The 62,532-nt window shown below is 41.3% G+C and overlaps 2 protein-coding genes and 1 pseudogene across 2 annotated transcripts; 1 reads left to right on the forward strand and 2 right to left on the reverse strand.

Annotated features, from left to right (window-relative positions):
- Positions 1-12,365: 12,365 nt before the first annotated feature.
- On the forward strand, positions 12,366-21,910 carry LOC120052420 (zinc finger protein 569-like). The gene is made up of 2 exons (XM_038999303.1): positions 12,366-12,621; positions 19,662-21,910. The coding sequence occupies exons 1-2, from the start codon at positions 12,444-12,446 to the stop codon at positions 20,921-20,923; spliced, it is 1,440 nt and encodes a 479-aa protein (XP_038855231.1). The 5' UTR covers positions 12,366-12,443; the 3' UTR covers positions 20,924-21,910.
- Positions 21,911-30,638: 8,728 nt separating this feature from the next.
- LOC120052021 lies at positions 30,639-47,683 on the reverse strand (annotated as a pseudogene).
- A 3,637-nt stretch (positions 47,684-51,320) lies between these two features.
- On the reverse strand, positions 51,321-60,499 carry LOC120052421 (zinc finger and SCAN domain-containing protein 2-like). The gene is made up of 2 exons (XM_038999304.1): positions 60,252-60,499; positions 51,321-53,199 (listed from the first exon to the last, which is right to left on the reverse strand). Exons 1-2 carry the CDS (start codon positions 60,421-60,423, stop codon positions 51,935-51,937), a joined length of 1,437 nt encoding a protein of 478 aa, XP_038855232.1. The 5' UTR covers positions 60,424-60,499; the 3' UTR covers positions 51,321-51,934.
- Between the last annotated feature and the right edge of the window lie 2,033 nt (positions 60,500-62,532).

The following is a 62,532-nucleotide window of genomic DNA, read 5'->3' on the forward strand; positions in this document are numbered from 1 at the left end:
AAGTGTGTTTGACGTTGGGCTGAAGTTACAGACCCTGAGGCTCTCACTCCTCCCAGGCTTTTGGGGGGGGGAGGGTGAACAATGAGCCTGTCATGGCGGATGTAAGCAATGATCCCATGCTTTCTGGCAGCTTTCATAGTTGAGTTAAGTTCTTTCCACCTCTGGCGCACAGCTTCAGAGAAGTCCTTTTTGAGGAAGATGTTGGTTCCTCTCAAATTCTAGGCTCTCTCCAGGACAGCCATCTTGTCCTTAAACCTCAGGAACCTAGCCACTATTGGCCTGGGTCTGTCACGTGGGTTGATTACATGTTTTCTAGAACTGTGGGCGTGCTGCACTTCAATCTTCGTATGATCCATCTGCAGCTTTTCAGTGATCATTTTGCTTACTTTGTTCTGAAACTCGGCCCAGTTCTCATGTGAAAACTGGTATGTCATCCACAACAATGTTATTCCTTCTGGATTGTCCCTCTAGATCAGGCCTGGGCAATTATTTTACATGGAGGGCCACATTAGAATATATTTTTGCCATCGTGGGCCAGAATCATATTACAGGATTATACATCATGTGTATGACTGTGTTGACAGATATATCTACTGTAAATCACGCCCAGATAGGCTACTTATTTTACTTTTTTAACATGCACAGAAATAAACCACATCCATGTTCTCCTTCTGGTAGGTATTTTCATTATTAAACATGCAATGAATTACACGGAGGGAAAAGTACACTGTGCATTCAGCACCAAGGACAGAACTCTTGTTAACAGGTAAGCACAAAAACACAAGAAAGAGAGCGAGAGCTCAACATTACATTTAAACTACTCAATCAGTGTGAGGAGTGAAGTCTCTGATGGGCATTGACTAGAGCAGTGAAGTCAGGTATAGTTTCTGACCTCGCTATGCGCAGGATTGCTGAGAGGTGAGAGTCAGTAAGAGATGATCTGTGCCTTGACTTGTTATATTTCATCACTGAGAAAAAAGAAGGAACCCGCACACTGCTCTTTAATAAGCTCTATGTATCAACCTAATGGCCTACGTCAGAGCTTTTGTAAGTTTTTTAAATTAGCACCCTTATGTAGCCCCATCCACATCTGTTCCACGCATCGAATGGGGTTGGAGTTGAGGGGAAACAAATAAGTGCTACCAAATATAACAATATGCATTTAATAAATATTAGAATAAAGTGTGTACATAAAACGTATTAAACACATCTGTAAAACCACAATGAGGACATCGACCTACCAAGCAAGTTTTCATAAATCATTGGGTACAGCGCAAGAAAGACGTCAGAGTAATCTGAATTAGGGGCATAATTCATGTTCAAATTTACATAACATACATAGGCATTTCATCATTAAGACCTTTAGGAAATAATGTCTGGAGGGTGAAAATCCAAAAACATTCACTTTTGCTCAGAGTATTATTTATATAACCCCCCCTGTCTGATATCTTAACTTACTCTATGCCACAAAATCTAAAAAAAGGTAGAAATGTCATGTTTTAGGTCATTAAAATGTACTGCGACTGGATAATCCCTGTCCTTTCTCCTAATTGAACTTTTATGATGTTCACAGATTCTCTGTTTGAGAGAACGAGAGGTTTGACATACATAGCACAGCCCACATGGACATTTAATAATGTAGATAACATGGGTGGTGGAGCATGTAATAATGTCATTTATTTGGAACCGTTTTCCTGTATGTGGGTGACAGAACTATTCACACTTAATCATATTGCTGCACTTTGAGCAACCTCTGCGTTTATAGCTACCATTTGGAAGAGGGCGTAAAAGAGCCTGGCTGATGTTCTTTTGTGGCTGGCAGTTGGCATGGACCAATTTATCGCGTAGATTGCGACCTCTCCTATGTACAATAAGTGGTGGATTCTTAAATTCAGCTGGCAAAGCTGATGATTAAACATCCCTTCCATTCGATGTGTGGAACGGATGTGGGTGGGGCTAGGTTTACATAAGGGTGCTAATTTAATAAACTCACAAAAGCTCTGACGAAGGCCATGAGGCCAACATGTAAAGCTTATTAAAGAGCAGTGATCCTATCAAGAGCGGTGTGCGGGTTCCTTCTTTTTTTCTCATTTTATCCAACTGATACCATGCACCTGCAAAAAAGATAGCTCAGATGTGCGAGTGCTTTTTGAATTTTATATTTCATCACTGAAAATGTCTGTTCACATACATAGGTTGACCCAAACAGTACAAACATCTTCTGAGCATAACCCTAATCTTTGGAATGTTTTGTTCATCGAGAGATGCATAGAACCTCGTCAGTAACATTCTTTTGAATAATTCTCCAATCACTGCATCAGACTGAAGATTGATAAGCTCAAGTTGCAGGTCAGTGGGAGCGTTATCCACGTTGAAGGTGAAAGGAGAGGAAACATGTTAGCATGTCATTTTCCAACACTTTGAAATCCTCAAAACAACGAGAAAACTCACAGTTCAAAGCACACAGCAGTGATGTATACTTCTCCCGCTGGTCATCTGATAGGGAACAGACTAGTAGTGTTGGAAGGTGGGTGAAATTGTTGGCTTCTACTTGGTGGGTCAGGAGGAGTAATTTCCCCTTGAAGGCTTTGACAAGGCTGTACATCTGATGTGCAAAAGGCCCTTCCCTTGTAGTTTGGAATTCAGTTCATTCATGAGGGCCATGATGTCCATGGTGAAGGCAAAATCAGCCAACCATTCTTTATCTTGCAGGGAGGGAAATCCACATATTTTCCTTTCATTTGCAAAAACTCAGCAATATCTGACTTCAGGTCCCAGACCCTTTTAAGCACCTTCCCCAAACTCAGCCATCTCATGTTTGTGCAGTAGGGGAGATCTGCATGACCCGACTGTCTCTTCCAACAGGGAGACAAACTGTCTGTGGTTTAAAGATGTTGCGCTTATGAAGTTTTCCACTTTAGTGACTGTATCCACAACATGGCTCATATTCAGAACACATTTACAGAGCACCTCCTGATGAATAATGCAATGCAGGAAAATCATTTTCTGATCTGGGTTCAGCTCAGCTACTTGATCTTGTATCCTTTTCAAAAGGCCAATGTTTTTTCCTGTCAAGTTTGGGCACCCATCAGTGGTTACACTGGATAACTTTTCAAAACTCAGTCCCAGCTTTGTCACACACTTAACCTCCTCCAATAAATATTTCCCTGTGGTTGTGCTCTTCATTGACTGCACTGAAGAAAGCTCCTCTGTAATTTCAAAGTCTGGGGTTATGCCTCGATAGAATATCAACAACTGTGCCGTGTCAAGTGCATCACTGCTCTCATCCAGGGCCAAGGAGAAATAGGTGAAATCCTTCACCTTGTCTTTCAACTGTTGTTCCATATTCTCTGCGATGTCCTCAACGTCTTGACAGGGAAACATTTTCAAACAGCTCTTTGGTCGGGGCAAAGTATTGCTGCAGAGTCAATTAAACATTATTTAATGAATTCACCCTCAGCAAATGGCTTCCAATGTTTAGCAATTTTGTGGGGCAGTACATAGCTAGCTCTCGCAATTCCGTCGTTTGCTGAATGCAGTTTTGTGAAAAGTCCTTGCTGCTTTTGCAACTGAGAAAGCAACTCTTTCAATGCACTTGTCCTATGCTCAGAATATATATTCCTATATTTCTCTACATGCTTTGTCTGGAAGTGTCGGGACAAGTTGTAGTCTTTCAAGACAGTGATGCTCTCTTTGCACGCTAAGCACACAGCTTTCCCTGATACCTCAATAAAAAATTAAAAAATTGATGTCCACTCTTGCTGGTACACCCTAACATTGTCTACTTTCCTTTTCTTTGAAAAACTAATTTTTGCGCAATTTCTAGCTAGCAACTGTAATATTTGTAACTGTGATGTGTGTGTCAGCCTGTCTGTCCTTGTGCAGTTGTTATTTATACGTGCCTTCAAAATAAATGTCCCACAAGTGGTGGGAGAAAAATCATTACACAAAGGCAAGTATTCATTGGGCTTTTGATTTGAATAACAAATACGTTTTTCAAAACTTTACTATCGCAAATTCTTTATGTGATCTGAGCATGATTCTGCGGGCCGTTTTGAATCAGGTCGCGGGCCGCATACGGCCCCCGGGACGGCCTTTGCCCAGGCCTGCTCTAGATAGTCTGTTTTCCCAGTCATTGTTAATAATGATTCACAGACTGTGCTGATGTCATCTCACGTGAACTTAAAGTTTGTCATCTTGCTGAAAGTCTCTTTCAGGACATCCACCTCTCCCTGGGAGAACTGCAAACTGTTCTTAAGATCCTGGACCTCTCCGGCAGATAGTCCATTCTTATGTTAGTTGAGTTCATCACTATTTGGACAAAGCTCTTGAAGCTATTTTCCTTTTGTTGTAACTGTTTGTAGAACCCTTTTTGTTTGTTTAAAATATCCTTCACCTGTGATAGAGAAACATTGTCCTCTCCATTACTCCCGCCTATGGAACTGAGTGGGGTACCAGCATTAGCCTGTATTGCTACCATGGCATCCAAAGACAGACAGGACAGGTCACAGGGCAGATTTAAACAGCAAAAAACAGCAGGGATTTAGACAGCCAAAAGCCCGGGACAATCTGCGGTCCCAGCCACAAGGGCTAACCGCATAGCGGGCTTTGTTTGTATTTGTATTTGTCAAAGCAGCAGCTACTCTTCCTGGGGTCCAGCAAAATTAAGGCAGTTTATACAATTTTAAAAACATTACAATACATTCACAGATTTCACAACACACTGTGTGCCCTCAGGGCCCCTACTCCACCACTACCACATATCTACAGTACTAAATCCATGTGTGTGTGTATGTTATTGTGTGTGTGTGTGTGTGTGTGCGTGTGCGTGTGCGTGTGTGTGTGCGTGTGCGTGTGCGTGTGTGTGTGTGTGTGTGTGTGTGTGTGTGTGTGTGTGTGTGTGTGTGTGTGTGTCAATGTTTGTGTTGCTTCACAGTCCCCGCTGTTCCATAATCTGTTTTATAAATCTAATTTTACTGCTTGCGTCAAGCTGTCAAGGAAACCTTGCGAGCTTGATAGCTAGTTAGCAGCTAGGCTAGCTGCTACACCAATCAGCTCTTCAAAATTTTGTTTGGCAAGATCCCTGTCTAAGTAACTGAGGCGAACCACGTTGCGGGATCCACATTGAAAAGGTATAGTAACGAAACTTTCAAAACAACAAACCAAGCTGTTCCTCGTTTCCTATCCTCTTGTTGCACAACGATTTAAGTCAATAAGTCATCATTTTTGTCGAAGTATGATATATTTGGGCTTGAAGTGACAAATCCGAACTGACCACTTCGTGCAAATCCTTGTGAATGCGGTGTCTTTTCCTATGATATGACATACACATTATTTTCTGGCGACGTTTCGTTTCAGAGTTGGGTTTTATTGGAATGTTACTACCCACCAGCATGGCATTGTTTATTAATCAGAATAGACTGCAAAATGATTCCTCTTCGTGACTGAGATAAGCCAAACAGCCTTGTGTCAGAGAGGAAGAGGAAGAGAGAGGCCCAACTCCGCGAAAATCTGTCTCCCTCCAGCAGGTGGCATTTTTAAAATTGTTTCGCCCACCAAGCAAGGAGTTATGGAGGTCAATGAGTGTGGAATTTGGTCAACAAAAAAGTATATGGCTTATTTGCTACGTGAGGTTTATCTGATAGAATACATTTGTAATGCTTCATTTGTTACCAGTGTACTGATATAAGTAGGACACGTGACATCCCGGCAAAATAAAAAAAACTGAAATATCACATTTAGATAAGTATTCACACCCTTTACTCAGTACTTTGTTGAAGCACCTTTGGCAGCGATAACAGCATTGAGTCTTCTTGGGTATGACACTGCAAGCTTGGCACACCTGTATTTGGGGAATTTCTCCCATTCTTCTCTGCAGATCCTCTCAAGCTCTGTCAGGTTGGATGGGGAACATCACTGCACAGCTATTTTCAAGTCTCTCCAGAGCAGTTCTATCCGGTTAAATTCTCTGGGATATGTGGGACGCTAACGTCCCACTTGGCCAAAAGCCAGTAAAAATTCAGAGCGCCAAATTCAAATAAATTACTATAAAAATCAAACTTTCATGAAATCACACATGAAAGACACAGAATTAAAGCTACACTTGTTGTGAATCCAGACAACATGTCTGATTTCAAAAATGTTTTACGGCGAAAGCACACCAAACTATTATGTTAGGTCAGTACATAGCCACAGAAAAACACAGCCATTTTTTCAGCCAAAGAGAGGAGTAACAAAAAGCAGAAATAGAGATAAAATTAATCACTAACCTTTGATGATCTTCATCAGATGACACTCATAGGACTTTATGTTACACAATACATGTATGTTTTGTTCGGTAAAGTTCATATTTATATCCAAAAATCTGAGTTTAGGCGGGACGCTATTGTCTCACTTGGCCAAAAGCCAGAGAAAATGCAGAGCACCGTATTCAAATAAATTACTATAAAAATCTAACTTTCATTAAATCACACATGAAAGATACCAAATTAAAGCTACACTGGTTGTGAATCCAGCCAACATGTCAGAATTCAAATAGGCTTTTCGGCGAAAGCAAACGATGCTATTATCTGAGTTAGCACCATTGTAAACAAAGAGAGATAAGCATATTTCAACCCTGCAGGCGCGACACAAAACACAGAAATAAAAATATAATTAATGCCTTACCTTTGATGAGCTTCTGTTGTTGGCACTCCAATATGTCCCATAAACATCACAAATGGTCCTTTTGTTCGATTAAGTCTGTCGATATATATCCAAAATGTCCATTTATTTGGCGCGTTTGATCCAGAAAAACACCGGTTCCAACTCGTGAAACATGACTACAAAATATCTCAAAAGTTACCTGTAAACTTTGCCAAAACATTTCAAACTACTTTTCTAATACAACTTTAGGTATTTTTTAACGTAAATAATCAATAAAATTGAAGACGGGATGATCTGTGTTCAATACAGGATTAAAACAATCTGTTGCATGCTTTCTGGTCATGCGCCTCCAACAAACAGGACACTTCCAGTGACCCTAATTCAAAATGGCCGTACTTCTTCTTTACACAAAGGAAAAACCCTCAACTAATTTCTAAAGACTGTTGACATCCAGTGGAAGCGGTAGGAACTGCAAGAAGGTCAATTAGAAATCTGTATTCCCAATGAAAATCCATTGAAAAGAGAGTGACCTCAAAAAAGAAAAATCTGAATGGTTTGTCCTCAGGGTTTCGCCTGCTAAATAAATCCTGTTATTCTCACAACCATGATTCAAACAGTTTTAGAAACTTCAGAGTGTTTTCTATCCAAATCTACTAACAAATGCATATCTTATCTTCTGGGGGTGAGAAGCTGGCAGTTGAATTTGGATATGCTTTTCATCCAAACGTGAAAATGTTGCCCCTTATCCTAGAGAAGTTAAAGTCCGGGCTCTGGCTTGGCCACTCAATGACATTCAGCATTGTCTTGGCTGTTTGCTCAGGCTCGTTTTCCTGTTGGAAGGTGAACCTTTGCCCCTGTCAGAGGTTGTGTGCCCTCTGGAGCAGGTTTTCACCAAGGATCTCCCTGTACTTCATTCATCTTTCCCTCAATCCTGACTATTCTCCCAGTCTCTGCCGCTGGAAAATATCCCCGCAGCATGATGCTGCCACCGCCATGCTTCACCGTAGGGATGGTGCCAGGTTTCCTCCAGACGTGACACTTGGCATTCAGGCCAAAGAGTTCAATCTTTGTTTCATCAGACCAGAGAATCTTGTTTCTCATGGTCTGAGTGTCTTTTGGCAAACTCCAAGCGGGCGGTCATGTGCCTTTTACTGAGGAGTGGCTTCCGTCTGGCCACTACAATAAAGGCCTTATTCGTGGAGTGCTACAGATATGATTGTCCTTCTGGAAAGTTCTCCCATCTCCACAGAGAAACTCTGGAGCTCTTTCAGAGTGACCATCGGGTTCTTTGTCACCTCCCTGACCAAGCCCCTTCTCCCACCGATTTCTCAGTTTGGCCGGGTGGCCAGCTCTATGAAGAGGCTTGGTTTTTCCAAACTTTTCCATTTAAGAATGATGGAGGCCACTGTGTTCTTGGGCACCTTCAATGCTGCAGACATTATTTGGTACCCTTCCCCAGATATGTGCCTCGACACAGTCCTGTCTCTGAGCTCTACGGACAATTCCTTTGACCTCATGGCTTGGTTTTTGCTCTGATAGTCTCATAGCAAAGGGTCTGAATACTTATGTAAATAAGATAGTTCTGTTTTATTTTTTATAAACTAGCAAATAAATCTAAAAACCTTTTTTGATTTTTCTTTATCGGGTATTTTGTGTAGATTGCTGCATATTTTTTAAATGTTGTATCCATTTTAGAATAAGGTTGTAACGTAACAAAATATGGAAAAAGTAAATGGGTCTGAATACTTTCTGAAGCTACTGTATATATCGTACTTTAACAAAGGCCTTTTCAAAGTCAGCTATGAATACCAGGCCTGGTTTCCCAGATGTTTCATAGTGTTCTATTGTTTCCAGTTCTTCTCTTATATTTGATTAGGATGAATAACATACAACAACACCTTTTTAATTCTATGTGCTATGCATTTTACTAGGATTTTGGCATCACAACACTGAAGTGTAAGGGGTCTCCAGTTTTTTAGGTGGACTGGATCTTTATATTTACCATCTGGGTCCTGTTTCAGTAATAGTGAAATCAGACCTTCTTGCTGAGTATCTGACAGTCTTCCATTTTTATAGAAGTGGTTAATGACTTTTTCATTGGCAAGATAAGCAAACTTAAGGATGACATGTCAGCAACAAACATTGGCACTACACATCCAAGTATATCGGACCAAGTTATGAAAAACAATAATTGTACTTTTGAATTCTGTAAAGTCAGTGTGGAAGAGGTGAAAAAAGTATTGTTGTCTATCAACATTGTCAGACCCTGGTGGCTTGTCAATCTGGATGGAAAATTACTGAGGATAATAGCAGACGATATTGCCGCTCCTATTTGCCACATCTTCAATTTAAGCCTACTTGTGCCCTCAGGCCTGGAGGGAAGCTAAAGTAATTCCACTACCCAAGAATAGCAAAGCCCCCTTTACTGGCTCAAATAGCTGACCAATCAGCCTGTTACCAACCCTTAGTAAACTTCTGGAAAAAAATTGTGATACCAGATACAATGCTATTTCACAGTAAACAAATTGACAAAAGACTTTCAGCACGCTTATAGGGAAGGACACTCAACAAGCACAGCACTTACACAAATGACTGATGATTGGCTGAGAGAAATTGATGATAAAATGATTGTGGGGGCTGTCTTGTTAGACTTCAGTGTAGCATTTGACATTATCGATCATAGCCTGCTGCTGGAAAAAATTTATGTGTTATGGCTTTACACCCACTGCTATAAAGTGGATAAAGAGTTACTTGTCTAACAGAACACAGAGGGTGTTCTTTAATGGAAACCTATCAAACATAATCCAGGTAGAATCAGGAATTCCCCAGGGTAGCGCTTTAGGCCCCTTCCTTTTTTCTTTACAACGACATGCCACTGACTTTGAGTAAAGCCAGAGTGTATATCTATGCAGATGACTCAACACTATACACGTCAGCTACTACAGCGACTGAAATTACTGCAACATTTAACAAAGAGTTGCAGTTAGTTTTAGAGTGGATGGCAAAGAATAAGTTAGCCATAAATATTTTTAAAACTGAAAGCGTTGCATTTGGGACAAAACATTCACTAAACCCCCTAACCCTAAACCTCAGCTAAATCTTGTAATAAATCATGTGGAAATTGAGCAAGTTGAGATGATTAAACTGCTTGGAGTAACCCTGGATTGTAAACTGTCATGGTCAAAACATATTGATACAACAGTAGTTAAGATGGGGAGAAGTATGTCCAAAATAAAGTGCTGCTCTGCCTTCTTAACAACACTATCAACAAGGCAGGTCCTACAGGCCCTAGTTTTATTTTATTTTTTTATTTTTTTCACCTTTATTTAACCAGGTAGGCCAGTTGAGAACAAGTTCTCATTTACAACTGCGACCTGGCCAAGATAAAGCAAAGCAGTGCGACACAAAGGGGGCAGAGTTGGATGTGTAGGATGTGAGTACAGTGGGGGTAAACCTATGCGTTGAGTGATAATGAGAGAGCTTGCATCTCTGGAGACACCAGCTAAGCCAGGTGAGGTCTCCCATGTGAGGTGTGTGACAAAAGAGCTATCTAAGGCATGTTGAACTGGACTACCGGCTCTAACGTGAAATAAAACAATAACTAACTGAAACAGCAGAAGACAAGGCATATTGACATTTGAGAGAGGCATGTGTAGCCGAGTGATCATAGGGTCCAGTGAGCAGCAATAGGTTAGTCTGGGAGCCATTCGGTAGTCGCTACTATGCTAGGCGATCGGGAGGCACGGCGTTCAGAAAACTAGCAGGCCGGGGCTAGCAGATGGGTCTTCGGTGACATCGCAACGGAAAAGCCTGTTGAAACCACATCGGACGATTACGTCGGCAGACCAGTCGTGATGGATCGGCGGGGCTCCGTGTCGGCAATAAAGGGTCCAGGCCAATTGCCAATTGGCAAAAGAGGTATTGTAGCCCACAAATTAGCGGGTATACCTCTTCGGCTAGTCGGGAGATGGGCCTAGCTCGAGGCTAGCTCAAGGCTAACTGATGCTTGCTTCGGGACAGAGGCGTTAGCCAGCGGTAGCCACTCGGTTGCAGCTAGCTAGCTGCGATGATCCAGTGTAATGGCCCAGAGCTTGCGGCAGGAATCCGGTGATGTGGTGGAGAAAAGCAGTCCGATATGCTCTGGGTTGATATCGCGCTGTGCAGACTGGCAGGAATTGCCCGAGCTAAAGCTGGCTGGTGTCTGAGCTAAAGGTGAAGACCGCTAGCCGTGGCTAACAGTGACTACTAGCTAGTAGCTAGTTAGCTGGCTAGCTTCTGATGGAGGTTCCAGTTATAACGTATAAAAATAGCAGATCCATACCACATTGGGTGAGGCGGGTTGCAGGAAAGTATATTTAAATCATAGATGGAAAGTGAGATTAAAATATATACCGACTATTTTCATGGGACAAAACAAAAACACGTCCGACTGCTACGAAAACCAAATGTTTTCTGTAGTTGCGGATCAGACCTGCACCATGGTCAGGAGGAATTTTGGACCATTCCTCTTTATAAAACTGTTTCAGTTCAGCAATATTCTTGATCCGCAACAACATAAAACGTTTGGTTGAGGTTATTGCTGCCAAAGGAGGGTCAACCAGTTATTAAATCCAAGGGTTCACATACTTTTTCCACCCTACACTGTGAATTTTTACACGGTGTGTTCAATAAAGACATTAACATGTAATTGTTTGTGTGTTATTAGTTTAAGCAGACTGTGTTTGTCTATTGTTGTGACTTAGATGAAGATCATATCAAATTTGATGACCAATTTATGCAGAAATCCAGGTAATTCCAAAGGGTTCACATACTTTTTATTGCCACTGTATGTGGTAGTGGTGGAATAGGGGCCTAAGGGCACACAGTGTGTTATGAAATCTGTGAATGTATTGTAATGTTTTTAAAATTGTATAAACTGCCTTAATTTTGTTGGACCCCAGTAAGAGTAGCTGGTGTCAATGCAGCAGCTAATGAGGATCCATCAGAAATACAAATACAAAAATTGCATCTAGAAGTTCCTCCTTTGTAATTAGGCCTTCACATGAGTCTTTCTGTATAGCTGTTCAATTTACACTATAAAACAATCCTTACAATCAACTTCAGTTAGAGGAAATGGAGACTGAAATGAAAACATATAGTATCTACTACTCACACCACTCCTCTCAGGATCCATCTTTCTCTACTTTTTCAGGAACCTCCCTCCTACACAATGCTGTCACATGCCCATAAGCTTGACCGCTGTAATAGCGTAATGTATTCGGCACAAAAGCTCACTCAGGATAACTTATATAGCCTAACATCCCTTGGCAAATGCTATCGAGCAGCGCGCTTTGGCATTGATCAACCAATGGTGTGTTAGATACCACCCACATACATTTACTTGACACCCCCTCATTTTCATATTGGAGAAAGAAATATAGAAATCAATAAATTAAGAAATAATATAAATGGATAAAATGAAGAAGTAGATGAATTATTAAATGAATTATTTATCTATGTATGCATTCATTCATCCATTTATGGATGTATATATTTATGTGTGCATTTATTTATTTATTTTTAATTACAGTAGATTTGGTCCGCCATACATTTCCTCTCTTTGAAGGGGTCGAGGGGAGGTACTTTAAGAAGAGAAATTGTAGAAATAGGCGGGGTTTAGCCATAATGACGACTTTGTGGCTGTAGTAACTAGTGACGACCTTTTGCAACCGGATGCTTTTGTCGCTGATGCCGGACGTGATGAAAACAACGCGCTATCTGTCTGGCAAACTAGCTACTAAACTTGCATTTTCTACAAAATGTCTAAAATAAAGTTATTGAGGGTTTTCCTCAACGAGAGATTAACAGCTGCTGCTGAGGAGATATTCGGGGTCGTTGAAAAAACTATTGCAGGGTATGAGGAGGAAGTGATCCGTCTACAGAGTCTGCTCGACATTGACATTGTTCTTCAACCTGAGATGAACCTACACAGAGCAGGTAGGCCAACCCATTACGTTTGTCTAACTAACTCAATCTTCATTTTATAGGACATTGGAGCAAAGGTAGATATTTTGTAGACTAAGTTTAGGATTAGTCAATCAAAAAGGGGACTTTTTTGACCGCACCTTTTTTAATTTGAACGAAACTGTAAGTTAGCTACATGTTTGTCCATGGTAAAATGGTCAGAATGTGAATATTGGATCAGAATGATCAACCTTCCGAATGAAGGTAAAGGCAAAGATTGTATTGACAGGCGCGGTCCTGGCCGTTCTGCCTCCTTAGGCGAGAAAAATAATTGTTGCCCTCTTACAACCCCGCAAATTACAATAGGTAAGTGTTGTCTAGAGACTTTGAAGGGAAGTTAATTTAAATTTCTTGATGAAATGTGAAAATACATTTTCTGGACGTTGAAAATCAATTTTCCGGAAGTTGAAATCGGGTTCATTTTCGGTTTTGAATGAACGTTGAAAATAAATAATTGCCGCACCAAATCTGAACCAAACAGCGATGGAATTTGATGAATGCCCATCCATGTAGTAGGCCTACCTTTAGTAAAACAGGCAGTTGCATTGGCTTTATTAGTCCGGATTCCTGTGACTAATCAATTTGGCATTTTTTTTATTTAACCAGGTAGGCCAGTTGAGAACAAGTTCTCATTTACAACTGCGACCTGGCCAAGATAAAGCAGTGCGACAAACAACACAGAGTTACACATGGGATAAACGAACATACAGTCAATAACACAATAGAAAAATATATGTACAGTGTGTGCATATGTAGTACGGTTAGGGAGGTAAGGCAATAAATAGGCCATAGTGGCAAAATAAATACAATGTAGCAATTCAACACTGGAGTGATAAATGTGCAGAAGATGAATGTGAAAGTAGAAATACTGGGGTACTGGGGTGCAAAGGAGCTGTGTACAGGTGCAATGAACAGTAGGCTGCTCTGACAGCTGATGCTTAAAGTTAGTGAAGGAGATATGACTCCAGCTTCAGTGATTTTTATTATTGATTTTTTTTTGCAATTCTTTCCAGTCATTGGCAGCAGAGAACTGGAAGGAAACGTGGCCAAAGGAGGAGTTGGCTTTGGGGATGACTAGTGAAATATACCTGCTGGAGCGCGTGCTACGGGTGGGTGCTGCTATGGTGACCAGTGAGCTGAGATAAGACAGGGCTTTACCTAGCAAAGACCTATAGGTGACCTGGAGCCAGTGGGTTTGGCGACGAATATGAAGCGAGGGCCAGCCAACGAGCGCATACAGGTCGCAGTGGTGGGTAGTATATGGCACTTTGGTGACAAAACAGATGGCACTGTGATAGCAAATTGGATGTAGTCAGAGTAAAGTGTTGGAGACTGTTTTGTAAATGACATCGCCGAAGTCAAGGATCGGTAGGATATTTACGAGGGTATGTTTGGCAGCATGAGTGAAGGATGCTTTGTTGCGAAATAGGAAGCCGTTTCTAGATTTAATTTTGGATTGGAGCTGCCTAAGGTGAGTCTGGAAGGAGAGTTTACAGTCTAACCATACACTTAGAATATGTGGACAACTACAAATACCTAAGTCAAAACCGTCCAGAGTAGTGATGCTAGGCGGGCAGGCGCAGGCAGCGATCGGTTTAAGAGCATGCATTTAGTTTTACTTGCATTTAAGAGCAGTTGGAGGCCACGGAAGGATTGCTGTATGGCATTGAAGCTCGTCTGGAGGTTTCTTAACACAGTGTCCAAAGAAGGGCCAGAAGTATACAGAATGGTGTCGTCTGCGTAGAGGTGGACCAGAGAATCACCAGCCGCAAAAGAAACATCATTGATATATACAGAGAAAGGAGTCGGCCTGAGAAATGAACCCTGTGGCACCCCCATAGAGACTGCCAAAGGTCCGGACAACAGACCTTCCGATTTGACACACTGAACTCTATCTGAGAAGTAGTTGGTGAACCAGGCGAGGCAGTCATTTGAGAAACCAAGGCTGTTGAGTCTGCCAATAACAATGAAGTGATTGACAGAGTCGAAAGCCTTGGCCAGGTCGATGAAGACTGCTGCACAGTATTGTCTTTTATCGATGGCGGTTATATCGTTTAGGACCTTGAGCATGACTGAGGTGCACCCATGACCCGCTCGGAAACCAGATTGCATAGCGGAGAAGGTACGGTGGGATTCGAAATGGTCGGTGATCTGTTTTGTTAACTTGGCTTTCGAAGACTTTAGAAAGGCAGGGTAGGATAGATATAGGTCTGTAACAGTTTGGGTCTAGAATGTCTCCCCCTTTGAAGAGGGGGATGACCGTGGCAGCTTTCCAATCTTTGGGGATCTCAGACGATACGAGAGGTTGAACAGGCTAGTAATGGTGGTTGCAACAATTGAGGCAGATCATTTTAGAATGAGAGGTTCCAGATTGTCTCGCCCAGCTGATTTGTAGGGGTCCAGATTTTGTAGCTCTTTCAGAACATCAGCTATCTGGATTTGGGTGAAGGAGAAATGGGGGAGGCTTGGGCAAGTTGCTGTGGGGGGTGCAGAGCTGTTGACCGGGGTAGCCAGGTGGAAAGCATGGCCAGCCGTAGACAAATGCTTATTGAAATTCCCGATTATTGTAGATTTAGCGGTGGTGACAGTGTTTCCTCGCCTCAGTGCAGTGGGCAGCTGGGAGGAGGTTAGATTGCATAAACATAACCACATGTAACATGGATTTGCATTAGAATACGCATCAAAACTACCAATGGAAAGTTACACCTCACATAAAACTGATCAGAATTCAGAAGAATGCCAGGGTCATGCCGGAAAAATCATTTGCGGCGTGTGACGTAATACTCCCTATAATGTAAACTCAAATGTATAACTTACAATTAAACAAAATCGTTTGCGCTTATGAATACTGGTTTCAGTAAAACTTTCTGCCAACTTAAAAGCAAATACTTTATGAATTTGTCACATCAGCTTGTAGTGTTGCTAGCCAACTAGCCTGCTGAAGTTAGCCCTACCAGCCTTACAGCTACATTAAAGTAAACCAAAGTTTTGGAAAAACATAATGCCATCGAACCAATGTTACCTGTATATGGAGGTATGTCAGCCAGCTAAATTTAGCCTAGCCAGCTAAATAACCTAGCTAACCAACCATCACAGTCAACATGGTTGAGTAGTAAGCCAGAGAACAACTAGTCTAGCACACGCAGGAACCCACAGAACACAACATAAAAGCCAGCAGAAATAAATTAGCGAGAGCGGAGACTTAGATTTGACGGCAGAGTTAGCTACCAAAGTCAAAAGAAGAGCCAAGGAGAGGCCGTTTCATACAGTGAGGTTAATCCACCTTGAATTACCCGGTTTATCTCCATTACTGCTGACAGCGATGTACCGGTAGGTTGGTAGGATACAGAGTTTGCATGCTTCACATTCATGCATGGCACAGCACCTGGTTTCAGTCAGTCTCATTCCAAATCCTGCCTTCCACTGGTTATACTAAGCCATCGAAGTCTTCCGTGGTCCCTGTGCCCAAGGAAGCGAAGGTAACCTGCCTAAATGATTACCACCCCATAGCACTCACGTTGGTAGCCATGAAGTGCTTTGAAAAGCTGGTCATGGCTCACAACAGCATCCTCCCAGATACCCTAGACCCACTCTAATTCACAAACCACCCCAACAGCCACAGATCACACTCCACACTGCCCTTTCCCACCCGGACAAAAGGAACACCTATGTGAGAATGCTGTTCATTGACTACAGCTCAGCGTTCAACACCATAGTGCCCACGAAGCTCATCACTAAGCTAAGGACTCTGGGACTAAACACCTCCCTCTGCAACTGTATCCTGGACTTCCTGACGGGCCTCCCCCAGGTTGTAAGTGTAGGCAACAACACGTCTGCCACGCTGATCCTCAACACTGGGGCCCCTCGGGTGTGTACATAGTCCCCTCCTTTACTCCCTGTTCACCCACGACTGCATTGCCAAACACGACTCCAACACTATCATTAAGTTTGCTGACGACACAACAGTGGTAGGCCTGATCACCGACAACGATGAGACGGCCTTTTGGGAGGACGTCAGAGGACAACAACCTCTCCCTCAATGTGAGCAAGACAAAGGAGCTGATCGTGGACTACAGGAAAATGCAGGCCATTAACATCAACAGGCCTGTAGTGGAGCGGTTCGAGAGTTTCAAGTTCCTTGGTGTCCACATCACCAACGAACTATCATGGTCCAAACACACCAAGACAGTTGTGAAGAGGGCACAACAAAACCTTTTCCCCCTCAGAAGACTGGAAATATTTGGCATGGGTCCCCAGATCCTCAAAGTTCTACAGCTGCACCATTGACAGCATCCTGACCGGTTGCATCACCGCCTGGTATGGCAACTGCTCAGCATCATACACCCCCGCCCTTATTTTTCCCAGAGAGATGTTTATTTGTCGGCGCGATGCACAAAGATTCCCGGTGGCTGTACCGACTCCGACAGCATATCCCGAGAGAGCCATGTTTCCGTGAAACAGAGTATGTTACAATCCCTGATGTCTCTGTGGAAAGCAACCCTTACCCTAACTTCGTCTACCTTGTTATCTAGAGACTGGATATTAGCGAGTAATATACTCTGAAGCGGTGAGTGGTGTGTGCGCCTCCGAAGTCTGACCAGAAGGCCGCTCCGTCTACCTCTGCTGTGGCGACGTTGTTTTGGGTCAGCCTCTGGAATCAGTTCAGATGTCCTGGGTGGTTTGGACAAAGTTGTATTCCTCGTCGTAGTGCTGGTAAGTTGACGTCGCTCTGATATCCAATAACACGTAAAGTTTTCTGGGCTAACAATGTAAGAAATAATACATTAAAAAAACTAAATACTGCAAAGTTTCCTAAGGACTAGAAGCGAGGCGGCCCTCTGTCGGCGCCATCTTGTACATACATCAAAGTTAGCTTGTCATTTTTGCGCCACAAATGAGTCGTAGCCCCATCCTTGTGGGTATTACTGCACTGTGTTGCTATTAATGGACTAGCTACGAACAAAGGAAAACTACTACAATGCTCGATTACCACTACAAAACACACAGGCGAAGAGGAGATGCAGGTTTTTTTGCATTAATTTACATGGTTTCTACTTTCTGGATGTACAGTGCATTCGGACAGTATTCAGACCACTTTTTCCACATTTTGTTACATTAGCCTTATTCTAAAATTGAATAAATACATGTTTTCCCCCACCAATCTACACACAATACCCCATAATGATAAAGTAACGTTTTTTTGAAAATGTATTAAAAATCAACTGAAATACCTTATTTACATAAGTATTCAGACCCTTTGCTATGAGACTGGAAATAGAGCTCAGGTGCATCCTGTTTCCATTGATCATCCTTGATGTTTCTACAACTTTATTGGCATCCACATGTGGTAAATTACATTGATTGGACATGGTTTGGGAAGACACACACCTGTCTATATAAGGTCCCACAGTTGACAGTGCATGTCAGAGCTAAAACTAAGCCATGAGGTCAAAGGAATTGTCCGAAGAGCTTGGAGACAGGATTGTGTCGAGGCACAGATCGTGGGAAGGGTCCCAAAAAATTTCTGCAGCATTGAAGGTCCCCAAGAACACAGTGGCCTCCATCATTCTTAAATGGAAGAAGTTTGGAACCACCAAGACTCTTCCTCGAGCTGGCCGCCCGGCCAAACTGAGCAATCGGCGGAGAACGGCCTTGGCCAGGGAGGTAACCAAGAACCCGATGGGTACTCTGACAGAGCTCCAGAGTTCCTCCATGGAGGTGGGAGAACCTTCCAGAAGGACAACCATATCTGCAGCACTCCACCAATCAGGCCTTTATGGTAGTGGCCAGATGGAAGCCACTCCCCAATAAAAGATACATGACTGCCCTCTTGGAGTTTGCCAAAAGGCAGCTAAATACACTCAGACCATGAGAAACAAGATTCTCTGGTCTGATGAAACCAACATTGAACTCTTTGGCCTGAATGTCAAGCATCACGCCTGGAGGAAACCTGGCACCATCCCTACGGTGAAGCATGGTGGTGGCAGAATCAAGCTGTGGGGATGTTTTTCAGCGGCAGGGACTGGGAGATTAGTCAACATTGAGGGAAAGATGAACGGAGAAAAGTACAGAGTTCCTTGATGATAAACCTGCTCAGGACCTCAGACTGGGGCGAAGATTCACCTTCCAACAGGACAACAACCTTAAGCACACAGCGAAGACAACGCAGGAGTGGCTTTGGGACAAGTCTCTGAATGTCCTTGAACATCTCTGGAGAGACCTGAAAATAGCTGTGCAGCGACACTCCCCATCCAACCGGACAGACCTTGAGGATCTGCAGAGAAGAATGGGAGAAACTCCCCAAATACAGGTGTGCCAAGCTTGTAGCATCATACCCAAGAAGACCTGAGGCTGTAATCGCTGCCAAAGGTGTTTTTAACCAAGTACTGAGTAAAGGGTCTGAATAGTTATGTAAGTGTGATATTTCTGTTTTTATATTTAATAAATGTGCAGCTATTTCGACACTTTTTTGCTTTGTCATTATGGGGTGTTGTGTGTAGATGTATTAAAAAAAAATATATATTTTAGAATAAAGCTGTAACATAAAAAAAAAAAGTCAAGGTCTGAATACTTTCCGAATGTACTGTATGTAGTGTACCTCCAGATGATGTAAGATTGTTCTTCATCGTAGCTATTACCCAATCTCCCATGTTTTTAGATCATTGACTTGTATTCCCTAATTGTTATTTGAACGTTTTCTAAAGAAATTAAGAATCGTTTTGCAACCCTGTTTGTAAACTTTCAGCTTATATTTTTCAGTGATGAAGAAAGATATGGTTGTCCCATGATAGGGTGGGGTATGCAAAATGGGTTAACTTTGTTTTGGCATTCATGGGCAAAAATGTATGGAATGTTTTGTTAAAATCAAAAGGGGTGCAGTCAAAAAGGTGATTTAAATTCATATAGAAATACCATTTATTTATTTTACTAGCAGAAGTTAATTATTGCAGGCGTACCAGACAGGAGGTAGTTCAGCAATGTCATTGACTTTTCTATTTCATCCTTTCTTCCAGATGTCCAGGAGCTCAATCTCTCTGTCTCTGAAGAGGAGGTTCCCCCTGAGCAGCAGCAGTGTGAGCAGGAGTGGAGCCCCAGTGTGGGACAGGAGGACCCAGAGCCCACACAGATTAAAGAAGAGCAGGAGGAACTCTGGACCAGTCAGGAGGAAGAGCAGCTTCAAGGGCTTGAGGCAGAGACCATAAAATTCATATTCCATCCTGTCTGTGTGAAAAGTGACCGTGATGAAGACCCAACTCAGTCCTCACATCTCTATCAAGCCCAAAAGGAGGGAAATGGAGAGAGAGACACACTACCCAGTACTACAACTGAAAATATCAAAACAGAACCTGATGGAGAGGACTATAGGGAATCAGAACCAACCAGTGTCTCTCAGCCTTTCTTTGGTATAAATCCAGACTGTTCTGCAGTTCAGAGTGAAAACAGTCAAAGTGTCAGTGGTATGGAGACTGGAGGACCTCCGTCAGGTTTTAAGTCAGTCAAATCAAAGAGAACAAAGATGATAAAAGGACAAATGTCCCATATCAATAGTAAGGGTTGGAAATTTACACAGTTGTCCCTCCTGAAATCACCCAGTCAAAGTAATTCTACTCCCTGTTGTTGTAAGTTGTGTGGCAAGTCTTTTCATCAAATGGGTTCATTAATTAAACACGTGCAAATTCATAAAGATAAAGGTATTTGTGGTGTTTGTGGAAAATGTTTTCAGTCCACAGAAAGTATGGAAGATCACTTCCAAACTCACATTACAGCAAGTTTTTGTTGTGATGTTTGTAGTAAAGGGTTCAGCAAGAACAGTAAGCTGATAGTGCACATGAGAAGCCACACAGGGGAGACTCCATTTCGTTGTTGTCATTGTGGCAAAGGATTCAAACAGAATGGAAGTCTAAAAATACACATGAGAATTCACACAGGGGAGAAACCTTTTTCATGCCCTATTTGTGGCACATGTTTCAGTCAGAATGGAGATCTAAAAATACACATGAGGATTCACACAGGGGAGAAACCTTATAGCTGTTGTCATTGTGGCCAAGGATTCAACCAGAAGGGAAATCTAAAAACACACATGAGGACCCACACAAGAGAGAAACCTTATCGCTGTCATGATTGTGACCAAGGATTCAGCACTGGCAGCGCTCTGAAAAGACACATTATGATTCACACAGGGGAGAAGCCTTTTTGCTGTCCTGATTGTGGAAAAACATTTAATCGGAGTGGACATGTAAAATTACACATGAGGACCCACACAGGGAATAAATAATATCATTGCCATTTGTGGCAAAGGATTCAGCACTAGTGACCTTCTGAGATGAAACATGAGGATTCATACTGGAGAGAAACAGTATCCATAGTGACTGGTAAAGGATTCTGCACTGGCACCAATCTGAAAGTGCCCTTAAGGACTCATAGCGAGAATAGATACCCTCAATTTAGAAAATGATTTCCCCAATCCAGTATGTTAAATCAGACACAGTGAGAAAACACTGTCTTTCATTTAAAATTGATAGAACAGTCATGAGAGGGAGAACTTAATGGTGTGCTGTTTGGGGAAAGAAGATTGAGAATCACATTGTAACTTCCACTTGTGAGAGGAGATGCCCCTCAGAACACTACTCGTGGGTGAATAAGATATGATGGAATTACTGCTTGAACGTAAGAACTCCATCACTAACAGAGAGCAGTTGTTAGTTATAGGATGACAAGACATTTGGGAAACTGTCCTCCCTTTGTACTTAAAACATTTTTGTTTTTTAAATCTTCTACATTATGTACACTGAGTGTACAAAACATTAGGAACACCTGCTCTTTCCATTAAATAGACTGACCAAGTAAAACCAAGGTGAACGCTATGATGCCTTATTGATGTAACTTGTTAAATCCACTTCAGTGTAGATGAAGGGGAGGAGACGGGTTAAAGAAGGGGTCTGCAACTAACTTTCAGGTGTTCCTAATGTTTTGTATACTCTATGCTTTGATGTTAAAGTACTTTTCACCATCAGTTACTTTGGTTTTGTGTCCTTCAGTGTCCACGGGAGCTGAAAGAATCCTGTACACATGCCATTTTATTGTTACTAGTTTTATGAGCCTGTTGCCAATATCCACTGAGGGGGAAATTTCACCAGCATTAAGAAAACTGGTGAAAAACTCAAGTGGACCCATTCATATAAATTGGCCTTGTGAAACATGTTTTTCTTCATCCAGAGATTATATGTTTTTTTCCACAACAGAATAAATGTTGATAACCATGTCCATTAAGGTGTCTTTACCTGCTCTCTTCTCCCTCTTCTGACAGTGTTCAATTATCAGTTGATCTTGTGTTGCTAGAAAGCTCCATTTAAACAAAACGTTTGAGATTAAAGTGCATTTTGGGAATGGGAAACATGGGAAACATCTAAATAAAGGTTTGATTTTATTATCTAATCAGCAACCTATAAAATTGGTACGCATTTTAAAGCACTTTAAAGGTCCAAGAAGTATTTCATTGTTTGTCTTCTCATGTGCACTGCATAATACTTTGCTGCAGTTTTTTTTTTAAATGCAGCTCTCTTCTTCCCTGATCTGAGAGGGTTGGATTGACGATAGCAGATACAACCTTTCTCGTATCTAATTACATACCCATCAATTATAATCTCAAGGAAGGAGGATGTGCTTTGTTGTCAGGCTTTTTCAAGTCTCCCACTTATCATAAAGCCGTATATTTACTACAGTGCATTCGAAAAGTACTGACTTTTTTTTACGTTACAGCCTTATTCTAAAATGGATTAAATATTTTTTCCCCTCATCAATCTACACACAAAAGACAAAACTATATATGTATATATATATTTTTTGCACATTTATAAAAATCAAAAATGTAATAGCACATTTACATTAGTATTCAGACCCTTTACTCAGTACTTTGAAGCACCTTTGGCAGCGATTACAGCCTCAAGTCTTCTTGTGTATGACGCTACAAGCTTGGCACACCTGTATTTGGGGAGTTTGAGAGGCTGGTAACTCTAATGAACTTATCCTCTGCAGCAGAGGTAACTCTGGGTCTTCCTTTCCTGTGGCAGTCCTCATGAGAGCCAGTTTCATCATAGAGCTTGATGGTATTTGTGACTGCACTTAAAGAAACTTTCAAAGTTCTTGAAATGTTCCGGATTGATGTTTGTCTTTGCTTATTTGAGCTGTTCTTGCTATAATATGGACTTGGTCTTTTACCAAATAAGGCTATCTTCTATATACCACCCCTACCTTGTCACAACACTCCTGATTGGCTCAAATGCATTACGAAGGAAAGAAATTCCACAAATTAACTTTTAACAAGGTACACCTGTTAATTAAAATGCATTCCAGGTGACTACCTCATGAATCTGGTTGAGAGAATGCCAAGAGTGTGCAAAGCTGTCATCAAGGCAAAGGGTGGCTACTTTGAAGAATCTCAAATACAATTTTGGGGGGGTTACTACATGATTCCATATGTGTTATTTCATAGTTTTGATGTCTTCACTATTAGTCTACAATGTAGAAAATAGGAGAAATAAAGAAAAACCCTTGAATGAGTAGGTGTTCTAAAACTTTTGACTGGTACTGTATGTCATTAAATTACATGTGCATAACTATGTAGTTTTAATGTACATTAGCAGTGGTTCTTCTTATTTTGGGAGTAATATAACATTGACTTTATTTTCAATACATGCAACCTAAGAGTTCATGCCTGCAAGACAAAGTCTTAGGTCAATCGGTCTGAGGATTTGAACGTTTTATAGCACTACTTTGTATTTAATCCCAAATTGAAATGAAAGCTAGAGAGCCAGCTAAAATTGGTCAGTGTATTGCAATTCCATTTAGTACTAGTTAGAAATGTCCTAACAAGGCAGTCATGCTGCCTGACAAGTTGAACGATGCTAGCCTTGAGGCCCTTACTCTCTTGGGGTTGTTGTGTGTAACGTGATTTCCTTAGGGTCGACCTGGCTTCAAGCCTACCTCAGGTCAATACCCCCTCCTACTTGACCCCAGGGTCAAGCTCTATTTAAAGCGGTACTCACCACTGCCATTAGCTGCTGTTCCGGTACAGTTCTATGTCCTCCACTGTGACTTTTGATGACATTAATAAACATTTTACATGAGGCAGCCAGGACTGGCATATGTTATCTAGAAAAAATGGTTACACTTTACATGCATAACACAAACACAAGTAAATAGGTACATAACACTTACCATGTCTTGAAGTCTTCTTAGACCTTTTAGTCCAGGTCTTTGGTGAATTATGTTGCTTCTGCTGTCCCTTTCTATTCATTGGACAGGGGCAAGGCTAGTGGCAGGAGCAGGTGACTGTCACTTTGCAGCTCGCTCCTTCTGATCCTAAAGTATTTATTCAAATCAAACATGTAATTTTAAATCAGACAGATTACCATTCTAACACAACAACATTGTGGTATGTGCCCACAATTCAACTGCCCTGAAAATATACTGGGGACATTGTAATGCTGTGCGACAGCTGGAAGAGCCTCCTCTAATGCCACCTGTTCTGCATCCTGCTCTTTGCTCAAGATCATTTCTCTATTTTGTTGAACATAAACATTATTGTATGTTAATGTAGAAAAAAAAGTAGCAAAATGTGTGATCATATACCGTGAGATACAATCAAATATATATATAGTAGAGTCACATATATTACAAGTAAATTGGTATACATTGTGGATGGTTGCTTTTCATTATCGTGGGAACTGCGTTATGTTGTGCAAAAGGCAAAGCCTCCACATTTAACACTCAAATGTTTTTGTTATTAATCTGCTTTAATTCATTAACATCTCAGGTCCGAACAAAGCTGGTATTATTATTTATGAAGATGTCTATTCATATTTACACAATTGGTATACAGACAGCAAAACGAGAATGACAATTTACAGTTTAAAATGTGCAGACACCTGTGTAGCTATGTAATCATATTTCTATGGACACACAAATAAACTAGCTACGCCATCAAAGATCTAATTAAAAGGCAAACTAGTTTATTCTGTTATATGTTATGTATTCTATGCAGAGTAATTGTTTCTTTTAAGTTGGGTGCGGTATTCAACACAACCACAGGTATAATAAGAACGAACACAACGGTCAGTTCCAGTACAAATGATAAAACGTCAGTTCCGGTACTACGGAATCATGGGAGATTGAGTTTCACAGTCCTTCCCTCACTGCCAGACACTTTTAAATAATGATATAAATACCTCAATAGTTTGCTAAAAAGTATTTTCATGTGCTTACATGATTGATATTATTGATTGTATTTTTACATAATTAATCATGGCTGGCATCTAGCTAAAAAGGCCCAATGTTCACTGGGGTTGCAACCGGCGGTAACCAAAAAGCTAACGTTAGCATACAAGATACTGTTGGCCAGAGCGAATAAACTTGATCTACAAGATGAACCAATACACGTCACTGATTGAAATAAAAGAGTTTAGAATTATGCGGGCCTTATTACAGAAAATACTAGATTTGTAATTTCTTGTTCAATAATTTACCTCGTTCTCACTGTAAAATAGCTAGCTAGCTTCAACCAAAAAAGCAGTTATGTTTATATGTACTAATAGCAGAAACTCAGGACGCATTGAGTTTAAAGGGATTCAGAAGGAGCGTGGCATCAGAGGTTGCTGGTGTTATTGAGTTCGATGCGCCATAAGTTTGTGCTATTAGTACATATTTATGAGAGACTGGGTTGTCCAGAAAACAAGCCGGTGACTGAGGTGGTATGCTCCTGAATGCCATTGGATGAATCCCAGAACATTTTCCAGTTTATGCTATTAAAACAGTGCTGTAGCTTAGCATCCGTGTCATCTGACCACTTCTGTATTGAGCGAGTCACTGGTACTTCCTGCTTTAGTTTTAGCTTGTAAGCAGGAATCAGGAGGATAGAATTATGGTCAGATTTGCCAAATGGAGGGCGAGGGAGAGCTTTGTAAGCGTCTCCGTGTGTGGAGTAAAGGTGGTCTAGAGTTTTTTTTCCTCCTCTGGTTGCACATATGACATGCTGGTAGAAATTAGGTAAAACAGATTTAAGTTTGCCTGCATTAAAGTCCCCGGCCACTAGGAGTGCCCCTTCTGGATGAGCATTTTCTTGTTTGCTTATGGCCTTACACCACTCGTTGAGTGCGATTTTAGTGCCAGCATTGGTTTGTGGTGGTAAATAGACAGCTACGAATAATATAGATAAGAACTCTTGGGAGATAGAGTACCTCATGATAAGCTGTAGATCACACTACCTCAGGCAAGCAATACCTTGAGACTTCTTCAATATTAGACATCGCGCACCAGCTGTTATTGACAAATAGACACACACACCCGCCCCTTGTCTTACCAGATGTAGTTTCTCTGTCCTGGCGATGCACAGAAAACCCAGCCAGCTCTATATTATACGCGTCGTTGTTCAGCCACAACTCGGTGAAACATAATATATTACAGTTTTTAATGTCCCGTTGGTAGTGTCGTGTCTTTGGCTATGCCGGATTAAGACATGCTATTCTATTTCTCTGTAATTAATATTACCTGATTGAGCTAATCATGTAAATGTAATTAACTAGAAAGTTGGGGCACCCCGAAAGAGTGTTTATAGAGCTGTTATCTTCCGAATAAACTCTGAAAGACCTAGTAATATTTTACATCAATAGCAATCAATATTAATCGTCACCTTATTTCAGTCTCAACCTGAACATTGTAGAATTCTTGGTTATCTTCACGAACCCTGGCTAACAAGTTGAATCAGCAATACAAAATTGTGTTTGATTATTTATTTACTAAATACCTAACTAATCACACAGAATTACATATACACAGAATGAATCATACATTGATTACAAATTATGTCATAAAGGAAAATGTCCCTAGCGGACGGAACAGATATGACAGCTGGTTACACAAAGGAAAGGGGGTTGGGTTTGAGTGAAAGAGCGGGAAGACTGAGGAACAAAGGGAGAAGCTGTGCTATCGTAAATCCAGTATCTTATGCATTCTAAATTACCGCCCATTTGGAAAAGTAAAATGCAATAAATATGTACTCTGAGCTGCGCTTCGGTAGGTTGGTCATAGATGCTGGCCGTGTTGGCCAACAGAGATCTTCCTTTCCTTGGAAGAATGTCACTGGTGGTAAATTGGATACGTTGTAGTATCGTCATTGTGTGGTAGACGGGATAGGTCGTCCGTTCTTCCCAGCCCACGTTTACAGCTGCTGTTGCTAACTCAACGGCTAGGATGTCTCACTTCTTTAGTGAATAAGAGTTCAAAGTTTATACCATTCACAACCAAATCTCACGCTGAGGTTGGCTTAGTTCTGTAGTTGACATGTTAGTCCTTTTCAACGTATGGACCGTCGTCCTATCGTCCTCGGAACAGATAGTTACATTTTCGTCAAGGGCTTATATAGTGGAGGGAGAAAAGGGTGTGTTTCATAGTTTATAACCCATGTCTCTTCACAGGGGCGGGCCACTGATTGAGCAGAGCTCTAACTTTATGAAAACCCAAATCTCTCATTTGGAAGTTAAAATTACATTTCATCTTTTCACAAATAGTGTCATATTTAAACATTTAAATTGCACAACAATTCCATGTGAATCTGATAACTAGAATGTGTAGACTTTCCCAGATACAGTTTATGTCGTCCTGTCATCAGTCATAATGTCTCCGAACTGACATCATATTCATTAAGTACTAACGCATATTTTCAACTGGTTCTATTACCGAAATATGGTTCCTTTCCCCCACTTGTTTGATGTTCCCAGACTCTCTATGTTTAACAAAGGCTATTCAAGAGTCCTTCAGTAGAGTCAAGAGAGAGAGGGGAGAAAGGTATTTATGGGGGGTCATAAACCTTACCCACAGGCCAACGTCATGACAGTAGGATAGTCTTAATCGTAGATTACCATTATATTTTCCAATGATTGCACGTTGGCCAATAGAACGGATGGTAGTGGAGGTTTACTCACTCGCCTACGAATTCTCATAAGGCAGCCTGACATCCGCCCCCTTTTTCTCCGTATTTTCTTCACGCAAATGACGGGGATTTGGGCCCGTTCTCGAGAAACCTGAATTTTCTGTAAAGGGCTTCCTTCTTTTCAATCTGTTATTTAGGATAGTATTGTAGTGTAACTACAATGTTGTTGATCCATCCTCAGTGTTCTCCTATCAGTCATTAAACTCTATAACTGTTTTGAAGTCATCATTGGCCTCCTGGTGAAATCCCTGAGTGGTTTCCTTCGTCTTCAGCAACTGAGTTAGGTAGGATGCCTGTATCTTTGTAGTGGCTGGGTGTATTCATACACCATTCAAAGTGTAATTAATAACCATAATGCTCAAAGGGATATTCATTTTTACCTATCTACCAATAGGTGCCCTTCTTTGCGAGGCATTGTAAATCCTCTGTTCTTTGTGGTTGAATCTGTGTTTGAAATTCACTGCTCGACTGAGGGACCTTACAGATAATTGTATGTGTGGGGAACAGAGATGAGGTAGTCATTCAAAAAATCATGTTAAACTATTATTGCACACAGAGTCCATGCAACTTATGTGGCTTGTTCAGCACAGTTTCTCCTAAACTTATTTAGACTTGCCATAACAAGGTGGTTGAATAATTGACCCAAGACATTTCAGCTTTCATTTTTTATTAATTAGCAAAAACATCATTCCATTTTGACATTTTGGGGTATTGTGTGTAGACCAGTGACAATCTCAATTAAATCAATTTTAAATTCAGGCTGTAACACAACATGTGCAAGTAAAGGAGTGTCAACACTTTCTAAAGGCACTGTATCAGGTGTCAAGGCATATGAACTAACAGGTTAGAGCAAACAACACAATTATCCCAACACATAGGTTGTGATAGGTGGCCGAGTTACAGCGGTATTTGTCAGACCGAGAGACATCGGCCTTCTCATGAAAACGTCTGTAGTGTCCGAACGGGTCACGGGACAAGTGGAACTCGTCTGAAGGTAAATCGCAACAACAAAAATGTAAGTATGGACGTAGTTTTGTGCCTACCCAAAAAATGTGTAAAATGTGTGTAAAAAAGCAACAGCACATATTTCCTGAGCTTTCTTATATCTCCTAGATATAAAACAGACACTTATGTCCCCTTACAGGGGTTAAGATTCATTAACTAAATATGTTGCTTTGGATAAGATGGTCTGCTAAATGACTAAAATGTAAATTTAAGTTTATGGAAAACGTGGTCGCATAAAAAACGAAGGGATATTTTACCGCAATTCTGTTACCAAACTTTGCATCTGCGGAGTTCTTCCAGTACATGTGTTTTTGTGAAATTTACTGTGTAAATTGTTCAAAGTAGTCATCTTTAACGTTTAACCTATTCTCTTGAGATTAAAGTCTTAAATCAAATAAAATTGGTCACATGCTTCGTAAACAACAGGTGTAGACTAACAGTGAATTGCTTACTTACCAGCCCTTCCCAACGATGCAGAGAGGAAAAAATAGAAATAGTTGAAAAATAATAGCACAAGGAATAAGTAGTGATGGTAGAGTAAGAATGTCCACGACTAGATAACTGTCAAACATTTCAATGGTTCCAATGTTTCATAAAAGTGTAATGAACACAGTCAGAGGAAAGAGAAATGTGCAGGTAAAGACACTTAACAATAAACATGTTGTTAACATTTATTCTGTTAAACAAAGGTGGATAAAATATGCATAAATATATTTTGAGATGAAAAAAAAGCATGTGTGAGAAGGTTCATTTATATGAATGGGAATACTTGAGCATATCACGATAATTTTCTTAATGCTTGTCAAAACATGGAAAAATAAATAACATATTTCCCCCTCAAAGAGTGGATATTGACATCAAGCCCATGACAAAATATTTGGTTTGTATAGGATTCTCTCAGGTCCTGTAGACACTGAAGGAAACATAAGCACAAATAAAAGACACTGAAGGAAACATAAGCACAAATATCAAATATTCTTGGCAGTAGAAAGGCCTTACTGAAGAGCTCAGTGACTTTCAACGCCAACACCATCATAGGATGCCACCTTTCCAACAAGTCAGTTTGTCAAATGTCTGCCCTGCTAGAGCTGCCCCGCTCAACTGTAAGTGCTGTTATTGTGAAGTGGAAAAGTATAGAAGCAACAACAACTCAGCCACGAAGTGATAGATCACACAAGCTCACAGAACGGGACCGCCGAGTGCTGAAGCACGTAGCGTGTAAAAAATAAAACAATTGCCTGTCCTCAGTTGCAACACTCACTACCGAGTTCCAAACTGTCTGGAAGCAACGTCAGCACAAGCAATATTTGTCAGGAGCTTCATGAAAATGGGTTTCCATGGCCGAGCAGCCACACACAAGCCTAAGATCACCATGCACAATGCCAAGCGTCAGCTGAAGTGGTGTAAAGCTCGCCGCCATTGGACTCTGGAGCGGTGGAAACGCCTTCTCTGGAGTGAGGAATCACGCTTCACTATCTCCCAGTCCGATTGACGAATCTGGGTTTGGCACATGCCAGGAGAAAGCTACCAGCCCGAATGCATAGTGACAACTGTAAAGTTTGGTGGAGGAGGAATAATGGTCTGATGTTGGGCGATTAGCAGCAAAGTGTTCGGGCTAGGCCCCTCAGTTCCAGTGAAGGGAAATCTTAACGCTACAGCATACAATGACATTCTAGACCATTCTGTGCTTATGTACTTTTTGGCGACAGTTTGGGGAAGGTCCTTTGTTTCCACATGACAATGCCCCTGTGCACAAAGCGAGATCCATACAGAAGCGGTTTGTCGAGATCGGTGTGGAAGATCTTGACTGGCCTGCACAGAGCCCTGACCTCAACCCCACCGAACACCTTTGGGATGAATTGGAACACTGAGTGCTAGCCATGTCTAAGCGCCCAACATCGGTGCCCGACTTCACTAATGCGCGTGTGGCTGAATGGAAGCAAGTCCCTGCAGCAATGTTCCAACATCTAGTGGAAAGCCTTCCCAGAAAAGTGGAGGCTGTTATAGCAACAAAGGTGGACCAACTCCATATTAATGCCCATGATTTTGGAATGAGATGTTCGACAAGCAGGTGTCCACATACTTTTGGTCATGTAGTGTGTGGCAAAATTCAACATATTAACAGGAAATGTTAACTCTCAAAACAAAAACATGTTTCATGTACAAAGGGAGTACATAGGTTCAAATTTCAGTTGTGCCATCCTATAACTAATGAGTAGGAACTACTGTTGCTCAGAAATCCATGAACTGCTCTCTGTTAGACAGAGATGGGGAGTTCTTATGTGCAAGCAGTAATTCAGTCATACTTTATTCACCCAAAAGTTGCATCCTGAGGGGCATCTCTTTTCACAGGTGTAAATTACAATGTGCCTCTCAATCTTCTGTCTCCAGACCTTTTCCAAAACAGCACACCGTCATGTTGTTTTCCTTGAGACAGTTGTTCATGTAACTTTGTAGGAGTTCTATCATTTTGAAAAATACTGCAATCATTGCACCTATACAGTGCTTCCTTGGTGTGTGATTGTTATTCAATGTACCTGATTGGGAAATGTATTTCTCATATGGAGGACATCAGTATGGTCTCTCCCCTGAGTTCTCATGTGCACATTCAGATTGGTGCCAGTGCTGAATCCTTTTGTATTTTATCGCCTGTGTGAATCCTCATGTGCACTGACAGATTACTGGCAATGCTGAATCCTTTGCCACAATCAGGGCAGCTATGGGATTTCTCCCCTGTGTGGGTCCTCATGTGTCTTTTCAAATCTCCATTCTGCATGAAGCATGTACCACAAACAGGGCAGGAAAAAGATTTATCCCCTGTGTGGCTCCTCATGTGTACTGTCAGTTGACTGTTCTTGCTAAACCATTTACCACAAACATCACAACAAAACCTAGAAGCAATGTGAGTTGAGGTGATCTTTCATAGTTTTTGTGGACTGAAAACGTTTTCCACACAGCATCACACCACAAATGCCTTCTTTATCCTTAGTATGAGTTTGAACATGTTTAATTAACGAGCCCATGTAATGAAAAGACTTGCCACAAATCTTACAACAAGGAGTAGCATGACCTTGACTGGGTGATTTCAGGAGGGACAACAGTGTGGATTTCTTACCCTTAGTTTTGAAATGGGACCTTGGTCCTTTTATCATATTTTTTCTCTTTGATTTGACTGGGTTAAAGTCTGACAGAGGTCCTCCAGTCTCCATACCACTGACACTTTCACTCTTTTCACTTTGAGCTGCAGAACACACTGGATTTACTGTAGAGAGGGGCTGAGAGACACTGGTTGGTTCTGATTCTCTATAGTCCACTCCATCAGGTTCTGTTTTGATCTGTTCAGTTGTAGTATTGGGTTGAGTGTCTCTCTCTCTGTTTCCTTCCTTTGGGGATTGATTGAGATGTGAGAGCTGAGTTGGATCCTCATCACAGTCACTTTTCACACAGGCAGAAGTGAATATGTAATCTTTAGCATCAGTCTCAATCCCTTGAAGCTGCTCTTCCTCCTGACTGGTTCTGAGTTCCTCCTGTTCCTCTTTAAATTGTATGGGTTCTGGGTCCTCCTGCCCCAGATTGGGGCTCCACTCCTGCTCACAGTGCTGCTGCTCAGGGGGGACCTCCGCTTCCGAGACAGAGAGAATGAGCTGCTGGAAGTCTGGAAGAAGGACAAAACAGAAAATTCAATGACATGTTGTAACAAGGTGGAACCAAAATTTTGGTCAGCGTCTCATGTGGGACCTAATTAGTGATGAACATGGGAAGTGTATAAAAGCACCCCATAGTAGGGTTGGCGGTATTCAGATTTTCATACAATTTCTGTACCATACCGGGGTATTACAGTATTACCGGAAGTGCACACAAGGGGAGCAATTTTTATTATTGTATTTTTTGACGCACAAAACAATTTAGGCAACAGGACCCTTGATCCAGGAGGGGTTTGAATGTCTCTGCTGTAATCAAGAAGCTTGATCTTGACATCTAGCCCCTTAGCTAGCAAGTTAGATAACCAAATGCTTAGCTGCTGGAGCCCTGATCTAGATATGAATTATTAGACATATGCTCGATTTGTTATACACAGAACAAAAATATAAAACGCTATGTAAACTGTTGTTCCCATGTTTCATGAGCTGAAATAAAAGACCCCAGAAATGTCCCATACACACAAAAAGCTTATTCATCTAAAATGATGTGCACATTTGTTTACATCCCTGGTAGTGAGCATTTCTCCTTTGCCAAGATAATCGATCCACCTGACATGCGTGGTATATCAAAAGCTGATTAAACAGCATGATCATTATTAGGGTTGCAAAGGGTCAGAATCTTTCCGGTAAATTTCTGGAATTTTTCCATGGGAAGTTAAGCCCGGGAATTTGGGGAATTTTGCTTAAATTCATCAAAAAAAGTTAGCTTATAACAGGGAACCTTTTTTGTGGGATACACAAGGCAATTCTAGATCTTGTGGCATATTTTGGTTAAACTATCCCCAATTCAATGGAATTGCAACCCTCTGCATGCACAGTGCACTCTTCCATCACATGTACAGCTGATTCTCAAGATCTTGCACACTAATGAGATGCTATTGAGCCCACACTACTACACTGTCTAAGTCAAGGACTACATGCTTTCTGGTAAGTTTTGATTACAATACTGGGTGGGTGAATATATTTTATATGACGTACATAATTTTGTTAACTAGTAAATAGTAGCCTACAGTAAAGTGGGTTTAAATAATTTCTAACTTGTTAACAATTTCTGCTAGTTAGTTTTTGCTACCATGTGGGTTTTAGCTTGCTTGAGCCTGCTAACTGAGTAGTGTTAATTCACATGTTTCCTTTTATAACATTTATCTTACAATGGAGTTCTTTAATCTAACTGCTTAACTATTTATCTGTACATGGAATTGTATTTGTTGTTTTTTTACTCCTTTTTTCCCTAATCTTTACAGGAAAATTCCACGTGCACTATCTGATGTGTGGAGACATTTCACTGCAGCTAATGTAGAAGGAAAAGCTGTGTACATTTGCAAATATTGTGCCAAATCATATGTGAAGAATGCAACAAAGATGCAGAATCATCTGGCCAAGTGCATAAAGTTCCCTCAGCGCTCACAACAAGCAAACTGACAAAAGTCCCTCTTCATAATTTTCACCTCGAATAGAAGTATCAGACACCTTATTGATAGCAACGGCTCATGGTCCTCCTGGAATCAGATTTTTTTTGACTCAATGGATGAACGTAGTCAGAGAAATGCTGACGAATGTCTTGCTCGAGCATGCAACTGGTTCACTTCTGATGCTCACAGGCAATGTGTATTGGAAGAGATTTCTGAATGTTCTTCACCCAGCATACACCCCTCCAACCAGACATGCTTTATCTACTAATTTGCTGGATACAGAGTTCAAGTGAAGGTCAAGCAAATCATAGAGAAAGCAGACTGTATTGCAATCATCTATGATGGGTGGTTGAATGTTCGCAGGCAAGGAATAATTAACTACATCATCTCCACCTCTCAACCAGTATTCTACAAGAGCACAGACACAAGGGACAACAGACACACCGGTCTCTACATTGCAAATGACCTGAAGGCAGTCATCAATGACCTTGGACCACAGAAGGTATTTGCACTGGTGACAGACAATGCTGTGAACATGAAGGCTGCTTGGTCTAAAGTGGAGGAGTCCTACCCTCACATCACACCCATTGGCTGTGCTGCTCCTCAAGGACAATATAATATAATTATAATACAATATACAATATAATGGCACTGAAAACAATGGATACACTCTACAAGAGAGCCAAAGAAATGGTTAGGAATGTGAAGGGTCATCAAGTTATAGCAGCAATATACCTCACCAAGCAAAGTGAGAAGAATAAGAGCACCACATTGAAGCTGCCAAGCAACACCCATTGGGGTGGTGTTGTCATCATGTTTGACAGTATCCTGGAGTGGAAGGAGTCTCTCCAAGAAATGGCCATATCACAGTCTGCCGATATAGACAGCCCCATCAAATCAAATGTATTTATATAGTCCTTCTTACATCAGCTGATATATCAAAGTGCTGTACAGAAACCCAGCTTAAAACCCCAAACAGCAAGCAATGCAGGTGTAGAAGCACGGTGGCTAGGAAAAACTCCCTAGAAAGGCCAGAACCTAGGAAGAAACCTAGAGAGGAACCAGGCTATGAGGGGTGGCCAGTCCTCTTCTTGCTGTGCCGGGTGGAGATTATAACAGAACATGGCCAAGATGTTCAAATGTTCATAAATGACTGCATGGTCAAATAATAATAATCACAGTAGTTGTCGAGGTTGCAACAAGTCAGCACCTTAGGAGTAAATGTCAGTTGGCTTTTCATAGACGATCATTGAGAGTATCTCTACTGCTCCTGCTATCTCTAGAGAGTTGAAAACAGCAGGTCTGGGACAGGTAGCACGTCCGGTGAACAGGTCAGGGTTCCATAGCCGCAGGCAGAACAGTTGAAACTGGAGCAGCAGCACGGCCAGGTGGACTGGGGACAGCAAGGAGTCATCATGCCAGGTAGTCCTGAGGCATGGTCCTAGGACTCAGGTTCTCAGAGGGAGAGAAAGAAAGATAGAATTAGAGAGAGCATACTTAAGTTCACACAGGACAAGACAGGAGAAATACTCCAGATATAACAGACTGACCCTAGCCCCCGACACAAACTACTGCAGCATAAATACTGGAGGCTGAGACAGGAGGGGTCAGGAGACCTCCTCAATGTCCACCTCTTGAACATCAGACTCTGAGGCCTCTGAGATCAAGAAGATCCTCCTGGATTATGTATTTTGGGAGAGTGGTAAGCAGCCGTAAACTCCTGAAACCTATAGCAGTAGCCATTGCACGGATTGAGGGAGACAATGCCATCCTGTCTGATGTTCAGCCTCTGCTTGCAGATGTAAGAGAAGAAACCATACTACCCTGCCCACTTCACTGTTGCTCCAAGCAGAGGAAACTACAGTTCTGAAATACATCAAAAAGCGTGAAGACTTCTGCCTGAAGCCCATACACGCCGCAGCGTACATGTTGGACCCCAAGTATGCTGACAAGAGCATCCTGTCTGGTGCAGAGATCAACAAGGTCTATGGTGTCATCACTACCGTGTCTCGCCTGGATGAGGGCAAGGTTCTTGGCAGTCTGGCAAAGTGCACTTCCAAGCAAGGGCTTTGGGATGGAGATGCAATATGGCAGTCGTGCCAACATACCTCATCAGTCACCTGGTGGAAGGGACTTTGTGGATCTGAGGCTCTTTCCCCTGTTGCCTCCATCATCCTCCAAATCCCACCAACGTCTGCCGCCTCAGCGCACAACTGGTCCTTGTTTGGGAACACACACACCAAAGCACGCAACAGGCTGACCAATACAAGGGTTGAAAAATTGGTGGCCATCCGGGGCAAATTTGAGGCTTTTTGAGCCTGACAACAAGCCATCCTCAACAAGGTTGGAAAGTGACAGTGAAGATGAGGCCTCAGTCTGATGTTCAAGAGGTGGACATTGAGGAGGTCCAGGGAGAAGACATGGAAGTCTTAGAGGAAGACCACCAAAGCTTTAGTTTCTAGACTATCATTTCACTATCATGTATGTTGAAAAGGTTTTTGGGTGATGCGATGGATCATTGGTGATCATTCAATATTCTCTTTTGTTGTTCAGTGAAATTATCTCATGTGAAGAGTCAACTCATTTAATTAAAGTTCAATTTATAACAATTATTTAAAATTTCTATTGGAAGGATTTAATAATTTGCAATTATGTCTACTTATGATAAGGTAAAATGTTTATGTTTCTGTCTGCATATGATATGGTAAATATATCCAATGTAAAAAACATCTACATTTAAATGGTATTAATATTAATTTGCATATATTCCCATTAATTCCCACAGAAAGTTTCCACCTCTGAATATTCCCCAAAATATGCAACCCTAATCATTACACAAGTGCACCTTGTGCTGGAGACAATAAAAGGCCACTCTAAAATGTGCAGTATTTTCACACAACACAATGCTACAGATGTCTCAAGTTGAGGGAGCGTGCAATTGGCATGCTGACTGCAGGAATGTCCAACAGCGCTGTTGCCAGAGAATTGAGAATTAGGCAGTAGACCACCAGCCCAGGACCTACACATCTAGCTTCTTCACCTGCTGTAATAAAGCCCTTTTGTGGGAGAAAACTCAATCTGATTGGCTGGGCCTGGCTCCCTAATGGATGGATCTGGCACCCAAGTGGTGGGCCTATGCCCTCCTGGGCCCACCCATGGCTGCGCCACTGCCCAGTCATGTGAAATCCATAGATTAGGGCCTAATGAATGCATTTATATTGACCAATTTCCTTCTATAAACTGTAACTCAGTAAAATCTTAGACATTTTTGCGTTTATATTTTTGTTTAGTATAAAGGAGTGCCTCCGATTTACATACGGAATATGCTCTGAGACCAGGTTGAATGTAATGGAACTGAGGACAAGGACTATGGTAACTCATTCACTATAAGCAAACAACCTTATCACGAGAGTGGCGATGCATTCGTGCATTGTGGAAGGCGTCGCCATGTTCGTGATTTGGTTTACATTTGTTTGTAGTGAATGGGTGACCGTGCACTACATGGACAAGATCACACAAAAGGTTTCTTATATCAAACGTAATAGTATATGAGTAACAAACCTGCTCTGTGCTTTATCTCAGGTTGAAGAACAATGTCGAGCAGCCTCTGTAGACGGACAACTTCCTCCTGATACTCTGCTACCGTTTTTTCAACAACCCCAAATATGTCTTCAACAGCAGCTGTTAATCTCTCATTGAGAAAATCCCTCCAGAACTGTATTTGAGACATTTTTTGATTATTCAAATTGAGTCAATAACCTGAGTTCTTGGCTGCTTTACAGCGGTCTAAATATTTACGCGCCACTGATTATTTTTTGTTGTTGGAATCCTTCAGAATAAAAGTCCCGTTCTGTATGCTTTTATACTAGTTATCATACAGATAATAATTAAAGTATTTCTATAAGATTGTCATTTATTATTTAAAAAAAATTCAGGCCTAAATGGTCAACAATATTTTTGGGTGTGTACTCCCATCATTTATTGCACGACAATTATCTGTATATTGTGTCGCATTCTACTCAGGAGCATTTCATTTTTCCAGCAGTGTAGCAGCTAATATTGCAGCCATATTTAACATCGGACATACATATAGCACCATAAATAATTATCTGTACATTGTGTTGCAGTAAAAGTGGGATCCATTTTACTCGGGAGCACCTGTAGTTTCCAAATCCACAGAGGTCGTCGTTGCTATTCTTGTGGCCCTTTAAGAGTGGGAAATCAGTTTACATCGAGATATTTTTGTATATTAGATAGCTAGGTTTTATTTACACCAATACATGTGCCACAATGGAGCACTTTGGCAGTTTACAATTTAAACAATATATTTACTAGAAGATCAACACACCTTACACTTGGTTCTCTTTGTGGATGGAGAATTGTTAGACCTGAAGCATTAAAACGTAGTGTCAAACACCTTAGGTCCATTTGTGACAGGAATAATGGGAACATAAAAACTATTGTGCGTCAGCTAGCCAAAAACATACTGACACTGTGAACGCATTAGGGAAAGGGGATACCTAGTCATGCATTCAACCAAAATGTGTCTTCCGCATTTAACCCAACCCCTCTGAAGCATTGCCTACTAACATTGATGTCTAGAAACCAATGTGTCCAAAGTAGACGTAGTGAAGAATGCAATGGAACCAACACCCATAGAACACAGAGTAGGGAAACGAGGGAGAGCATTGAAAAGTAAATATGGAAAGGAATGGGTTACACAGACCAAAAAAGTGAAGAAACAGTTTTGTATATGTAATTCACCAAAATGACAGTAAGCTAGCCATGGTGGCATGTGATGTGTGCCAAAATTGGTATCACTTTGAGTGCGTTGGCATAACTTTGGATAAGTGTAAGGAAATATAATCAGCACCTTATGTCTGCAACTTAAACTCATGTCAAGTTCAAGTGCCGTCATTGGACAGAGGGCTTACTCTTAGAGGTTCAAATAAAGTGATTGGACAGGTGATTGTGATAGGTATATAGATCCTGTAATGAGTGACAATAAGGTAACAGTAAACAAAATGGTACAAACCGTAAATGTTTCAGGACCATTTGTATAAGGTCAAGACAAGCAAGTGATTATTCCCTATTTTCACCTTCAGAAAAGTATTCTAATGAGGATATCCGTATGGCACATGGCACATGTTGAAATGCCTAATGAGCAAGTTACTGAGGACAAATCAGAGATTTGGGATTTCCAGATGATTGTGGTGAGTTCAAATAAAGAAACTTCAGTAGCACAAAGCAATCAGACCTCAGACACCCAGGTTAACACTATTGAATGTCATTTATTAGATGAAGAACTTGTGCACAGTGACATTGCGGCAGAGCGTGAGTCAGATAACGTTAGTCAAAGTGGAATTGGAATGGCAGATGCAGAATGTAAAACTATTATTTCTGTAAGTGAGGACACAATGAAGTGTATTTTGTCAAATGAGGCTAATTATGGGGTATTCAAGCATGAAACTCCATCAAATTCCATGTTTACCCTGACTCCAAACGAATGGGATAAGAACTCGCAAATATCAGGCAAGTATTTTTTTTAATTCACATGGGAGGGTACATTCAAGAAGAAGATAAAAAATTCTAATCCATTTTGCACATTAGAGAGATGTAGACTCGGTCTCAACCTTTAAGTCTTTATTGAAGACTCATCTCTTCAGTAGGTCCTATGATTGAGTGTAGTCTGGCCCAGGAGTGTGAAGGTGAACGGAAAGGCACTGGAGCAACAAACCGCCCTTGCTGTCTCTGCCTGGCCAGTTCCCCTCTCTCCACTGGGATTCTCTGCCTCTAACCCTATTACAGGGGCTGAGTCACTGGCTTACTGCTGCTCTTCCATGCCATCCCTAGGAGAGGTATGTCACTTGAGTGGGTTGAGTCACTGATGTGATCTTCCTGTCCGGTTTGGCGCCCCCACTTGGGTTGTGCCATGGGGGAGATATTTGTGGGCAATACTCGGCCTTGTCTCAGGATTGTAAGTTGGTGGTTGGAATATATCCCTCTAGTGGTGTGGGGGCTGTGCTTTGGCAAAGTGGGTGGGGTTATATCCTGCCTGTTTGGCCCTGTCCGGGGGTATCGTTGGACGGGGCCATAGTGTCTCCCGTTCCTCCTGTCTCAGCCTCCAGTATTTATGCTGCAATAGTTTATGTGTCAGGGGGCTAGGGTCAGTCTGTTATATCTGGAGTATTTCTCCTGTCTGATCCGGTGTCCTCTGTGAATTTAAGTATGCTCTTTCTAATTCTCTCTCTTTTTCTTTCTTTCTTTCTTTCTTTCTTTCTTTCTTTCTTTCTTTCTTTCTTTCTTTCTTTCTTTCTTTCTTTCTTTCTATATATTATCACTTGTGAATGATGCCCAGCATAAGAAACAATGCCTTTTTTTTGCGACTTTATCGAATTATGGTCGCACACCTCATGTAGCCTAGCCCATAGGCTTATATGTTTTGAGAAGGTTTGTATCACAACTAAAGTGGCCAAATAACTTCTTAAAATTAAGCACATTAATCCGCTTTACAAGGGGTGTAGAGCCTAACTGGCACACATAAGCAGTGTGTTAGTTTCAAGTTTGAGGAAGATAATTTTCACCATTAAAAATGCACCTTTATAATAAAAGCATTACATGCATAATTGCATTTGCGGTCACTGTTGATGATGCTGTTTTCTGCTCATGAAACATTCGTGCTTATATCCTTCTACCATGTGCGCACTGCTGCGCTTATAATGTGAAGAAATAACCCAATAGTTTATCAACATTTTAAGCTAAAAGTTCTGATCATCAGAAGTGTCCACTTAATTTGAGGGCTGAGGGGATAGGTCATGGGGTCCAAACACTTAAAAGACACACCCTATCCTCTCAGTCCTCAAATTAAGTGGACACTTCTGATGGCGTACGATGACGTCTGATGAGTATACACTTGCAGGGCAAGGGAGGAAGGAATGATTTTTAAATGGCCCACCCTGGCCGGAAATTCGTCACTCGTTCATCCCGTGATGATTGTGTTTTCAGCCACCGGTAGCTTGTGGGTGCTTTATATGCGCTACAGTCAATTATGAGTTCATGTCTACTTACATTAAATATATCATTATTTTTTTAAACGAGGGCTGAGGGGCTTACCTTGTAAACTTCCCTTGGTTGGCTAATCATTTGGACCACCCTCCAAGATAGCGACGGGGATTCCCCCAAGATCACAAGGCGAGGGTAAATCGTAAGTATTTAGACTGCAGCCACAGCCTGTGCGAAAGTCCCGATCACGTGATGGAGAGCCATGTGAGTGAGCGATGTTTCGGAGCGCTCAGCACTCAGGGAGAAGGCCGCAAAAGGCCTGGATTTTTTTTAGGGTGCATTATGGCCACACGAAGGGGATGCCACCGTGAAATTCTAGGCATTATCAAGTGTTTGTCAAATTGTGAATGAGTGACTGATGTAGTTTGTGCAGCCTGCACAAAAACACAAAGCAGAGCTCATGCCTTTCAAGCTACTTTTTTCAAATCATCATTAGAGTCGCATCATGCAGCCTTACAGTTTGTTAAAAATCAAAACATATAGCCCAACGTTTGTAGAACAACTAAAGTTACATTAATAACTCTAAATTAAGCATATAGGAATACCAACTTCTTTGTTAACCGCTCAACACAGAATAGCCGCATGTGCACACTCCCTCAAATCGTTTGGAGAAAATATCCTTTCTATTTTATTCAGCTTTGTTCAGTTGTATTCTTCATACTATAAAATAATGCCACGGAATTCTAAGCAAATCTTTTCTGCTAAACGAACTATTGTAGCGCATAGCCAGATCAGGACCTAACATAAGGAAAACTCAGAGTATGCTATTCTGTTCTTCTGAAATATACTACATTTTCTTATCATGCGTCTTTATACCCGTCTAAAATAAATAATGGATTTATTGTGAAGGTGTAGGCTATATTACATGGATTTATTAGACTTTTTAAAATGTAGATGTTCCAAAGTTCTGCATCAGTGGCTTATAGCCGGAGATGCTAAATGTGTTCATGTTAATTAATGGTCAATTATGTGAGACCGAAAGTTATTTGCTTGACAATCACTGGCGGAAAAAATGTTGTGACCGCCACAGCCCTACATCAAACTCATAGATAATGACAAAAAAGGTTCCCATAGGATTCTCCCAGCGCCTGCAGACATATGAGACATAAGCACAAAGTAACTGATATTGTGAAAACTACATTGGAAACATGAGAACAGATGCAATGTGGCAGATTTTCAACATTCTGACGAGACATTTAACTCTCAAAACAAAAATAGCAAGGCAAAGGGTGGCTACTTTGAAGAATCTCATATATATTTTGATTTGTTTAACACTTTTTTGGTTACTACATGATTCCATATGTATTATTTCATAGTTTTGATGTCTTCACTTTTATTCTACAATGTAGAAAATAGTAAAAATAAAGAAAAACCCTGGCATGAGTAGGTAGGTGTGTCAGAACCTGACACCCCCCCCCCCTCACCCCATTGGGAAAGTATTCAGCGCTCTGGAGCAGGTTTTCATCAAGGACCTCTCTGTACTTTGCTCCATTCATCTTTCCCTCGATCCTGACTAGTCTCCCAGTCCCTGCCACTGAAAAACATCCCCACAGAATGATGCTGCCACCACCATGCTTCACCGTAGGGATGGTGCCAGGTTTCCTCCATATATGTTGCTTGGCATTCAGGCCAAAGAGTTCAATCTTGGTTTCATCAGAGCAGAGGATCTTGTTTCTCATGGTCTGAGCGTCCTTTAGGTGCATTTTGGCAAACTCCAAGCGGGCTGTCATGTGCCTTTTACTGAGGAGTGGCTTCCGTCTGGCCACTCTACCATAAAGGCCTGATTGCTGGAGTGCTGCAGAGATGGTTGTCCTTCTGGAAGTTTCTCCCATCTCCACAGAGGAACTCTGGAGCTCTGTCAGAGTTGCCATCAGGTTCTTGGTCACCTCCCCCGATTGCTCAGTTTGGCCGGGCGGCCAGCTCTAGGAAGAGTCTTGGTGGTTCCAAACTTCTTCCATTTAAGAATGATGGAAGCCACTGTGTTCTTGGGGACCTTCAATGCTGCAGAAATGTTTTGGTACCCTTCCCCAGATCTATGCTTCGACAGTCTTGTGTCGGAGCTCTATGTACAATTCCTCCCTGCAACCACCATCAGTTTCAAACAGAACATCCATTTCCACCATCTTCCTCGCTCTCTGGCCAAGCATCCGGTTGCATCAAGAAGTAAACTATTTGCCCTCTCGGTCGTGCACGAGTGAACACATTTTGCCTCATCGTCACCTGCTGGAACGGAGTGCAACGATCAGTTTGGCGTATCAATATTAGATGAGAGGGCACCTGCTGAAATAGCCTACTGGCAAAACGCATTCTTTTTGATTATTTGAAAAACTTTGACAACAATATTGTAGTAAACAATAATAGTAAATTAATAACATATTATTAGTATATTCAGGGCACATGAGAAAATATCCTCTGTGGCTCATTTGGTAGAGCATGGTGTTTGCAACTGCCAGGGTTGTGGGTTTTGATTCCCACATAAAAATGATCCAGTCACATTCCTATCAATGTAAGAGTCTCAGTTAAATGCAGCTTGGTGATTAGAGTGCTTTAGAGATGCATAAAAATGGTATGGATTGGTAATGAGATAACTGTTAAACATGTCATTGTCTCCAATGTTTCAGAATCGTGCAACACTGTCAGAGGAACGAAAAACTTGCAGGAAAAGACCTCACAATGCACATGTGTTATCAACATTTATTCTGTGTGGATAAAACACATTACAGCAGGCTCATTTATATGAATGGGTCCACTTGATCTCATAACAATTTTCTTAATGCTTGTCAAAACATGGAAAAATAAATAAAAATGTATTTTCCTTCAGAGTGGATATTGGCATCAAGCTCAGAGGTAATAACAAAAATGGCAGGAATCTTTCAACTCCTGTGGACACTTGAGGAAACATAAGTGCAAAGTAATTGATATTGTGAAAACTATGTTAACATCAAAACAGATAATGTAGCAGAATTCAATACTTTAACAAAACACTTTCACTCTAAAAACAAAAACATGTTTTATGTAGAAAGGGAGGACATAGTTTAAAATGTATTTTTGTCATCCTATAACTAATGCTCAGAAATCCACAAACTGCTCTCTGTTAAACAGTGATGGGGAGTTATTATGTTTAAGCAGTAATTCAGTCATATTCTTTTCACCCAAGCCTAGCCCTCATACCACCAAGGCCACCTAATCATCCTCAGCTTCCAATTGGCTCATTCATCCCCCTTCCTCTCCCCTGTAACTATTCCCCACACTGTTGCTGTAAATGAGAATGTGTTCTCAGTCAACTTCCAGGGTAAAATAAAAAATTTATAAAATAGTTTCCTAATGGGCATCTCCTCTCACAGGTGTAGGTTAGAATGTGACTCTCAATATTCTGTCTCTAGACCTTTTCCCAAACAGCACATTGTCATATTTTCTCCCTTGTGACGGTTATTCATGTAACTTTGTTGGAGCTCTATCATTTTGAGAACTCCTGCAATCACTGCACCTATACAGTGATGCCTGGTTGTGTCTTTGATTGTTATTTAATGTACCTGATTGGGAAATACATTTCTACTATGAGGACATCAGTATGGTCTCTCCCCTGAGTTCTCATGTGCACATTCAGATTGGTGCCAGTGCTGAATCCTTTTGTCTTTTCTCTCCTGTGTGAATCTTCATGTGCACTGACAGATTAGTGGCAACGCTGAACCCTTTAGCACAATCAGGACAGCAAGTGGTTTCTCCCCTGTGTGGGTCCTAATGTGTGTTTTTAGATTTCCATTCGGTTTGAATCCTTTGCCACATTGACAACAACGAAATGGAGTCTCACCTGTGTGGCTCCTCATGTGCACTATCAGCTTACTGTTCTTACTGAACCCTTTACTACAAACATCACAACAAAAACTAGCTGCAATGTGAGTTTGGAGGTGATATTTCCTACTTTCTGTGGATTGAAAACATTTCACACACACCACATACTTTCTTTATCCTTTCTATGAGTTTGCACGTGTTAAATGAATGAACCCATGTGATGAAAAGACTTACAACACACCTTACAAAAACAGGTAATAGCATTACTTTGACGGAGTGATTTCAGGAGGGTCAACTGTGTAGATTTCTTACCCTTACTATTGATATGGGAACTTTGTCCTTTTATCATCTTTGTTCTCTTTGATTTGACTGACGTAAAACCTGACGGAGGTCCTCCAGTCTCCATCCCACTGACACTTTGACTGTTTTCACTTTGAGCTGACGAACAGTCTGGATTTACTGCAGGGAGGGGCTGAGAGACACCGGTTGGTTCTGATTCTACATAGATGTCCCCATCAGGTTCTGTTTTGATCTGTTCAGTTTTAGTACTGGGTAGAGGGTTTCTCTCTCCGTTTCCTTCCTTTTGGGCTTGATAGAGATGTGAGGGCTGAGTTGGGTCCTCATCACAGTCACTTTTCACAGACAGGAATAAATGTGATCTCTATGGGATCTGCCTCAATCCCTTGAAGCTGCTCTTCCTCCTGACTGGTCCTGAGTTCCTCCTGTTCATCTATAAATTGTATGGGTTCTGGGTCCTCCTGCCCCAGACTGAGGCAACACTCCTGCTCACAGTGCTGCTGCTCAGGGGGAACCTCCTCTTCAGAGACAGAGACAGAGAGAGTACGCTGCTGGTGGTCTGGAGGAAAAGAAAAAGGTTGAAACAGTAAACTCAATGACATGTAGACCTACCTCCTGTCTGCTACGCCTGCAATAATTAACTTCTACTAGTCAAATATAAATTAACTGTAATCCTAAACTTTGTCAAAAAAATAACTACCTTTGACATTGCTCAAATCATAGGTGAAGCTATGGCAGGGCCTGGCTGGGACCAGCCCCTGCCAGATTGAATACTGGCCCACCCAATCAGGCTGGCTTTAAATATAGTTAAAACATTTAAAATAATAACTTGAGTTTGTTAATTTTGAAAAATGGAGGAGGTTCCTGAGATCTAATTGGTTATATCGCAATCATATGGTACCACTATGCATGGCACTATGGAGGCTAGCATGTCAGCCCATGAGGTTAGCATGGCTACTCCTTCGACTTCCTTAGCCCAGCTAGCTCACCATCCCCTGGCCCTGCCTCGTCACGGTGAGCATGTCATCATGAGTCCACCCATGGGTTTGTCTGTGGTTGATGAACCACCCACAGAACCAAAAATGTGAATGTTCCTTACTACAGTGATCAATGGAAAAGCGCAGTGTTTTTTATGGAAGCGGTATGGACAGTTTTCTTGGGTGGAATACAGTTCGACAAGGGATGCTGTTTTCTGTAAAATGTGTAGACATTTCCTAGAGGCCACTATGGAAGGCTCATTTGTTGGAGACAGATATAAGTATTGGAAGCACCTTTGAGGCATGCTTCAAGCACCAGACTAGCAAACCCCACTATTTTACACTAGATACATTTGAATGCTACAGTGCAAGCCATCGCAATCAAAGCCTGGGTAACCGCGATTCCATGGACTATTCATTTGTAGAGAGGAATCGTGATCAAGTCAAAGTGGTTCTGGACATTGTTATGCTATGAGCTAAACAGGACATAGCACTACGTGGACATATGGAGATTGAAGAGACCCTTAACAAGGGCAACGTTTTGGCAACAAACAAAAAATGTTGTATCCAAATATGATTTAAAAAAAAATCTAAATCGTCTAGAGCAGCTGCCCGAAGACAATAGACTCATGAGTCCAGACATTCAAAACGAGCTGCTTGGGTCAACAGCCTCCTGCTGTTGCGCAAGATCAAAGCAATTAACATAATTTTCATTTTCAATGGAAGGAAAGTGAGAGAAGCGGAGTCGGCAGAGGACCGTTGAGCAATGTGAGCATGGGTGAGGGAGCTAAACAGGTGTCGTGACGTTACATGAATTAATCTGATGACTGTTATTTATTTAATCCACTAACTATGTTTAATTGTTACCTGATTGAATTAATAATGTAACAATTAAGTCATTAGGAAGTTGGGGCACCACGGAAGAGGTTGTTTAAAGAGTTACCATCTCCCGAATTAAACTCTAAGGTATACATCTATTACATCAATATAAACAGTCATCTTATTAATCATTACCTCTTATATCATTTTTGAACAGTTGTAACCTTCTTGAATCTGCAAAACCCCCAGCTATCCTCATGATTCAGTACTTCACAAATTTGTTTAATTATTTATTTACTAGCTAACTAAATAACACAGAATAAACATACCTACTTACTACATGAGACAAAGGTTCCTAGCAGACTGACACAATATGGCTTTTACACAAGGACATCGAGAGGGAAAGAGAGAAAAAGACACTTATCGCCGATACATTTTCAAAACTATTCTCACAGTAATCATATAGTTTTACTATATGATTACTGTTTGGAATAAGAAATCATGAATGTATTTACGTGTGAGTGCCTTTGTTCGCCGTTTATCTCTTTCGGAACCAGCCCTCCTTAGGAAGGTTGTTGGCCTTTCAGCGGCAAGCTTGTATGGTTCAGATTGTCCGAAAGGGGTATCCTCTTTCCCGTCTTCTACTGTTGTTCACTCTGGAAGATAGCTAGCCAACCGTGTCGACAGTTCCCATCCCATATTGAAGTTTTGGATAGCTGCAACCCTGACATTTTCCATAACATCAATAGACTACTAAGGGCCATCATCACCCCTCCTATGACTTGTAGTGTTGAGAGACCCTTCTCCACTACAGGCCGTATACAAACATCCATCCGATCTTGCATGCTGACTGTATGTCTCAACAATCTAGCTCTGTTGTTCTTTGAAAACAAACTAAATCAATGGAAGTGATGGGGGCATGTGAGCATGTTACTTAAAGGTGATTTGGACATTTAAAAAAACAACATGCTCACATGGCCCCATCTCTTCCATAGATTTTTAGCTAGCGGTGGCTAAAGTTAGCTGTAGTTCAATGGCTGTTTAAAGAAAACTGAATAAGTGATTACAGTTTCTCCTGCTCCATAGACTACTTTCAGGGTGAGTCCTTTAATGAAAACACATTCTTTGTATTTATATTATTCCTTTCTTCTTTGTGCAATAAGCTATTTGCGCATATTCCTGTGCAGAGCTCCTGGTGTCCGACCCGCTGACCATGGCCCATCTTCTGAAAACATCTGAAACCCTACCTCTTCTTAAATAAGACTTCTCAGTTCCCCCACCCCTTTGCACTTGTCTTTTCCTACAAGCACTGACTTTGCTGATAGCTCTAGATAAGAGTGTCGACTAAATGACTAAAATGTACAAACGTAATGTAAAATGTTTGATTACTGTCATACTGAACACTTATTTCTCCATATTTTGTGACAGTATAACTTTTCCCATTTTATCACTGCACTTTGCTGCTGTAGAATCTCTCTCTCTCTCTCTCTCTGAATTTGTAGGTGTTAGACATGTGTAATTCATTATTAAGTTTGTTTACTGTCGGACTCGGACAGTCGGCCTGAGGGGTATACTACAAAGCAGAATCAATGAGTTAGCCAGCTAACTTGCCTAAATATTCTGAAATAAGTGCAATGAACCCAGAGGAAAAATAAATGTGCAGGTAAAGACACCTCACAATAAACATGCGTTATCAACATTTATTCTGTTATACAAAGGCAGATTAAATATATACATTCCTAGATGAAACATATGTTTCAGAAGGTTCATTTATATGAATGGGAACACTTGATAGATAAAAAATAGATTTTTCCTCAGAGTGGATATTGGCATCAAGCTCAGAGGTAACAACAAACACGATAGGAATTGTTCAGATCCTGTGGAAACATAAGCAGAGTAACTAATATTTTATGCTGAGAATGATTTTCACTTTAAAATGTATGCCAAACAAGAGACATTGATTAAACATTTTAACAAACCGTACAACTATGCACAATGACTAATTTGAACATTTCAAATATATAATTTACTGTAAAAACTGTGCAAAGTTTGGTAACACATTAAGGTAAAATCTCCCTCAGTTTAATTGTTATCAAACTTTGTACCGGCACAGTTCTTCCTGTAAATGTGTTTTTGTAAAACTTTGTGGAAATTGTTAAAAAAAGTCATTGTGCATAGAAAATGGTTTGTTAAACTTTGAAATCAATGGTTTTTGTTTGGTATACATTTTAAAAGTGTCTCAGCATTATTCCGTTACCATGTAATTTCCCTTTAGCAACATCAAAACAGATGTAATGTGGAAAACATATTGACAAGACATCGACAAATAAAACAATTTTTATGTACAAAAGGGAGGACATACAGGTAACAGCCAAAATAAAGGAAACACCAACATAAAGTGTCTTAATAGCGTGGTGGGGTCATCGTGTACCGTGTCCGGAAGACTCCATCATTCATTTCTGGATTCAGGGTTCACTCAAACATAGTTTTAAGCGTTGTTATACTATTGACAACTACAGCTGATTTCAGGATTGTGTATCGATTCGCTCTCCTTAAATATTTGTAATCTGGCGTATTCATTTCAGTCTCTGAATTGTTTAATCAAACTTTCCACAGCCAGCTCCTGATAGAGCATACAAACTTCAATCGGTCTCCTGAATTAGCTAGATCCTGTCCCGAGCTTGTTTTACCCGGCTAAACTAGCTGAACAATGCTCGTTTATGTCCTCATTGCAAAACTACAAAAATCTTTTACCCTCAACTTTAAAACTCCTTTGCTAGTTATATAATCATGAAAGAAAGACACCACGGATACAAGTTCAGTTTGGAGATCCACCTGCGTCATTAGCGTAGGGTTACTTTGACATTTCTGACTGGTCTTGGAAAGGTGACAACGGGCGGCCTCTCCCTGCTTGGCTCGATGGGATATGTAGTGATTTTGCCAACAGACATATGTACAGTCTTGTACCCGTAACCTATTTTAAACTAACTATTGTATTTGTTGATTAAATCTGACATTTTTTAGTGGGTAGATCAGCTTTAATATTGCAGATAGATTGTGGATTCTATCAATGTAATTGTCTGCATCATTTCCAATCCCCTATATATATTTATATATATATTTTTTGTTGCATTTATTATTTTACCCTAATCCTACCACCCCTCCCCTAATTGGAGTAAAATAATTGACTACAATACTTCTACTTACAGCTTATACATACTATATACATTTTATGACACGGTATATTTTACATTAGTTATCTTTTTTTGTTTGTTTTTAGCCCCACCCTTCAGTTACCCTCAACCCCCCCTATCAATCTCTGAAAACCATCCAGTTCTAATTTCTAATTGCCATATTTTTCAACTGTGCTGTAAGGTTTCACAAAAGTTCCGTACCTTTCTATTCTCATAGTTTCTACAGATTGTATATTAAAGATTAATATTTTTACTAAAAGTACTACTATATTATTGATCAATTGACTATGGCTTTTCAAGTCAACCAGCAGTGGTTTTTGCGGTTAACTTGCAATTCTTCAGCCATTCCTGAACCTGCGACCAAAAACAAGCTATATACATATGTGCAGTACCAAAACAAGTGATCAAATGATTCTGTTTCTTCGCAGCAGAATCTGCAGTACTGGGATGGTTGTATCCCCCATATACAGTACCAGTCAAAAGTTTGGACACACCTGCTCATTCCAGGGTTTTTGTTAATTTGTACTATTTTCTACATTGTAGAATAACAGTGAAGACATCAAGACTATGAAATAACACACATGGAATCATGTAGTAACCAAAAAAAAGTGTTTATATTTTATATTTGAGATTCTTCAAAGTAGCCACTCTTTGCCTTGATGACAGCTTTGCACACTCTTGCCATTCCCTAAACCAGCGTCATGAGGTAGTCACCTGGAATGCATTTCAATTAACAGGTGTGCCTTGTTAAAAGTTAATTTGTGGAAACAGTTGAGCCAATCAATTGTGTTGTGACAAGGTAGGGGGGTATACAGAAGAAAGCCCTATTTGGTAAAAGACCAAGTCCATATTATGGCAAGAACAGCTCAAATAAGCAAAGAGAAACAACAGTCCATCATTACTTTAAGACATGAAGGTCAGTCAATCCGGAAAATGTCAAGAACTTTGAAAGGTTCTTCAAGTGCAGTCGCAAAAACCATGAAGCACTATGATGAAACTGGCTCTCATGAGGACTGCCACAGGAAAGGAAGACCCAGAGTGCAGAAAATCAGTTAGTTACCAGCTTCAGAAATGGCAGCCCAAATAAATGCTTCACGTTCAAGTAACAGACACATCTCAACATCAACTTGAGATGGTTTGGGATGAGTTGGACCGCAGAGCGAAGGAAAAGCAGCCAGCATGTGGGAACGCCTTCCAGACTATTGGAAAATAATTCCTCATGAAGTTGGTTGAGAGAATGCAAAGAGTATGCAAAGCTGTCATCAACGCAAAGGGTGGCTACTTTGAAGAATCTAAAATATATTTTGATTTGTTAAACACTTTTTTGGTAACTACATGATTGTATATGTGTTATTTCATAGTTTTGATGTCTTCAATATTATTCTACAATGTGGAAAAAAGTAAAAATAAAGAAAAACCCTTGAATGAGTAGCTGTGTCCAAACTTTTGACTGGTACTGTACATAACATTCTATTGGTTGCAATAATTTCTATAACATGCTATTTACACCAAAAATAGAGTTTTGGTTGTAAAAAAATGTCCCCTTTAAGGAATATATATTTCCCCCGCCTAGTCAGAAATAGTCATATTCTATTAAGACAAGTAAAACCATTAATTGATTACATCAATTGGAAACAAATAAATACTCCTACACCATGATTTTTCAATTCATAAAATGTGTAGGGTAAGCTACATTGCATTGTAGATTTGCCTTGGTAAACGAGGAAATCAGTTGTACGGAAATATTGTCAAATAGATAAATGTCCCTTAATCCTGCAATTTTAAATTGACTATATTGTTACGATGATAATACCCGCCATTGGGCAAAATCATCTTGAAAAATGTTGGTTGCAATCAGGACTAAAAGATAAGCTGACATCTGCGTTAAGGAGCGGTAAATCGGTGGCCAACGATGGTTGCGATTGAGATCAGCTGTACGGGTGATTTTAATGCATATTGATGGTTTAATGACAGATCAGCTGGATATAGTCTGGTGGCCATAGATGGTGCCTATTGCTTTTCAATGTACCCGATTGGAAAATTAATCTTTTACTATAAGGACATCAGTATGGTCTCTCCCCTGTGATTCCTCATGTGCACTTTCAGATTGGTGCCAGTGCTGAATCCCTTGACTTTTCTCTCCTGTGTGAATCCTCCTCATGTGCACTGACAGATTACTGGCAATGCTGAACCCTTTGCCACAATCAGGACAGCTATGTGGTTTCTCCCCTGTGTGGGTCATCATGTGTATTTTTAGATGTCCCTTACGAGTGAATGATTTGCCACAATCAGGGCAGCAAAATGGCTTCTCCCCTGTGTGAATCCTAATGTGCCTTTTCATAGCACTGCCAGTGCTGAATCCTTGTCCACAACAATAACAACGATATGGCTTTTCCCCTGTGTGGATTCTCATGTGTATTTTCAGACCTCCATTCTGCATGAAGCATGTACCACAAACAGGGCAGGAAAAAGGTTTCTCCCCTGTGTGGCTCCTCATGTGCACTGTCAGCTTACTGTTTGTGCTGAACCATTTACTACAAACATCACAACAAAATCTAGCTGCAATGTGGGTTTGGAGGTGATCTTTCATACTTTCTGTGAACTCCATACATTTTCCACACACACCACAAATACCTTCTTTATCCTTTCTATGAGTTTTCACGTGTTTAAGTAATGAACCCATGTGATGAAAAGACTTGTCACACACCTTACAACAACAGGGAGTATCATGACTTTGACTGGGTGATTTCAGGAGGGTCAACTGTGTAGATTTCTTGACACAGGAGCTTTGTCCTTTTATCATCTTTGTTCTCTTTGATTTGACTGACTTAAAACCTGATTGAGGTCCTCCAGTCTCCATACCACTGACACTTTGACTGTTTTCACTCTGAGCTGTAGAACAGTCTGGATTTACTGTAGAGAAAGGCTGAGAGACACTGGTTGGTTCTGATTCTACATAGATGTCTCCATCAGGTTCTGTTTTGATCTTTTCAGTTGTAGTACTAGGTAGAGTGTCTCTCTCTCCGTTTCCCTCCTTTTGGGCTTGATAGAGATGTGAGGGCTGAGTTGGGTCTTCATCACGGTCACTTTTCACACAGACAGGATTGAATATGAACTCTATGGTCTCTGCCTCAAGCCCTTTAAGCGGCTGTTCCTCCTGACTGGTCCTGAGTTCCTCCTGTTCCTCTTTAATCTGTATGGGCTCTGGGTCCTCCTGTCCCAGACTGGGGCTCCACTCCTGCTCACACTGCTGCTGCTCAGGGGGAACCTCATCTTCAGAGAAAGAAAGAGTACACTGCTGGCGGTCTGGAGGAAAGGAGAAAACAGAAAACTCAATGACATGTAGACCTACCTCCTGTCTGCTACGCCTGCAATAATTAACTTGTACTAGTCAAATATTTAAAAAAAAACTGTAATCCTAAACAGTTAGGATTAGAATAAGGTTTAGGTTACGGGTTAAAGTTAAGGTTAATAGACAGTTGGATAGTCCATCAGTAACATTTCAACTACAGATGGACTATCCAAATAAAGTGTTACTGAAACAGATATTTGCATTCCTGAAACATTATTTTGAAGTATAATTTGATCTAATTGGCCCTTTTAATTTATAGTGTTGATTTAATCTTCAATAAATATAGTTCCATCTAACAATGAGTAAGACATGAGGAATCCAATAAAATGATCAAAAGCCACCCATGGATCCCTCACACCCCACGCCAGTCCCACCCAAACAACTAGTATACAGTGTCAGTTCTATGTCTCACAAGTATTATGGAGCTGCGGCTTACAGAATGGTTTCTTCCTCCGGGAGCTGCCATTTGTTGCAGTATTCAAGGAGAGTTTGGTTTAAGCATTAGGTTGTCTAGAGATGGGTTTCCCAAACTCAGTCCTGGGGCCCCACCTAGGTGCACATTTTGTTTTTTGCCTTAGTCGGCTGTGTAGTGCTCAGTTTGGGAAACCCTGGCCTAGAGAAGGACAAACTGAATTACTTTCATGAAGGACAGGTTTGGCTTGTTGTGAGGATGACCATAAGTTATTTTCATCATGAGCAAAAGCTACTGGTTTTCTATTCAATGTTGCAAAGCAAATGTTATGATAAATGTAATAAACACAAGAGACCAACAACATTCATAAAATAGTGTGGCAATAGTAAAAACAGCGGCATCTAGGAGGCAAAACCTGGTACTTTCACAATTTATTGTAAATACGGGAAGCAACGTCAATGGCTATTTTCTCTGAACTGGGGAAGAAAATATAAATCAGATTCACTACTTGTCAAACATAGAGAAGTGATACTTTGTACTGGTGGTTGGAGTGGGATTGGTGTGGGGGATCATGGGTGGCTTTTGACCATTTTATTAATTAACCCTGGGAAGAATTATGGTCCAAATCAGATGTTGCGTACTATATTTATTGACAGTGTTGGGGAAGCTACTCTGAAAAGATAGTTTACCAAGCTACCAAATACTTCACACTGGAAGAAGTTAAGCAGCACTAAAGCTACCCTTAAGAAAAATATAGTTTACTAAAGTTACTTAAAGTACATCCAAACTACTTTGTAAAACATTATCATATGTAAATCTGAAATGTCATAGACTGCAAGAAGAGATCAATTTGGGGTCAAATGTTAACAGCAGTTTTTTTGCTGCAGTCATCTAGCCGTGACGCTGCGCCACGTGACGCTGCGCCACGGCAAAATCACTGTTGCCACAGTCCCAAAACTACGGAACATGAAAAAAAAATATTTCTGCCGAGATGCACTTTGAAGATGCTAGAACAGTCCATGTTTACTTTTTAATAACTAATGACTAGAAACATCAGACAACCCCATATAGCAGAATAGTTTGTTTTTAACTAGTCGGCTTGTTGTTGTTCTATGCGAGAGAAATGTTGCTCTCAAGGTGCACTCAAGTTACAAGTGGAATAGGGAGGGAAAACAAGCAAACAATGCGCAACAATTCTTGCAATCGTAGGGGGATCCCAGCTTTCCATTGCTACTTTATTTATTTTTCAACTGCTAAATATGTGCGGACTGCACCATTTTAAACCCAGAGGTTTTAGCAGCAGCATGGTTAAGCAAGTTACTGCTCAGCAATTCCCTGTGAGTGCAAATGGGAGAGTGGCGCTGAATGTAACACGGGTAACTTGGGGTAAAACACCACCCTACCTCAAAATAGTTTTTTGTGAGTGACTTAAATTGTGATGAGACATTACATTTTTAGTTGAGCAAGAGTAGTGGCAACCAGGGAAGTGTTGGGGGGGAACTGTTTCTGTGATAAGTAAAGTTACCCTGGGTGGCGGTTTAACCCAAGTTACCCTAACAGGCCTTATTATACTCCGGGGAAAGGGGACCTAGTCAGTTGTGTATTCAACTGAAATGTGTCTTCCCTCTGAATCAGAGAGTTGTGGGGGGCTGCCTTAAATCGACATCCATGTCTTCGGTGCCCGGGAAACAGTGGGTTAACTGCCTTGCTTAGGGGCAGAACGATAGATTTCTACCTTGTCAGCTCGGGGATTCGATCCAGCAACCTTTCGGTTACTGGCCCAACGTTCTAACCTATAGGCTACCTGCCGCCCCATTCACTGTTTATGCATGTGTAACAGTTTTACTTTAGTCCGTCCCCTCGCCCCGACCCGGGCGCGAACCAGGAACCCTCTGCACACATCAACAACTGACACCCACGAAGCATCGTTACCCATCGCTCCACAAAGGCCGCGGCCCTTGCAGAGCAAGGGGAACCACTACTTCAAGGTCTCAAAGCGAGTGACGTCACCGTTTGAAAGGCTATTAGCGCACACCACCGCTAACTAGCTAGCCATTTCACAACGGTTACATTCACCCCCCTTTCGACCTCCTCCTTTTCCGCAGCAACCAGTTATCCGGGTCAACAGCATCAATGTAACAGTTTAACTTTACGTCCGTCCCCTCGCCCCGACCCGGGCGCGAACCAGGGACCCTCTGCACACAACAACAGTCACCCACGAAGCATCGTTACCCATCGCTCCACAAAGGCCGCGGCCCTTGCAGAGCAAGGGGACCACTACTTCAAGGTCTCAGAGCAAGTGACGTCACCGATTGAAAGGCTATTAGCATGCACCACCGCTAACTAGATAGCCATTTCACATACGTTACACATGTTTTTTGCTAAATAGTCAGTTAAAATATCCCATTTGGGATCTGGCTAATGATTAGACCAATAATGCAGGGTTATTCAACTCTTTCCCTATGAGGTCCGGAGCCTGCTGGTTCTCTCTTCTACCTGATAATTAACTGCACCCACCTGGTGTCCCAGGTCTAAATCAATCCCTGATTTAGAGGGGAACAATGAAAAAACGCAGTGGAACTGGCTTCCAGGTCCAGAGTTGATTTAGAGGGGAACAATGAAAAAACGCAGTGGAACTGGCTTCCAGGTCCAGAGTTGATTTAGAGGGGAACAATGAAAAAACGCAGTGGAACTGGCTTCCAGGTCCAGAGTTGATTTAGAGGGGAACAATGAAAAAACGCAGTGGAACTGGCTTCCAGGTCCAGAGTTGATTTAGAGGGGAACAATGAAAAAACGCAGTGGAACTGGCTTCCAGGTCCAGAGTTGATTTAGAGGGGAACAATGAAAAAACGCAGTGGAACTGGCTTCCAGGTCCAGAGTTGATTTAGAGGGGAACAATGAAAAAACGCAGTGGAACTGGCTTCCAGGTCCAGAGTTGATTTAGAGGGGAACAATGAAAAAACGCAGTGGAACTGGCTTCCAGGTCCAGAGTTGATTTAGAGGGGAACAATGAAAAAACGCAGTGGAACTGGCTTCCAGGTCCAGAGTTGATTTAGAGGGGAACAATGAAAAAACGCAGTGGAACTGGCTTCCAGGTCCAGAGTTGATTTAGAGGGGAACAATGAGAAAACGCAGTGGAACTGGCTTCCAGGTCCAGAGTTGATTTAGAGGGGAACAATGAAAAAACGCAGTGGAACTGGCTTCCAGGTCCAGAGTTGATTTAGAGGGGAACAATGAGAAAACGCAGTGGAACTGGCTTCCAGGTCCAGAGTTGATTTAGAGGGGAACAATGAAAAAACGCAGTGGAACTGGCTTCCAGGTCCAGAGTTGATTTAGAGGGGAACAATGAAAAAACGCAGTGGAACTGGCTTCCAGGTCCAGAGTTGATTTAGAGGGGAACAATGAAAAAACGCAGTGGAACTGGCTTCCAGGTCCAGAGTTGATTTAGAGGGGAACAATGAGAAAACGCAGTGGAACTGGCTTCCAGGTCCAGAGTTGATTTAGAGGGGAACAATGAGAAAACGCAGTGGAACTGGCTTCCAGGTCCAGAGTTGATTTAGAGGGGAACAATGAGAAAACGCAGTGGAACTGGCTTCCAGGTCCAGAGTTGATTTAGAGGGGAACAATGAGAAAACGCAGTGGAACTGGCTTCCAGGTCCAGAGTTGATTTAGAGGGGAACAATGAGAAAACGCAGTGGAACTGGCTTCCAGGTCCAGAGGTGATTTAGAGGGGAACAATGAAAAAACGCAGTGGAACTGGCTTCCAGGTCCAGAGGTGATTTAGAGGGGAACAATGAGAAAACGCAGTGGAACTGGCTTCCAGGTCCAGAGTTGATTTAGAGGGGAACAATGAGAAAACGCAGTGGAACTGGCTTCCAGGTCCAGAGTTGATTTAGAGGGGAACAATGAGAAAACGCAGTGGAACTGGCTTCCAGGTCCAGAGGTGATTTAGAGGGGAACAATGAAAAAACGCAGTGGAACTGGCTTCCAGGTCCAGAGGTGATTTAGAGGGGAACAATGAGAAAACGCAGTGGAACTGGCTTCCAGGTCCAGAGTTGATTTAGAGGGGAACAATGAGAAAACGCAGTGGAACTGGCTTCCAGGTCCAGAGTTGATTTAGAGGGGAACAATGAGAAAACGCAGTGGAACTGGCTTCCAGGTCCAGAGGTGATTTAGAGGGGAACAATGAGAAAACGCAGTGGAACTGGCTTCCAGGTCCAGAGTTGATTTAGAGGGGAACAATGAGAAAACGCAGTGGAACTGGCTTCCAGGTCCAGAGTTGAGTTAGAGGGGAACAATGAGAAAACGCAGTGGAACTGGCTTCCAGGTCCAGAGTTGAGTTTGAAGGCAATAGGGTAAATGGCGATAGGCAATCCCATGTTTCAGCCTATTTATTGATAGCCAATATTCTGCATCAGGTTGGGCTACAGGTGATGATGCTTATAGCTAGCCCTTGATCATGACTCTCAGTTCCATTACATTACACATAAGAGTCATTGGGCGACGGTGACTTCTGTACAGGGGAGTTTTTTTTAAAATAGCCCTGATGCCCAATCTGAACATGAACACCTGTTTGCTTGCAGTACGGTTTTGGAAGCATAAGGACCTTTTCTTTCTGTGTGTTAGTGTAACTTGGGTAATGTAGCGGAAGTGTAGCTTCATCAGATCGAAGCACACATAGCTGTATGAATCTGTGCAAAAAAATAAAATAAAAATTAAGATTATTTTTTCGCTGATTAAAGATAAAGGCCATTTGTTTCAAAAGCCGTATTGCAAGCAATGATTATTGACATGTTTTAAATGTTAAAATACGTCGGGGTGGTAGTTTGCATGAGTCAGTCGTGGGTGAAGTTAATGGCTGAAAACTGCCTAGTTTTCGAAAGCTAGCTAATAGCATACCTGATAATATGGACCAGGCTATACGCATGGTCCAACAGGTTAAAATAATACATCATTTTTACCAATATCTTATTGGGCTCATTTCTGGAGGTGGAAATTATATTTTAGATGGTGTCAGCATCATTTTCCCCCCATTCATTTTGGAGTAGAACGTCCTTTTAAATAGTCACCAGAACTGAGCTTCTCAGTCCTTCTATACTGAACCAAAATATAAAACAAAACATGCAGCAATTTCAAAGACTTTACTGAGTTACAGTTCATATAAGGAAATAAGTCAATTTAAATAAATTCATTAGGCTCTAATCTATGGATTTCTTCACATGACTGGGAAAACAAATATGCATATGTTGGTCACAGATACCTTAAAAAAAAAAGGTAGGGGCGTGGATCAGAAAACCAGTCACTATCTGATGTGACCACCATTTGCCTCATGCAGCGTGACACATCTCCTTCACATGTAGTTGATCAGGCTGTTGATTGTGGCCTGTGGAATGTTGTCTCATTCCTCTTCAATGGCTGTGCGAAGTTGCTGGATTTTGGTGGGAACTGGAACACGCTGTCGTACACGTCGATCCAGAGCATTCCAAACATGCTCAACGGGTAACATGTCTGGTGAGTATGCAGGCCATGGAACAACTGGGACATTTTCAGCTTTCAGGAGTTGTGTAAAGATCCTTGCGACATGGGGCTGTGCATTATCATGCTGAAACATGAGGTGATGGAGGTGGATGAATGGCACGACAATGGGCCTCAGGATCTCGTCACAGTATCTCTTTGCATTCACATTGCCATCGATAAAATGCAATTGTTTGTTGTTCGTAGCTTATGCCTGCCCACACCATAACTCCACCACCACGGGGCACTCTGTTCACAACGTTGACGCCAGCAAACAGCTCGCCTACACGACGCCTTATATGTGGTCTGCGGTTGTGAGGCCGATTGGACGTACTGCCAAATTCTCAAAAACAACGTTGGAAGCGGATTATGGTAGAGAAATGAACATTACATTTTCTGTAAACAGCTCCGGTGGACATTCCTGCCGTCAGCATGCCAATTGCGCGCTCCCTCAAAAATTTGTAGTGTTGTGTGACAAAACTGCACATTTTAGAGTGGCTTTTTATTGTGCCCCACACAAGGTGCACCTGTGTACTGATCATGCTGTTTAATCAGCTTCTTGATATGCCACACCTGTCAGTTGGATGGATTATCTTGGCAAAGGAGAAATGCTCACAAACAGGGATGTAAACAAATGTATGCACAAAATTTGCGATAATGGAACATTTCTGGAATCTTTTTTTTCAGCTCACGTTTATATTTTTGTTCAGTGTAGTTCACTACTCCCAAACCCTGTTTAATGGATATTATATCAATCCTGTATAAAGGAAAAGGGCCAATTTGGGTGCAATCCATTAGCTTAATTTCTGAGATCAAATAAAATGTAAACAAAATATTGTTGTATGAATGTTAATTTTATCTGTTTCTAACTACATAAACGACTTCAGAACGATCAGAGATCGTCGTGGCTTGTTCAAACAACATGGAACGACTCAGTTAAACTGCAACTTTTATGCTATTTTCATCGCACTCTGAAGTAGGAGTTGTGTTCTGATATTCGAGGATGTGCCTGATGAATTTTCTACAACAAAAGGGGTCCCCGGCGCAAAAAAAGTTTTGGGAACCCCCGAGTTAGCCTACCTGCTCTGTGTAGGTTTATCTCAGGTTGAAGAACAATGTCGAGCAGCCTCTGTAGACGGACAACTTCCTCCTGATACTCTGCTACCGTTTTTTCAACGACCCCAAATATCTCCTCAGCAGCAGCTGTTAATCTATCGTTCAGAAAAACCCTCAACAACTGTATTTGAGACATTCTTTGATAATTCAAGTTGATTAGCTAGCTGTGTTTTTATTTTAGTTGTTATCCCTGTCCGTGCGTCATCAACAGAATCCGGGCTCTACTTTAAAAAAAACTCCACTGTTAGTGCACGTTCAAGTTATTACATGTTGCGCTATAGCCACCTGCTGGACTGGAGTGCAACATGGCATTTCTCTGTCCTATAAAAGGAAGATTGGTTAAGTTATATTAACGAGTAAGAAACATGCTCTGTGTAGGTTTATCTCAGGTTGAAGAACAATGTCGAGCATCCTCTGTAGACGGACAACTTCCTCCTGATACTCTGCTACCGTTTTTTCAACGACCCCAAATATCTCATCAGCAGCAGCTGTTAATCTTTTGCTGAGAACTCCTCAACTCTATTTTAGGCATATTTAAATAATGCACGTTGATTAGCCATCTAGCTGTTCTGTTTTAATCACGTGCGGCATCTGCGACAAAAGGTCATCACTAGCTTCCACACCACAAAGTCATAAACCCCTCCAATTTTTACAATTTCTCTGACCATTTTATTTTAAACCTAACCCTTAGAAAATATGACAAATACAATGTGTTTAGGATTCTCTCAACTCCTGTGGACACCAGAGGGCACCTAAGCACAAAGTAACCAACATTGTGAACACTACTTTAACAACATCAAGATATATAAAGTAGCAGATTTCAACATACTGAGAAATTTGACTCTCAAAACAAAAAACATGTTTTATGTACAGATAGAGGACATAGGTTCAAATGTCTGTTGCGTCATAACTAATATAACTATAATATAACCTATAACTAATGAGCAGGGACTACTGTTGCTCAGAAATCCACTGACTGCTCTCTGTTAGACAGTGATGTGGAGATCTTATGTTCAAGCAGTAATACAGTCAGTGATATCTTATTCACCCAAGAGTTGTGTCCTGAGGTGCATCTCCTCTCACAGGTGAAAGTTAGTGATTACTTACCCTTAACATTGATATGTGACCTTTGTCCTTTTACCATCTCTTTTCTCTTTGATTTTACTGGCTTTAAACCATACCACTTTGAGCTGCAGAACAGACTGGATTGACTGTACAGAGGGGTTGAGAGACACTGGTTGGTTCTGATTCCCTATAGTCCTCTCCATCAGGTTCTGTTGTGATCTGTTCAGTTGTAGTACTGGGTAGAGTCTCTCTCTCTCTCTCTCTCTCTCTCTCTCTCTCTCTCTCTCTCTCTCTCTCTCTCTCTCTCTCTCTCTCGGTTTCCTTCCTTTTGTGCTTGATGGAGATATGAGAGCTGAGTTGGGTCCTCATCAGTCACTTTTCACACAAGCAGAAGTCAAAATGTAGTATTTTAAAAATATATATTTTTATACAGTTTTATTCAAGCGCACATAAAGAACATATACCATACACACACAACATATATTTTCTGTCTTTAAAAAGGAGCAAAACTACATTCACATGTTAAGGGTACATTTTGGCTGTATAGAGCAAATATTTCAAGAATCTGAATAAGAATACAATTTGGATAAAGCCACAGAAACAAACAACAAAAAAGAAATGACAGAATAAGACCAGTACAATATCTCAGGAACTCCGACCAGACACCTTCATACCTATGCTGTCTGTTGCAAGATTGATGTAATTCTCTCCATGTCAGCAAGTTTCCCACATAGACGTAACCACATATCTTTTGAGGGTGCATGTTCATTTTTCCAGCATTTTGTTACACATTTCCTTGCTGCTGCTAAAAGATAATCTATCAATTTAAGTGGAAAGGATTGGATTCACAGGAACAATACCTAGAAGGAGATAATACCTGTGATGTCCTGTATAACATGGAGAATTTCAGACCAAAAAGACCGGATTCAAAATAGAGTCTTTAGTATCAATCTCAATCCCTTTTAAACTGCTCTTCCTCCTGTCTGGTCCTGAGTCACAACAGTAGACACAACAGTAGTAGGCTTGATTACCAACAATGACAAGACAGCCTACAGGGAGGAGGTGAGGGCTCTGGGAGTGTGGTGCCAGCAAAATAACCTCTCCCTCAACATCAACAAAACAAAGGAGATGATTGTGGACTTCAGGAAACAGCAGAGTGAGCACCCCCTATCTACATCGA

Source organism: Salvelinus namaycush, chromosome 8 (genome assembly GCF_016432855.1).
Source record: "Salvelinus namaycush isolate Seneca chromosome 8, SaNama_1.0, whole genome shotgun sequence".
Classification (NCBI taxonomy): domain Eukaryota; kingdom Metazoa; phylum Chordata; class Actinopteri; order Salmoniformes; family Salmonidae; genus Salvelinus; species Salvelinus namaycush.

Coding starts and splice junctions, on each gene's coding strand:
- LOC120052420 (XM_038999303.1), top strand. CDS start 12,444: ATGTCTAAAATAAAGTTATTGAGGGTTTTCCTCAACGAGAGATTAACA. Junction 12,622..19,661: donor GATGAACCTACACAGAGCAG/GTAGGCCAACCC, acceptor CCTTTCTTCCAG/ATGTCCAGGAGCTCAATCTC.
- LOC120052421 (XM_038999304.1), bottom strand. CDS start 60,423: ATGTCTCAAATACAGTTGTTGAGGGTTTTTCTGAACGATAGATTAACA. Junction 53,200..60,251: donor GATAAACCTACACAGAGCAG/GTAGGCTAACTC, acceptor CCTTTCCTCCAG/ACCGCCAGCAGTGTACTCTT.